Below are 72,089 nucleotides of genomic sequence, written 5' to 3'. Positions count from 1 at the left end.
CGCCGAAACGACCTACGGACTTCCAAATCAACGTCCGGACACGCTCCTAAGACCAAATTCACCATACATAACTATTTCCAGGCTCAGAATCCCAAACGGACATCGATAACATCAAAATCCACTTCAACCCAAACTTAGGGAATTCTTAAACCTTAAAAAATGCCAACCTTCCGTAATAAGCGCTGAAATACTCTCGGTCCACCCGATGCTCAACCCGAACATACGCCCGAGTTCGAAATCATCATATGAACCTATTGGAACCTTCAAATTCCGATTCCGAGGTCGTTTTCTCAAAAGTTAAACCTTGGTCAACTCTTCCAACTTAAAGCTTTCGAATTAGAATTTTCTTTCCAAATCACTCCGGACTTCCCGAAACTCAATTCCGACCATGTGTACAAGTCATAATACCTGAAGTAAAGCTACTCAAGACTTCAAACCGCTGAACGACGCACCTGATCTCAAAACAACCGATCGGGTCATTACAGTTACTTACTTTTGTATGAGGGTTCTAATGTTTTTATCGTACTACAAATCCATAGATTTCCTTAAGTTATGACATTCTTACCCTGCTCAACTTGTTCAAGCAAGTAAAGACTCTTATTAAGTCTAAGTAACAATCAAAGTATATAATTTGGACAAAGAGGGATGAAGGAGTTGAATCACTCATTTATCTTGTCTTATCTGTGGTGACTCAGTCATACAATTATAGTAGTTACTAACAGAAGATGTTTTAGAAATAAAATCATGAACAAGTAGTGCCTTTGGTCTGTCATTTTGTATGGTTTATCTTCATGACTTTAATTTCATTGAGGGGGTGAGATTCATCGTTCCTGAATGCACAAATTCTAAATATATATGCTATGAGTAATATGTGGTCTTTAAAGCTTAGGATGGAACTATGCTTCTGTGTTAGTGAAATTATGGTTGTTCAAACTTATAATCCTATTTAGTGTTAAAATTGCAGATACAACTAAAGATTAAATAAATGTCACGATCCAAAATCTAACCATGGTCGTGATGGCGCCTTATATATATATATATATATATATATATATATATATATATATATATATATATATATATATATATATATATAGAGAGAGAGAGAGAGAGAGAGAGAGAGAGAGATTGTAAATAACAATAATTTATAAGTGGTTGACTATTTTTGACCACTAATACCGACCGAAATCGGTCGGTATATTCATAATAATTTTAAAAACTTATTTTTGACCATTATCTTTTCTGCCTCAAATCGAGATCTTTTTGTTTGAATAGTTACTGTAGACTACGATGATCTATGAATACTTCACATGACACGCCGTAAAGGCAGTGCCTCTAAATCTTCAGCGCATGAACAATGACTGCCAATTCTAAGTCATGAACAGGATAATTCTTCTCGTGAACTTTTAACTGCCGCGACGCATATGGATTTACCCTGCCATCTTGCATCAATACTTCACTGAGTCCAATACGAGATGCATCACAATACACCGTGTACGATCCTGAACCTGTGGGCAACACCAACACTAGCGTTGTAGTCAAAGCAATCTTGAGCTTCTGAAATCTAAACTCACACTCGTCAGACCATCTGAATGGAGCACCCTTCTGGGTCAATGGGTTTGCTATAGATGAAAACCCTTCCACGAATCGGTGATAATAACCTACCAGACCCAGAAAATGCTGAATCTCTATAACTGAAGTAGGTCTAGGCCAGTTTTGAACTGCCTCAATCTTCTTAGGGTCCACTATTATGCCTTTTGGCGATACAACATGCCCCAAAAATAAAACCGAGTATAACCAAAACTCGCATTTTAAAAATTTGGCATATAATTGATTATCCCTCAAAGGCTAAAGCACAATCCGAAGATGTTGCTCATGCTCCTCTCGACTGTTGGAGTAAATCAAGATGTCATAAATGAATACAACCATAAAGGAATGCAAATAGGCCTTGAACACCCAGTTCATCAAATCCATAAATGTTGCGGGGGCATTTGTCAGCCCAAATGACATCACTAAAAATTCATAATGCCCATACCGAGTCCGAAAAGTTGTCTTAGAGACATAAGATGCCCTAATTTTTAATTGATGATAGCCATACCTCAAGTCAATCTTCGAAAATATCTTGGCACCCCGAAGCTAATCGAATAAGTCATCAATTCTTGGCAACGGATACTTGTTCTTGATAGTAGCCTTGTTCAACTGCCGATAATCTATACACATCCATATTAAACCATCTTTCTTCTTCACAAACAACACTAGTGCACCCCAGGGCAAGACACTAGGTATAATGAATCCCTAATCAAGCAAGTCTTGTAACTGCTCCTTCAATTCTTTCAACTACGGTGGGGCCATACGGTATGGAGGAATAGAAATGGGCTGAGTGCCCGGAGCCAAATCAATACATAAGTCAATATCTCTATCGGGTGGCATCCCCGACAAATCTGCAGGAAATACTTCTAGAAATTCACGAACAACTGGTACTGAGTCCATAGAAGGAATATCTGCACTAGGATCGCGAATATAAGCCAAATAGGCTAGACACCCCTTCTCGACCATACGCCTAGCCTTCATATAAGAAATAACTATACTGGTAGAATGACCAAGAGTTCATTTCCACTCTAATCGAGGTAACCCCGTCATGGCTAAGGTCACCGTCTTGGCATAACAATCTAATATAGACATGATCTACCACAATAGAATCTCTCACTGGTATGGACATATATACAGACGCACTTAGAGAATCACGAGGCATAACCATATATAAAACAAAGCAGGAGGACACATATGAGTAAGTAGATCCTGGATCAAATAAAACTGAGGCATCTCTACGGAAAACTGGAACAATACATGTGATCATGACATCGGATGATTCGGCCTCAGGCCTAGTTGGGAAAGCATAGAATCGGGGTTGGGCCCCACCAGTCTAAACTACATCTCTGGGACAGGCCATAGCTTGCTGGCCTCCACCTCTAATAGTCTGACCTCCACCTCTAGCAGTCTGACCTCCACCTCTAGCAGTCTGACCTCCATCTCTAACAGTCTGACCCCTGCCCCTAGCTGGTCGGGCGGGCAGTGGAGCAACCAGTGCCGGTATGATAGCACGAGAATTCTGCTGAGATATGTTGCTCAATAACCTAGGGCAATGCCTCCTGATGTGACCAATGTTCCCACACTCATAGCACCCATCCCGCTGTCGTGGTTGCTGAAGCTGACCCGAACGGGTCAAATAGCCGCCATAGTGACTCTGGAGTGGTGGTGCACTAATAAGAGCTGAATGTGCACTGAATGTTGGTTGTCCAAGGTAAGGAACATAAGGACCTTGACTCCCTGAAGCACCGTGAGAAGTCTGAAGTGCTTAATAAAATGGCATGTGAGGATGACCCCTACCATAAGTACTTCTGCCTCCAAATGAGGCGCCTCTTAAATTACCAAAATGACGGGGCCTCTTATCTGACACTGGCCTTCTCTCCTGTGAAAGAACAATCTCGATCCGCCTGGCGACATTAGCAGTCGTCTGAAAAGAAATCTCATTCCTGGTCTCCTTGGCCATATGTAGCTTGATAGGTTGAACGAGTCCATCAATGAACCTCTTCACCCTCTCTCTCTCTCTCGATAGGAAGCAGAAGAAGAGCATGACAGGCTAGATCCACAAAACGGGTCTCATACTGAGTGACTGACATACTGCCCTACTGGAGGCGGTCAAACTGCTTGCAGTAATTCTCCCTCAGTGTGATAGGAAGGAACTTCTCCAGAAATAGCTGCGAGAACTGCTCCCAGGTAAGTGTAGGCGAACCAACTGGTCTAGTAAATACATAATATTTCCACCATCTCTAGGCGGAACCAGTCATCTGAAACACAAAAATATCAACCCCATTGCTTTCGACTATCCCTATGTTCTGCAATACTTCATAGCAGCGATAAACTTGCCCAACCTCAACAAAGCCTCAGAAGACAAAGCATGCCTATCACCGGCTTGTGCTGCAACAACTGGTTGAACTACCCCAACTGGATGGGCTATTGGAGCTTGATACTAGGGAGTTGTCTGCCCCGGAGCGGGAGTAGTGGGAGTTTGTGCTCGTCCCTCAGCCTGTGAGACGGCTGGTGCCATTGGAAATGTACCAATTTGGGACACACCCTTCATAAGACTCACCAAACGGACTAGAGCGTCCAAAAGTACTAGAGTAGCTATGAATCCTTTTGGAACCTGAACTGGTCCAATAGGTACCGTCTGAGCTGGAACCTCCGCTTCTAAATCCACCTGAGGTTCTACAACAGGTGTTGCTTCTCGAGCTCTGGATTGATATTTGCCTCTACCTCGGCCTCTGGCGCGACCTCGGCCTCGACCTCTGCCCCTAGTCGTAGCTGGCACTGAGGCTCTAGCTCCTGTCCGGTTGTAGACGCAGTGCGTGTTCTCGCCATCTGCGAGAGGACAAGAATAGAAGAGTTAATTCATCAATGATAGAATAAAATCGCACGACAGAATAGAATAGAAGTGAAATTGTTCCTAAACTCCATAGCCTCTGGAAGATAAGTACATACGTCTTTGTACCGATCCTTCTGACTCTACTAAGCTTGCTCGTGACTCGTGAGACCTATGTAACCTAGTGCTCTGATACCAACTTATCACGACTCGAAATTTCTACCTTCGGGACTGTGATGGTGCCTAATATTTCACTTGCTAGGCAAGCTAACGTTAGAATAATTTTAACCATTTTTTTAAACAATTTAGTTTAATTACTAATAAAGAAACTAATAACTGGAATAAAATCTGAAATAAAGTGAGTAAACCATAATGATAGCGATGTCTAAATACCATCTCAGATCTGGTGTCACAAGTGCACGAGTTACTAGAATAATACAAATAAGGGTCTGAATGAAAATAAAGTTGTGTGACAGAAATACACAGCTAAAATAAAGTAGATGGGGACTTCAGAGCTGCGAACGTCGTGCAACTATACCTCAAGTCTCCTGTGGATAGCTGAATCCAAGCAAATCTATTGTACGTCGCTAGGACCAACTCCGATATCTGCACAAAAAGTGCAGAGTGTAGTATGAGTACAACCAACCCCATGTACCCAGTAAGTGACGAGCCAACCTCGAGGAAGTAGTGACGAGGCTAGGCAGGTCACTTACATTAACTTGTACGCAATAATAATAATAACAACAATATAGGAGAACATGAATAGAAATTAAATCGGTAAATCATATCAACAATCAAGCCAACTCGGCAGTCATAACCAATTATTACTTAAATCACTTTCCGTTGCGGCATGCAACCCGATCCCCACAATATATTCATATTCATTTAATTTCGTTGCGGCTTGCAACCCGATCCTCAATATATCTTTTCAATCAATTCTGTTACGACGTGTAACCCGCTCCTCCAATATATTCACTTTCATTTCTATTGCGGCATGTAACCCGCTCCTCAATAATATAATTTACCAATTCTTATAAAAGAAATTATTCTAATAAATGCAACAATTAATACGAAATTATAAGACAACAAGCATATAATAATTATGATTTATTTAGAAACAAGTGATTATAAGTAGCAATTAATTATGGAAATTAAGAAATAGGCAGTTTAATATTTAGTATGCTAAATATCATGTAACAATTAAGTCACATAAATCAAATAAGCATGTAGCAAATATAGCATAGATTCAAGGCATAATATTGAGCAAGGAATATGAGAGAAATAATTAATATAATAATTAATTTATGATTTAAAATAATTTATGATTTTCAGATAAATGTGCAAACAATCAATTTGACGACGTATAGGCACTCGTCACCTCGCCTATACGTCATTACACATGAAATTCACGTAACAATAATTCAAGGATTCTATTCTCTCAAGTCAAGGTTAACCACGACACTTACCTCGCTTCGCAACCAAATTCAAGATTTCAATAAATCTTTGCCTCGCGAATTGATGTCCGAAAGTTTCAAATCTAGTCACAAACAATTCAATATTCTCAACACGAATCATAGAAATTAATTCCATATGAAATTACTAATTTTCCGGATTAAAATCCGAAATTTATTTTAAAAACTAATAGTGGGACCCACGTCTTGAATCCTGAAAAAACTCATGAAATCTGAACACCCGTTCCGATACGAGTTCAACCATACAAAAATTATCGAATTCCAACATCGGATTGGCTTTCAAATCTTAAATTTTTATTTTTGGAAGATTTTATAAAAATCTAATTTTTCTTCCATAAATTCATGGATTCATGATGTAAATGAGTATGGAATCATGAAATATAACTAATTTCGGATAAAGAATACTTACCCAACTCAAACTCGTGAAAAATGCCTCTGAAATCGCCCAAAACCGGGGTCTAAAACTCTAAAAATGAACAAAAATGTCGGACTCCGGACATATATATTCTGTCCAGCCAAGTCGCATCTGTGAGATGCAACTTGTCTCAAAATTTTCAAACCAAAAATTGCGGTACCAGCCTTCAGTCAATCGATCATAACTTTCTGTACAATTATCCAAATGATGAATGGTTTATCTTTTTGGAAACTAGAATCAAAGAGATACAACTTTTATATTTTGATATTTTTCAGATTTCTTATAGATTGAGAGATATAAGCTTCTAACATCAGCCCTGTGCATCAGAAATTTCTGGCGATACACACTGCGAGGCAAACAAAAATTGCATTATCAGCCTTGAGTCAATCAATCATAACTTTATGTACAAATATCCAAATAATGAATGGTTTATCTTTCTGGAAACTAGAATCAAAGGGATACAACTTTTATGTTTTGGTAATTTCCAGATTCCTTATAGATTTCGAGATATAAGCTTCCAAAATCAGCTCTGCGCATCAAAAATTTCGTACACTGCTGTCAAAAATCAGCAGTTAAAAATGACCTACAAATGGTTCAAAACTGCTCCGAAACTCACTCGAGCCCCCGTCCAAACACACCAACAAGTCTCAAAAACTATCATGGACCTACCCGAGGTCTCAAATCACACATAACAATGGCAAAACTACAAATCGCGTGTCGATTCAGACTTATGAGTTTATGAAATTTTCAATTCTATAACTCGTGCCGAAACATGCCAAATCAATTCAGAATGAACTCAAATTTTGCATGCCAAGTCATAAATGACATAATGGAGTTGTTTCAATTTCAAGAATCGAATTCCGATCCCGATATGAATAAAGTCAACTCTCGGTCAAACTTTCCAAAAATCTTCTATTTTTCAACTTTCGCCAAAATGCGCCGAATTGTCCTACGGACTTCCAAATCCAAATCCGAACATGCGCTAAGTCTGAAATCACCATACGAAACTATTGAAATCATCAAAATTCTATTCCGGTGTCGTTTGCTCAAAAGTCAAATCTCCAATCAAACTTTAAAAATTCAAGCTTTATAAAATCAAACCTTTTTTTTTTTCAAAAACTAACAAAAAACATGCCTATGTACCTCAGAAGAACTTCAAATTTTGTTCATAAGTCATAAATATTGTTACGAAACTGATCGAACTCTCGGAATCTAAATCGGGACCCTGTATCAACAAAAACCTAATTGTGACCAAATTTAGGAATTCTTAAACTTTTAAATTTCTAGTTTCCGTTAAATGCTGATAATTTGAGTTAGGGACATTCGAATTCGATTCTGGGCATACGCCCAAGTCCCAAATCACGATACGGATCTACCAAAATTGTCAAAATACTGATCCAGGTCTGTTGGCTCAAAATATTGACCGAAGTCAACTCAGTTGAGTTTTAAAGCTCTATTTCATATTTTAATCAATTTTTCATATAAATATTTTCCATAAAATTTTACGGACTGCACACACAAGTCGAGGAATACTGAATAGTGCTTTTCGAGGTCTCATAACACATAAATAAATATTTAAAATTAAAAATAATATATTGGGTCATCACAGCCCGTACCTACGAGCATTTGGCCGCAGATGCGAGATCGCAGGTGCGATCATGTGGCCGCAGAAGTGGTTTTGGGAAAGCTGACTGTGGCCCACAGAAGCGGCCTCGCTTCTACGGGGGAAGGGCTGCAGGTGCGAAGAGGGTCGGCCAGGCCTGGACTCAGATACGAGTGCTTAGCCGCAGAATCGGGCTAGCAAATATGGTTTCCTCTCCGCAGGTGCGACCAGTGCTGGGGCTAGAGAATTTCGAAGAAGCGACCCATTGTCCGTATATGCGAAATTACTGGAGGCAGTGAAGTTCATTTAATACGAGACTTAGACCATTTTTGACTCATTTCTTTCAATTCTTGGACGATTTTGGAGCTTCTTAGAGATGGGTTTTCACCTAACTATTGGAGGTAAGTAATTTCTATCCAATGTAAGTAAATACATAGATTATGGATAAATTTTAACATATAAAATTATAAAAATTATGGGTTTAGATGAATAAACCTAGGTTTTAACAAAAAATAAAATTTAGCCACGAAAATGGTGTGGGTTTGAGTGAAAATTATATATTTGAGTTCGTGAGGTTATAGGTAACATTTATCTTTAAAAATTTTTGAAAATCGGGCACGTGGACCCGGGATAAATTTTAGGAATATTCCAATTTGGGTTGTGCAACTACTCTAATAGTAAAATTGCGAACTTTTGAACATGTATTGATTAATTTATATAATATTTTACTAGTTTCGGGTCGTTTGGCACCGAGTTGAGGATTTAAAACATATTTGTGGATCGGAAGTGAGCTTGAGAACGGGGTAAGTCTCTTGCCTAACCTTGTAAGAGGGAACTCATCCCTTTAGGTGTATTTGTTGTGAATTACTTGTGTGGGGAGCTACGTACGCACTAGATGACGAGAGTCCATGCGTAGCTAAATTTCATGTGATGTCCGGGTAGTCTTAGATTTACATCATGCTTTGTTTGCTTTGTTATGTTGATTATACATATTAATTGTCTTAAATAGAGCTGAGATTAAGGATTTTAAGATTTAAAGTTTCCAGTTTAGATTTCTTATATTTAGGAAGAATTGAAGAATTTAATAACTCTGATAAATTCCTCTACTGTCATGGAGGCGGGTCGTTCGTCTCGGCCGGTTAATAGATGCATCTATGGTCCGTGTCGTTCGACCCACACACACACACACATATATATATATATATATATATATATATATATATATATATATATATATATATATATATATATATATATGATCGGGTCGTACGACCTCAGCATAAATTGTGCGTGATAATACTCGGAGCCTAATTATACTTGATATTATTTTATTGCTTGAGCGGTTAGAATTATTTAAATGACAGAATTTGACTTGCAATTTATTATTAGTGAAAGAATTATTATTCACTGCTTGTTACTGAGTTGTATTTATTATTTACATAATCCATGCTTATTTAGAATTTCTGTATTTTATTGTTTGCCCATAGTAAGTATCGATGTCGACCCGTCGTCACTACTTCTTTGAGGTTAGACTAGATACTTACTGGGTATATATTATTTATGTACTCACGCTACACTTCTGCATTAATCGTGCAGGTTCTAAGGCAGGTGCATCTGGTAGTTATCCCGGTGCACACCCCTGATACTTCGAGACTTCGTGGTGAGCTGTTTTGTGAGTCCATCCTGTAGCACCTGGAGTCTCTCTTTTGTTTTTATTTTCTGTCTACTCCATTCAGACAATAGTTTAGTGTTTTGTATATTCTATTAGTAGCCCATACACTTGTGATACCAGGTCTTGGAATTTGGCTAGTAGATACTTGATGATTTTGAGTATTTTATTTCACTATACCTGTTCGTAAAATCGTTCATACTTCATTTTATTAAATTTCTCACCTCTTACTTATTTAATAATTAAAAATCAACTATTTCAATATTGTTAAAAGAATAATGCATGGCTAGTTCACCGTTGGCTTGCCTAGTGGCGATATTGGGTGCCATCACGGCCAATAGAAAAATTGGATTGTGACACTGGGCGGGAAAAATTAAATAAAAATTTCTGACTGAATTCGATCGGTATACTTAAAATTTTTTAATTAAACTATTTTTGGTAGATAATATGCAAGTCTGACAAGGACTTGGTCAAAGATTGACCAATTTTCGACCGACATCGGTTGAAATTTTTATATTTTTGAGACAAAGCACTATTTCTTTATTGCGGGATCACTTTTTCCGACCGAAAGTGGTCGGTATTTTTTAGTAAAAATTTTTATTTGACTTTTGTGATCAATCTAGATATTTTCCGACCGATTTCGGTCGATATGGTTTGGACGAATTTTGGCAGATTTCTAGTAGTGTACGCTTTTAGGTAAATAACTTGAAGATAGTAATAAAGGGTAGCGAGATGATACACCAATTACCCGAATAACTATTGCACATTGTAGCTATAAAAATCACGGGAGGTGATCCATTAAACTGAGGTCTCCCCACTTAATAATTAAGTCGTGTTTGACTAACCTCATACCTTCGTTTAGTGTTATTATGAGATAATCATATATTTAGTTGTATCTTTCCATAAACAATTGCTTATAAATATGGACTTTATTCCACATCATGTAAATTTCCCTATTAGCTACTACTATATAAGTAGAGTTACTGCCATTTTTACTTTTGTTAAACATGACTAATTAGCTACCATTTAATTAAGTCGAATAATTTATTCCATTTAGGTTAACCAATAGCCAATAATTAATTCACATGCTTAATTAGAATATTTAGCATTTAATAATCCCGCTTAGTCTTGAAATTCGGATGGAACCACGATGGTGCATTTCGGAAAGTGTTTAATACTTTTCTTTTTTGAGGTAGTTTAAAACTTAACCCTATATTTGGTGGCGCGGATTAGTTTAACCAGAGTTATTTGCAAATAGGTGTCATAACCTAAATCATTAGGTGGTGGTTTCTCTCTTATAATCCTATTTAAAAGAGTTATCTGTCAAAATCCGTGAGAAAACGGGCGCAACAATGAACACCCTAGTTGTAGCAGTATTTTCCGTAACACTCAAAAATCAAGTTAGCAAGCAAGTATAACTCTTGTTTCACTGTCAGTCAACTTTTTCAGTATGACAAATTGCACTTCTCATAAGTGGAATTAGCCAATTAGCTCAAAGATTTACCTAGACAACCGCTACTCAGTATCTTTTTAAAATATGTTGTTTTAATCCGTTCAAGGATATGAATTTATCGTGTAGAATAATATTCGTTGATATTTACATTGACATTTGTAGGGTATAAAATGTAGGACAACTAATGTACATCGCCACATACATAGTATACCAATACAAATCAGTGAGTCTGAAGGAGAAATTGTACACATAAAGAAGCAAATGGCCCCAAATACAACAAATAAAATAAAATAAAATAAATACTTACCCGCCCGCTGTAATATTTACATCAAAATAATTAGAAATTAAAGTAAAATTACATAGAAATACTACGTATACTTAACCATAATTTTTGCTTTCATTTGTTTGGCTAAGCGTAAGTGAACTTTTTCATGTATGTTTGCTTAGCTTAATTGGTCAGCATTCTGAATAGAAGGAAACCCAAATTCTTTGCGGCATCTCACAAGTCGGTTTCTGTCCACCAACACAACATTTTCTTTCTCTTTCTGCTTTCCTCTATTTTCTTTTTCTTTCTTCTCTTCTTTCCCGCTGCATTCCAAAGATTCAACCTTTAATATTCAAATTTGATAAATTGTCATTCTCGTAGGTATCGGATAAGGTAAAAAGTTGTAATTACCAAATTATTGTCTTTCTTTTTTTTTTAGTGTGATACACGTGAAAAAATATCAGATCTTTTAACATTGTTTCATGTTGTTTTTGGATTATATGCATTAATATTGTGTCGTTTACTTTATTAATAATTTGTCAGCTTCAACCTTATATTCATGTATTCCATTCAGAATTCTTGTGACTTAAACCTCTCCATTTTCCATGTTGCTCTTCATTTCTGCTTATTTTTTGTTATATTGCTGTTGCAGCTTTGAAGTTTAATATGGGCATATTGTTTTCAGGAGATGGATCGGATTGTACAGTTAGCCCCATAAAATTATTTATTTATCAAAAATAAATTGTTTATGCTTTGATCCTGTTCCTGGGGCATTCATACATTTATGATGGAATTCCATGTAAAAAAATATATTGTAGGCCAAAGGCAGAATAGAACCATCTAGCTTATAATTATATGTTTTAATGTAATTTGATTTTTATTTTTTGTTTTTGTTTTTTTTTTTTTTTAAACTATAATATGAAGGTTGAGATAGTATATTATATTTTGTGATTGTTCCATCAAATAAATTGGGTTTTGGGGTAAGATGGTATTCATCAATGGGGCCACTGAAAATATAGATCCTCACATCACATGTAAACTCTAATGCCATTTCATTTAGATTTTTCTATATTATTTTTCTTTCATTAAGTAGCATATTAAACAAGGTCCCTTGAGATGGTTTGTTAATTTCATGCACATGCACCAGCTGTAGGTATGAACAATGGGGAGTGAAGGTATTAAAAAGGAACAAGATTGACCTAAAATCACATTAAAAACAGTTATCTAGAAAAATTTGCATATCTGCAATCCTCGGAATACATAAAAAAAGATAGGGCATTATAGAAAAAAAATATCTAGGTAGGAGATATTAATTAGTTGGAAATATATTTTAGTCACGTATGTTTAATTTAGGTCCTATGATTTCTACGAGTCTTTTAGCCTTATTAGAGATTTTTATGCCAATAAAAAATGTAGAGAACTTTTAGTACCTCTTATTTTTATATTTATTTTTGTAAAATATTGGCCTGGGATGAAATTAAATGGAGAACCATGGTCTGTGTTTTTCTTTTTGGGTTTAAATAGGAATGAACTTGAGTATCTGGCTCTTGGTTATGCTATTTTGATTTTTCTGATATAAAACTACAGAGAATAGTTTCTCTTGTTAGCATTGTTCAATATAAAAGCATCATAAACTTAAAAATTGTTGATGGAATTAATATCTTATGCCTTTATCTTGATTATCACAGATGTTTATATTTTTGAGATTTCATACTTGGCATATACTTAACATCCTAGTGACTTCTTTGCAGGGGAGATGGGAATAACATTTTCCTGTCCGTTTGCCAATTTTGAGGATCTGGATACTCGGGTTGAATCTTATTTGGTGAGAACATTAAGTTTAGGAAGTGATGATATGAGGATTGCATTACAGCCCAGGAATTTCAGTGACCAAATTACTAGAAAGTCAATTTTGAAATCTTTTAGTTCTGGAAATATGATCCTTGAGGGAACTCTTACCTATAAAAGGAGGGAATTTGAGGCCAAGATTGCATTGAAGACTCTTGTATCTGACAAGGAGGATAAGAAGATCATTAGATCAGACATTATATTGAACGGGGAAGAAGTTTCTCCAAAACTCCATAACATATATGAGAAAGATACTAGGATGCTACCAGCGAAATGTGGAAAACATAGAGATCAAGCTGCTGTAAAGTTGCAGAAGACATATAAAAGTTTTCGTACCCGAAGACAGCTTGCTGATTGTGCTGTTCTAGTTGAGCAGAGATGGTATAATAGTTCATAGTTATAGTTATGAAACTTTTGTTGTGTATATTTGTCATGATATTTTCATGCCTTACGCACGTTGGTTTGAGTAATAAAGTTGAAATTTTTGGTGTATTTTATAGGTGGAAGCTATTAGATTCTGTTGAACTCAAGCACAGTTCTATATCATTCTTTGAAACTGAGAAACCTCAAACTGCTGTTTCTCGCTGGTCAAGAGCGTTAACTAGAGCTGCTAAGGTATGGATTAACCTTATAACATCCTGTCAGGTTCTTTTCTTGTTTTCTCCTTTCTTTTTCTTTGATTAAGTTATGATTTTAGGAATTCGCGTGTGTTGGTAGGTGGGTAAAGGTCTGTCCAAAGATGGAAAAGCACGTAAGCTTGCATTGCAACATTGGCTTGAAGCTGTAAGTTCCCTTCTCAAGAACGAAGTTTAACAATGTCAAAGTTCATTTTTGTGGGATTTCTGTCTGTCTTCTTAATCAATCTTGATGAACAGATTGATCCTCGACATCGCTATGGTCATAATCTTCGATTTTATTACACCAAGTGGCTCCAAGCTGACAGTAAACAACCCTTCTTCTATTGGTTAGATTTTTGGATTAGCAAGAAATTTAAGCAAACAAAGGAACTTCAATTTTGATTAGTAAAATGTGGCATTTTCCCCTTGGATGTTGCATTGCAGGCTGGACATAGGTGAAGGTAAAGAAGTGAATCTTGAGAGGTGCCCTAGATCAAAACTTCAACAAGAATGCATCAAGTATCTTGGTCCGGTGAGTTTTCTCTTCTTTTCTGGAGCATCAAATTTCTCAAAAGTTTTCAGATGTCATAGGCAAGTTCTTAGATTTAGGTTTAACATATAATAAAACCATTGAACATCTGTATAAAGTTATCCGATGCATGCTTGGTTGCACATGCATCAGGCTAAAGCGGTTTTGTGAAATTATTTTTTTATATTAATGTAAAGAGTAGTGGGTTACGTTGTGTCAAATGGCAGTTGATATTCAAAATCATATGAAGTGATGTCTTAGCTCCTATTTCATATAACTTGTTTATAGAAGTAATTGTGCATTCTACTGTAAGAAATTTAATTGTTAACTATTTTTTGCTGGTATTCTAGTTAGATTGCACTACTCTAGGCCGTATGAAGTAGGACAATATGCTTGAGAGCATATGTTGTTTGCAACTCACCAGCTATGAATAATCACAGATAGAGAGGGAGGCATATGAAGTTGTCATTGTGGATGGAAAATTCATATACAAGCAGAGCAGAAGGCTGCTAGATACAAGGGGAGGCCCTCAAGATGCAAAGTGGATCTTTGTGCTTAGCGTGTCTAAGATTTTGTATGTTGGGATGAAGCAAAAAGGCACATTTCAGCATTCAAGTTTCTTGGCTGGTGGCGCCACATTGTCTGCGGGGAGATTAGTGGCGGAAGATGGTGTTATAAAGGTAAGAAAACTGCCATGATTTTGCAAAATGTGGTAACATTTCTTTCTCTGAAACCTCATTTTGATGAATCTAAATTTTTCGCATGAAATAGGCGGTCTGGCCTCAGAGTGGACATTACCTCCCCACAGAGGAGAATTTTGAAGCATTCATGTTATTTCTTAAGCAACATAATGTTGATGTCTCTATTGTTCAGGTAGGATAACTCATCTCCGATCCACTCTTGAAGGACTTCTAAGCATTAGCTAACAAATAATCATTTTAACACAAACTTTTATTCCAAAAGGAGTTGTTATCTCGGGGTTCGTTAGAAAATTTTATGCAAAAGTATAAAACCATCAAGTCAGCTAGAAATTGTCACACAATTTTCAAATCTTATGGTGGGTGCGGCCGTGCTTTATATATATGTGTGTGTGTGTGTATATATATATATATATATATATATATATATATATATATATATATATATATATATATATATATATATATAGTTAGCTAAAGGCAACAAAAATATAATTATGTGCTAAATTCATACGCACTGTCACAAAGGAGTAGTGGATCAATGATATTTTGCACTCACTAACATATAACTTTGAATCCGCCTTTGTTACTGCCTTGACTCTTGGTGGCTGAATGAGGCATGGATAATTTGTTAAACTTCAATCCTGATGTTGCAGAAATTCACAAATTATGAGGAAGCTCCCTTTATCAGGATGGAATGCGGTGTCAACATACGTAATAACTTATCAGCCTCAGATTTCAGCCAATCCAATGAAGAGAGCAACCTCAAAAGCTCAGACACAATTACAAAGAAGATTGATTCTACTAACAAGGATGACTCAAGGCAGCCCAGAGTATCACGACCCAAAATTTCTGTTGAAATACCAGAAAGGGAAGGCATTCTCAAGTTGTTTAAGGAGACGGGCCAAGAACCAAAAGACAGCATGCTGCAGCCCGTGGAAACTCCAGCAGATGGATATGAGACACCAGAAGAATATTTATCGGATACGGAATGTTCAGTTTCAAAGAAGAATTTATTTGATCATGAAAATGAAGATGAGAACAAAGAATCTGTACCCGAAGAAAAGATAATCAAGAGAATAAATTCACATATAGGTAAAAAGTCATATCAATTGGCTCATCAATTTTCTTGCAGATGGACAACTGGAGCTGGACCTCGTATTGGATGCATGAGGGACTATCCGTCCGAGCTCCAATTTCGCGTTATGGAGGAGGTGCATTTGTCTCCAAGAACTGCTTTTTCAACTCCCTCAAAATCTGCTCCTCGTTATACTCCTACTATCTTTTCTAGAGAAGCAACTGAAGGCAAAAGACCTAGTTTTGAAGTGGTGGTATTCTCTGAACAAGATAGTACTCCATCAGTAAAAAGAGATGCGAGTTTTGACTGATTTAATTTGTAGTTTCAGAGAAATACAATTATTCTCACAGTAGGGAATTTTCTACTAGGATTTCTCCTTCAGCATTTCTCTACTAATCGAGAAATTGCAGTTTTGTTTGTTTGTCTCTTTTCCCTCTTGAATCATCCCCCCCCCCCCCCTACACCAAGATGTAATTATTCTTTAATCCATTCTTTTGAAGATTATTTAGAATAAAAGATCAAATAAAGTCTCTCAATTTTTTTTCTCTTACTCAATTGTGTTCATCTGAATATTGATTATCCTTTAATTCAAAAATCTATATTGACTTCAGGAAGTTTCATTGCTGGATTTCGAGTACCATATTCCGCTATGCAAAGTGCATGGAAAGCAATGAAGTTTCTGTAAGATAAATGAATACTTATGATCAAAATAAAATTAGGATGCCAGTTATAGGAAGAGGTTATAACATCTACTAATAATATTCTTAGTTTTTTACTGTTGAAGAAAACTAACCCTCTGATCAGTATAAACTATAAAGGAGTCTCTAACATAGTATAAAAATTGAAAGAAAAGCAAATGAAAAATTCCCCTAAAATATATTCCTAATGAGTCACAATATCCCGTCATTCATCATTTAAAGTATATTATGCCCCAATGGCTATTTGAAAAAAGCAATAGCTATCATCAAAACCTCATATACTTGTTAGTAGTACTAAAATTTTCACTCATTTTGAGCCACTACAAAATGTCTCTTAAGAAGGGCCTTAATTATAGACCAATCAAAAGAAAAGGAAAATCCCATGTGAAAATATAGCAAAGATAAAGACTAGGTGATTTATTTATATGTATCTAAGTTTGGATGGATAAAACTATTCAATATCAATATTTGTGAGAGACAAGTACCATAACCCAAATTAGGCCGTATTAAAAAAAAGGTCAAAATCACAGGCAGCCTCCTCAACTTGTCCGACTCTCCCTCTTAGACACCTTATCTAAGATTTGTTTCAATGGAACACTTCCACTACTAAAATTTTATGAGATTTTGATCAATATTGTCCCTTATCTTTTAGGGTATGTCTATTTTGGTCTCTCAAATATAGCCCTGAGCATATTTGATCCCTTAAGTATGCTAAAGTGGAGTACCTTTAATCTCACTGACACAATGTGTTCAAAAACTAACGGCGTTACCCAACTCTGATTCATGAAACAAATCTTCTGCTCTGAAGCAAAAGTTACCTCTTTTTTTATTGGATAACACAAATTATCACTTTAATTTCTCATTTTTAGATAATGTCTTCTAAAATTTCGACCTTGAAAATATCTCCTTTTATGTTAGTTTTCAATGAGAAAATGACACTGTATAGCCGCTATAAAAATAATAGCCGAAAAATATATAAAATTTATATATTTTGTATATATATGCCTAGAAGAGATCCCGTCCGCTCTATTTTTTTTAAATTTTAACTTTTCTTTTTGGAAAAATCAACCGAAATTTTTAAATGTATATATATACACAAAACAATTTACAAATTTTATATATTTTTTCGGCTATTATTTTTATAGCGGCTATACAGTGTCATTTTCTCATTGAAAACTGGCACATAAGGAGATATTTTCAAGGTCGAACTTTAGAAGACATTATCTAAAAATGAGAAATTAAAGTGATAATTTGCGTTATCCCATAAAAAAAGAGGCAATTTTTGCTTCAGAGCAGAAGATTTGCTTCATGAATCAGAGTTGGGTAACACCGTTAGTTTTTGAACACATTGTGTCAGTGAGACTAAAGGTGCTCCACTTTAGCATACTTAAGGGATTAAATATGCTCATGGCTATCTTTGAGGGACCAAAATAAATCTACCGTCAAAGATAAGGGACAATATTGATCAAAACCTCTGTCAGTGAGACTAAAGATGCTCCACTTTAGCATACTTAAAGATACTCCACTTTAGTATACTTAAGGGACTAAATATACTCAAGGTTATATTTGAGGGACCAAAATAGACCTACCCTCAAAGATAAGGGATAATATTAGTCAAAACCTCAAAATTTTATACCCATTAAACACTATTTGCTAGATGTACTATTTTTAGCTTTTCTCTTTTTCTTTTTTTTTTAATCTCTTTCTTCTCCATTCTTCTTTGCCATAACTTCTCCACCATCCACCACCCTTGGCGCTGTCGCCGCCGCCGCCACCACAATCCACCTTTCTCTTCTTTCTTCAGCTACCTCACCTCCTCCACCACTATCATCGTTTTATCTTCAGATATGTCATTACCGCCGCCACCATGCCGCTTCTTCCTCCTTTTTCGAACCAGTTCCACCACTTCTACCATCATCGCCTGCCGACGCTACTACTCCTTTTTTCGAACCAGTTCCACCACTTTCTTCATCTTTTTCAGATCCGAAAACCACCACCACTCCTTTTTCGTTAATTCTGACAACCACCACCATCTTGCTCGCCGGAAAAAATGGAGACCCATCACTACTACTACTCTCTTTTCTATCCCCTTTCTCTTTTCTTCTCGAAAATATTAGATAAAAAACTAAAAATATTAGATCTAAAATTACAAGTGAATTAAATCTATAAACCCCAAAAAAATATTATGGTTAGAGACGCGGCTTATGGCTTAGCATGAGAATATGGAAGGAAGGGTCTGGGCGGGTGGCTGGGGTTATTATTTTTCTTTTTTCTCTTAAAAATACTTTTTGTTTTTTCCTCATAATTCATTTTGTTAATTATTATTTTGGACCAAATGCCAAATGTCATCGGTTAATTCATCAATTTGCCACATCATTTGCAAGTGTATTACACTCTCTTTAGTTTTTTGCTGACTATAAAAAAAGTGTCTAATTGGTTCAAATTTTGAGTACTACAAGCGGAAAAGGGACAAAATTGTCCTCGAACTATCAAAAATAGCTCAAATATACCCTCCGTTTATTTTTGGTACCAAATTTGTCCTTGCTATTTAACAATTGGACCATTATTACCTTACAAACTAACGGCTGCCACATCAGCTTTTGGACATACTTAAATATTAAGAAAAAAGGATTAAAATTGCCCTCAAACTATCGAAAATAACTCAATTATATCCTCTGTTTTGTGTTTGGTACCAAATATGTCCCTGGTATCTAAAAATTAGACCATTACTGCCCTAAAAACTAACGGCTGTCACATAAGCTCACGTGAACAACAAAAGTCTATCTCCAACAGACGATCCTCCATCTTGATAAAAGGCCCCACAAATAAAATTTCTTTTTCCATTTTCTGCGAGGGGTTGCTGTATTTCTCGTGAAGGCGCAGTGAAGCACTTCAGGTGGCCTGCTAGGTAGGCCACTGAGGAGGGGAAGGATTAGATGGTGTCTAAAAAGTGTATCTTTTTTTGAGGTTTTGGGTCTATGTCTTATTTGCGGTCGGTCTTCTTTTCTTTTCTGCTGATGAAGGCTGGAAGTGGAAGGATGGTCTCATTCTAATGGTTTTCGAGTTTTTTATGAGAGTTGTTTTTAAAAGGATATATCTCTACAATTAATTTGTGACCTTTTTGAGATATGAGCTTGGATAGCTAGCCATGGGAGTACTGCAATATGCAGCTTTTGTTGTTTTCCACCATTTTTGCGATAAGATTTATGATTTTAAGTGATAAAAATTGATATTTTATTTCTTGTATAGTATATTGAATTTTTTTTATTATAGATTTCTGAATCTTAATAATAACCCAACTAAATTTCTCATAATAAGATTGGTGTAGCTTTAATTATTTGGAAGGAGCAACACTTTGATGAGTCAACGAATGAAAATGGAGAAAGAAATTTTATCCGTGGGGGCTTTTGTCAAGATGGAGGACCGTATGTTGGAGATAGACTTTTGTTGTTCACGTGAGTTTATGTGACGGCCGTTAGTTTTTAGGGCAGTAATGGTCCAATTTTTAGACGTCAAGGATATATTTGGTACCAAACACAAAACGTAGAATATAATTGAACTATTTTCGATAGTTTGAGGGTAATTTTGACCCTTTTCCATAATATTTAAGTATGTCCTAAAGCTGATGTGGCAGCCATTAGTTTTTAGGGTAATAATGGTCCAATTTTTAGATGACGAGGACAAATTTGGTACTAAAAACAAACAGAGGGTATATTTGAACTATTTTCGATAGTTCGAGGACAATTTTGACCCTATTCAATCGAAACAAATCCTAGGTAAGGTGTCTGAGAGGAAAACCCGAACAAGTTTAGGGGTGTGTGTATGATTTTGGCCTTAAAAAAAAGGATATACAAGTTTAAGAATTGCTCTTTTTCTTTATATAGACTCTTGTATATATTTTTTCTATTTTGTTGTCTCTTTATTTTTTCTGACGCGAGTGTCCTTAAGTCTACAGCGTTGACAAGGGATACAAAAGTAATTACGGAAAGCTTCACTATATATATGTACTCATTAGTGTTTTACTTCAAAATCCATTAGCGTTGTGTGAGCTTTCGTTGGCCGTCGTAGCTTTCAACTCGTTCCTCCGCTCTTCCAAGGTAAGCTATTTTTCTTTCCCCCCAAAACAAATAAGTGTTGTTTCAGTATTCTGTTTTTAATGTTTTTTCATTCAGCTGTTTTTCTTTTGGTCAAATTCTATAATAGGACTCAATCTTTTAGCTCAACTTAGATTTGTGTGCTTGATCTAATAATAGATCTATATTCTAATTGAATTTTTCTGACTGAATGTTGCATGCTGATAAAATGGGTATTTGAAAAACAAGTTTGCATTAATCAGAGAAGAAGGGAACATGTGTATCAAAATCATTGTTCTTTTTATTTTAATTATCTCATTGCTTAGGGCTAGTGTGAGCACCTAATTTTTTATTTGAAAACAAGAACTTGTTTGTGTGAAAAAAAGGTGAAATCTTGCCTTTTGGGTTCACTCATGAGGTTCCAGGAACAATATTGTTGATTGGGTGTAGGTTTTTTTTCTCTTTTTGTATACTTACAAGAATTATAAAAAAATGTTCCCTTATGGAAAGAAGTTTCATTCTATGCATACAAAAATTGTTCATAGCAGGCTGAGAAGAAGGAGGTATATAAGGAAATAGCCTGCAGAGAAAAGAACCATTAACCTAGGTTGAAAACATGTGAAGTGGATACGCTCCTCTGCCTAGTTTCGTCATTTTAGTTGGAAAGGATATGTGAGACCTGCAATAATGGAAGCTCCTAACTTACTTTGTGTTTGTGTCCGGTTACCTCCAATGCTTATCTTCTGTCATTGAAAAGAAGAATTTATTTGTCTGAAAAAGGTGAAGTCTTGCCTATAAGCAGTAGCGGACGCACGTGGCGGCAAGCGGGTTCAACTGAACCCGATTCGTCAAAAAATAATACTGTGTATATGTATAAATTAGGATTAAAGCTGCGTAAATTTTGTATAAATATTTTATTTGAACCCACTTGACAACTACTATTTTACGACTAAAGTTATGTACTTCTAAGATTGAACCCGCTTGCACAAAATCCTGGGTCCGCCACTGCCTATAAGTGCACCCATGAGGTTCCTGGAACAGTATAGACGATTGGGTGTAGGTTCCTTAACTTTTCATATACCACTTTTACCTGGAATTTTTCCCACCATATTATTTAAAACTACTACATTGTGGAATAGATGGATTCTTGATACAAGAATTGTTCAGAGCAAACTGATCAGAAGGAGGTGTATAAGGATAAAAACTTTGAAGTCGATCTGCTCCTTAGCCCTATTTTGGTCATCTGAGTGCTTCTGGTTGGAAATGCATATGTATTATTTTATAAGCTAAGATATTTTCGTAAAATACAGTGCCAAGGAGGTACCATAAAATACAGAAGGATATCAGCAACTGTACTGTTGGAAATGCATATGTGAGACCTGCAATAATAGAAGCTTCTAAATTTCTTCTGTTTGTGTCCAGTTACCTCCAATGCATATTTTCGGTGTCACTGCTGTGTGTCGTGTGACTCATGTCTGTTTGCTGTATCATTCATTATATACAGGTTGCAGATAGATGAAAAAAATTGTATAATATACTTAAATTAAGCTGCACCTATTGTGGCTGATGAGTAATGGGCTCAGATGTTCTGAACTCACTGATTTAAAATATTGATCTGCCTCTGATAAAATGCTTTAGTATGTCAACATGTTGAGTGTTGTTTCTTTTGCTTATTGATGGTTCTTAAGTTATTGGAATGCGAGGTTTTGGAGTGCTTTGCTTCTTTCTACTAATGTTTTATTTGACCTCCTCCAAGGTGTTTTCCATTATTTAACTATGGTTTCTTAAAAATATATTCTGCATTTGCAGAATGGAATCTGCAACCAAGCATGCGATTGTGGTGAAAGTCATGGGTCGTACTGGATCCAGAGGACAGGTGACTCAGGTGAGAGTCAAGTTTCTTGACGACCAAAACAGGTTTATCATGAGAAATGTCAAGGGACCAGTCAGAGAGGGTGATGTTCTCACTCTGCTGGAGTCTGAGAGGGAGGCCAGGAGATTGCGCTGAGGGCATAATTATGAATGCCACATTGAAATTGCCTTGAGTACTTGTACTGGCTTTGATTTAGTCTTCGGTTTTGTTTGCTCAGACTCATAGTTTTGGACATGATTGTCATGTAATTTGGGCACTTAAAGTATTTGGAATAGTTTATAGTAATATTTTGCATCAATGGTAATAACTTATATTATATGTTTGTGTGTGTGCTAGATTGACATCCATCTATCATGTCAAACCTTTTCTGCGGTTGTTCCATTTCTTTGAATTGGTTCTGTAGAGGCAATGGGTTCTGACTTATATTTGAATTCATACCATGTTTGGTATCTTTTGCTGCTTTTGTTCTTGATAAGAGTGTTAATTGTTTAGTTCATAATGTGATGTTTTATACGTTAATGCCACACAAGAGTAGGTGATTTGTGTGGTGTCCGTGTGCACTAATTATAGAAGGACCTGATTCTTCTAAGTGTTTCTTATATTACTGTTGCGGAAATAGTAAATGCGAAAAATAAAGAACACAAGTATTTTTACGTGAAAAACACCCGGCTTAAAAGGTGAAAAAACTACGACGCTCTTCACTAAATCACTTAGCCAAAACAATATTTACAAAACTCTTTGTAAACCTAAGGATTAATTCTAATCCCGTTGTGATAACCAGCCTTTAACTGTTGCGACAACTTCAAGTTAACTCTAACTTGAATACTGTATTAATACAATTATTTTTAGAAAAAGCTGAAAGGTACAAATTGAAAACACCTACTACAATTGAACTAGAATAAAAGAAAGACGCTTGGAACTGGTTCTTTTATCTGGTTCATGTAGCTTCAGGTTCGCACACTTGAATCACACAAGAATTGCTTGCAAAATGTCTTGCTATTTTGCTCTCAACTCACGTTTAAGTTTAACTTCAGCGTTTGTGCGTACCTGTAGAATGAGAACATCCTTCAATATATAGAGTTAGTAAAATGAGAAATAACTAGAGTTTTAATGCTATTCTTCCTTGGTGGAAGAGTTCTAGCTATCTTCAACTTCTAACTCTTTCCTTATTTTGGATAGAGTTCTCTTCAAGTAAGGAGTCATGTTCCTTATCAAATATACAACATTTTCATTCAGGGATTATCAGAAATAACCACTTATACTTATCTCTTTCACGTGCATGCCTTTTGCTTGATTCTGCTCGTCACCTATGTACACTGTCCATAGACATGGTTCATGCATGTGTTCTTTTGTCAATCATCAAAACCAAAACCGCTCAGGTCAACATAATGCATCCAGCCAATATTCAAACAAGCTGCCTTGAATTATTGACTAACAAAAGCCTTCAATTTTTAGATTTTAGCCGTTGTAGCAGTTCAATAACTATAAGTACTCAATCCAAATCAAAGGCGGATTCATGCAGATTGAGCAATAGTTATTGGATGCATATGCTGCACATCTTTTTGTTAATCTAATTTTTTATATGCCGCACATATTGCATTTATGGTACATTCTCTATATTAGTTTATTTGTTAATCTGTAATTTTGTGTAAGAAACTTGCAGTTGGGGGTTGAAAAGTATAGCAAAACATTTGGTAGTATTTTTCCATTTTGTTGTCTACTTATTTATATTTTGTTAGTGGTTTGTTTTAATAGATTTTCAAGATAGCAACTTTTGAAAAATTGTTCTTCCATATTTAATGATAAAACAAAATCTAAAAGTTCTGTGATTGTCGAGGGTAATCCAGTAACTACATGTAGAAAAAGGGTTAAAACATGAAATTACTTTCATATTCTATGAGGATTGTAGGATTAGATGTAATTCTAGCTTTGCATTATTTTCAGTAATAAAGGGATCTATTAAGGCCATAACTAAATTGGTTGAACTTAGGAGACACATCAACTAAAAGTAGAGTTCAATATTTCCCAACGCAACGCGCGTTTTACTAACATCAATTGCATTGGGGATTATGGGAATTAAATATACAATAGCAAGAACAAATACAACTAAATTTAGTATATTTACCATTAAAGGGTAGCAAGCTTTTACACTTCTCAAATACGATATATTTATTCCTCAAAATTTTGCAACTTGCTTGTCAAATTTTTCAAGATGAACAACAATAACATGAATGTGATTGATATATTCATTTTACTTGTTAGTTTGTAAGTTCATAATATAACTTAATTATACTTTTAGATTCATCCAACATATTCACGTGTGATCATTCAAAATTGATTATTTGTCTAGTTGAATTATCCAAATCCGATTCTGAAGTAAAAATTACATGGGGCGTCCTATTTGGTCGTCCCTTTCTAAGTTATATCCGTTTTATTTTTCCGTTTGCATCCGTACCCAATTTTTTGTTAAAAGTATTTTTAAAAGACGATTTTGCCCTTTTTTAATAAAAGACTATTGACAAAACTGTATACTGCAGGGCAAAACTTCACATGTTCTGGTATGAAATTTTAGCAAATGAACTAAATAACTTCAGTATGCATTAGAAAAAACTAATTACAAAGTTATATACTGCAAGACAAAAACTTAAACATGTTTGGTCTGAACTTTTAGCAAATGAACTAAAAAACTTTAGCTTATTTAGACTAAAATTTTGGATAAAACTCATGACAAAACTGTAGACTGCATGACAAAACTTCAGCATATTTTGGTATGAAAATTTAGCAAATTAACTAAATAACTTCGGTATGCATTAGTAAAAATTCATTAGAAAATTACATACTGCAAGACAAAAATTTAAGCATGTTTAGTTTGAAATTTTAGCAAATGAACTAAAAAATTTAAGCATGTTTAGTCTGAAGTTTTAGCAAGTGAATTAAAAAACTTAAGCATGTTTAGTTTGAAGTTTTGGCAAATGAACTACAATAATTTCGGCATGCATTAGCAAAAACTCATTAGAAAATTACATACTGCAAGACAAAAACGTAAGCATGTTTAGTCTGAAGTTTTAGCAAGTGAACTAAAAAACTTAAGCATGTTTAGTCTGAAGTTTTAACAAATGAACTAAATAACTTAAGCATGTTTAGTATGAAGTTTTAGCAAATGAACTAAATAACTTAAGCATGTTTAGTATGAAGTTTTAGCAAATGAACTAAAAATTTTAAGCATGTTTAGTCTGAAGTTTTAGCAAATGAACTAAATAACTTCAATATGTTTAGACTGAAGTTTCGGATAAAACTCATGACAAAGCTGTACACTGCAGGATAAATAACCTCAGCATGCATTAGCATGAAGTTTTAGCTTCAAGGTGAAACAACTTCATATAAGTGTGATTCTGAAGATGAATCTGGACAAGTTTCTGATTTTTCTGATAAAGCTGCTGAGAAGAGAGAAGGAGATACTTTTTCACGAATGAGGTTGCAGATTACGCGATTAATACGTGATGCAGGTTTTACATCTTTTGTTAGGGGTGTACTTGTCATATTATTACGGATTTTTTGTCAGCTGACTACCAAATTAATAATTTTTAAAAATAGGGTACAAGTTAAAATATGACACAAATATAGGGTACGACAAATTCTCCGATTACGAATGATTAACTCCGAACATGATAGTCTCCTAAAGACGATAGTGAAAATAAAAGCGAAAGGTAATTGACTTGTAGTAATTGGATTTGGGCCCGACGACAAAGTCGGATCCAGGACATAGTAGCAGAAGCCCAATATCTACTGGGCCGAGCTATCGCATTATTGCTTTTGCCCCCTTCCTCGAAACCCTACTATAAAATTTCTAGGGCTCTAAAACACTCCCTTTTCTGATACATCAGCAGCAGACAGCAGCAAAGACTCTTTCTCCGCCGAAGGTGAACAACTCTCTCCTTATTCTCTCTCTTTATATACAAACACAAAAATCATGCGAAATGTGCGTTATTTTAACTATTAGATTTAGTGCCGCAGGTGAAGAATCGGAGCAGAGAAGAAAAAATGGACGCAGGTGTAGTGGCTGCCCCAGTAGATGCAAGCGCAGAGAATAAGGTTCACAGTGATGTTATGCTTTTCAATCGCTGGACCTACGACGATGTCCAGGTACCTTAAAAATGCTCATTTTATTCAGTCACATGTCTATAGCTGCTAATAACTCTTTCCTTTGTACTTTTTTTATTTTATTTGCACAGGGAAAATTACAGTTTATTGCGCCTGTATATTTTAATTTTGAAATTGGAAAAGTAACCTAGATTCAAGCTGAATGTACTTAGTTTTGTGTTTATTATTATATGTGGAAAATTGCTGCTTATAGAGCTTTAGTATCTAAATTTTGATATTTGAAAAAAAACTAATCTGGTTGATGTATCTTGATAATTTGTTAAATTGACTTTCCATAAGCAGAAAACTGATTTTACAACTTATAGGGCCTGTATAAAAAAAGCAGCAGTAAGATAGTAATATGCCAGATGAAAATGCAGCAAGTTGAATTCCAAGCAAGTTGGACTGGCAATACGAATCCTCACTATCTACATTGCTCCATTAAGCACTTGATGTTTTCCACATTTATACCAAGTATATATATCTCTAACAGGACCAAGAGACTCCTAAGGATTATTGGACTTATAGTGAACTTACTAACTTTACTAAAACTTTACTTTAGCAAATTGGTATCATCTATATACATCTTTTCTTTCGCTGCCATATTTTTCACTAGTTTGCATTGAATCCAGGTTATTGTAGGACTTTTGAGACTACTTACTTCTATGTGAATTTAGGTTTGCATGTCCCCCTTTAGAATGTTTGACTCCTATAGGCTGGTGTCAGATAGCCAAATAAGCTAATTCGGTGGGGAGTGGGATTAGGAGGGCAAAAATTATGGGCTTTATTTTTAGTTGGTTATTCCCTGAAATAGAAGAAGGAGAAGTAAGTAGGTGTTGCTACTCAGTATAAGTGTAATTCTTACTCAATAACATCCCGGAAGTGGAGAACGTTGTGTTAGAATTGTAAATGAAAAAAATAATGCAGACACTGGAGAGAGAGAGAGAGAGGGAGGGAGGGAGGGAGGGAGGGAGGGAGGGATCTGTTTCTGCCTTTTTTACTCAAGAGTACTATTTTTAATTTTTCTATTAGAAAGTTTTCTCCTTAACTATGATCTCACTTTTTGGTGAAGATCAATGACATCTCTGTTGAGGATTACATCACAGCAACTGCTTCCAAGCATCCGGTTTACATGCCGCACACAGCTGGCAGATACCAGGCTAAGCGTTTCAGGAAGGCCCAGTGCCCAATTGTTGAGAGACTCACCAACTCTCTGATGATGCATGGACGGAACAACGGAAAGAAGCTAATGGCTGTCCGTATCATCAAGCATGCAATGGAGATCATTCATTTGTTGACTGACCAGAACCCAATTCAAGTCATTGTTGATGCCGTCATTAATAGGTGCACCCACGCAGATGATCGGCTTTTAATTCATTCATATATTCTTCAATCTTTTATTTTGTTTTATTTTAAATGGGGGTAACAATGGGCCCATTTCTGCATCAAATGCTTCCGTATTTGCAAATACTGAACTTTGACTATCCAAAGTGCTGGTGGATCATTTGAAATACTAGTTTGAGGAGTTTCTCAAATAAAATAATGATTTTACTCACAAATCTTCAACTTTTTAAACATCTTTTCCAGGTGTAGTTCATGTCTAAACACAACTTCAGCTTTCAAATACTCTTTTCCAACTTCAACTTCAGATCCTTTTTTTCAACTTCAACTAAATATTGTTCAAATACCCTACTATTATATCTGTCTCACTGATAGCTTTGTCTTCTCCATTTGATCATATTAGTGGGCCAAGGGAAGATGCAACTCGTATTGGTTCAGCTGGTGTTGTGAGGCGTCAGGCTGTTGATATTTCTCCACTTCGCCGTGTTAACCAGGCGATTTATTTGCTGACAACTGGTGCACGCGAGAGTGCTTTCAGGAACATCAAGACAATAGCTGAGTGCCTTGCAGATGAACTCATCAATGCTGCCAAGGGTTCTTCAAATAGGTAAAATGCTTGAGATTTTGAGTGTTCTCTGATCTTAGAAAATTATAGATATATTCCAAACGTACTGCTTCGTTGTAAAATTGTATACTTGTTGGCGAACCTTTTTTTTTTTTTTTTTTCCAAATCGATTTTTTTGGATATGTGCGACTTTATTGCTTACTGCTGTTGATGATTTTTGTTTCTGCAGCTATGCCATTAAGAAGAAGGATGAGATTGAAAGAGTTGCTAAGGCCAACCGTTGAGAGGTCAATGGATCAGTATTTACTATACAGTTTTGGGTTATGCTGTTTTCTCATTTCTGTTTTCGTTTAGCACTATAGCCTGTCATGGAAATGAAAGTGGATTGGAGTAGCACCACAGCTGTTGCATGTGGATTTTAATTTCTTAAGAGTATTTTGCTTGTTGAAACTTGATAAGCTTGGAATTGTTATAGATGTCAAAATTTGAATTCCTTGGGGATCTCATTAGCATTATCTGCTATTCCTTGTCGATTTTAATTTCTCAGTGATTCTCTTCTTTTAAGTAAACAGTGAAGACATGTCCAGTAGCTTGTGCATTTTAATGTGGTGATAATTATCCTCAATAACCTTTTGGTTATATCTGAAGCATATGTGTGCTATTGTTGTATGGATGCTCTTAGATATTCTCATTGGTCCGTATATTTATGTATGGTTGAGCAAATGGATTATAGGAAATTAAGGATAATTTTAGGGACTTCAATTTTGCTTCATAACAGTACTTTACCTTTTTATGATATTACATTATCTTTTTTGTTTTGATTTTTTTTGTAACAGTACTTTTAATCTCCTTATTATTAATGTTGAAAAATTATAGTTTGACTAATTACCCTCTCCTTGTTTTAAATTCTTTTAATTAATTATATAAATACCTTATTTAACATCTTTAAGAAACTAGTCCTATAGGGCAAAGTGAGCATCTTTTTAATTTTAAACAAATTTTGTATACTTGGGCTTGAAACTATCAAGAACTTTTATTACGTGACTAACTTATAAGTGACTTGATTGAGTAAAATAATTTCTGTGATAATGCATAAAACTCAAACTATAATTAGATCATATCATCAATTTCCACTCTTCGCATTCGTTTTCATCACTCAACTAGAAGCCTTGGCTGGTTTTTGACATATACTTCTTTCTTTGGTGCATGCATGGACTGGCTTAAACACTGGATAACTAACATATACAGTGTCAGGTCTAGTAATTTGTCACGTACAACAACTTGCCAATCAACCTCTGAAAACAGGTTCGAATCTCCAGTAGTGTATCGCTAACATCTGTCTTAACACATCAAATTCTGTACTAGGTAGCTTTAGATTCTGTTCCATTGGAGTTTCCTTAAGCATTGATCCAGCGACACTCTGCCTCGGAGATCATTTCTAAAGCATATTTTCTTCGGGACATAAGGATGCCTTATCATGATTTGGCAAATTCTATCCCTAGAACATATCCTAGTTCTCTAAGATCCTTAAGTTTGAATTTTTAATGCAATGCTGCCTTAGATGTCTGAATTTCTTGTAAATCATGGCAAGTAAATCATCTACATAGACAGATATAAGAACAAACTTGTCGTTGTTGAGAACCAGACTTCAACAAGACTTGTGTGAACTTCAAATTCCATTGCCTAGAGTAGTTTACATACCCTATGCTCCCCCTGACAACCAAATTCTTGAGGTAAAGTCATGTAGACTTCCTCAAAGGGATCACCATTCAAAAAAGCATTATGCACATCTATTTGGTAAATAAGCCAGTGTCTAAGAGCAGCAATGGTTATAACAGTTCTCACAATAGTCATCTTACCTACAGGATAAAGAGTGTCATGGATAAATCTATGCCCTCTTGTTGAGTGTAGCCCTTTGCAACTAATCTAGTTTTGAGTCTTTTAACTGTATCATCAACATTGTATTTAATTTTGTACATCCATTTGCACCCTACACCCTACAGGCACCTTGCCAGGAGGCAAATCAACCATATCACAAGTGGAGTTTTGTTCTAGGGCTTTAATCTCAAGCTTCGTTGTCTTGACCCATCTGTCATCTTTGATAGTTTGGGAATAAGAAGTTGGTTCAGTATTTAAAGAAAAAGAAGCCAAAAAGGACCAAAAATATAAAGAAAGACGAGAATAAAAGACAAACTAGTGTATGAGATAAGGAGAGGAATAAGAGGTAGAAGGTAAATGTGGGTGGACATAATCAGTTAACCAAATAGAACACTTGGTAACCCTGCCAAACTCTTTAAGTTGTACAGAATTTATGGACTAGATAGCTACAGTATCTGTGTAATATTAGGAGAAGAAGAGGGTAAGACAACATAACTAGGTAAAAAGGAAGAAAAAGAATCAGGAAGAATAGAGTCATGGAAAGTGGAAGGAAGTTCTGGCGAGTCAGAAGAAGAAGCAGTAAGCTCTGTTGATTCATGAGAAGAATCAGACATACTAGGTGGCTCAGGAATAGTATTATCAATTACTATCTCAGTGGTAGGGAACAAGTCTGAGTCAGACTGAGCAGGATTATAGTAAAAAATAACAACAAATCTGTGTTTAGGATACTTAAAGAAAATATCCCTTCTTTGAACACAACATCCCTGCTAACTATAAACTTATTAGCAACAATGTCAGACATCTTGTATCCCTTCTGTGTAGGTGCATATCCCATGAAAATAGTACAAACAGATTTAGGGGTGAACTTATCATGGAAATCATAGCAGAGACATCCCATAATTCTCATGTGGTCAAAAGAAGGTGGCTTGCAATGGAACATCTCATAAGGAGACTTTCCATGTAAAGTAAAGCTGGGTAATCTGTTAACAGGTTGCTGCAAGGATACAATCACCCTAAAATTTTAGTGGTACGTTGGCTTGAAATCTTAGGGCTCTTTCTAGTTCAAGGAGGTACCTGTGCTTTCTCTTTATAACTCTATTTTATTGTGGAGTATGAAATTAAAACACCTGCTTTTGGAGTTTGAAAAGGTTAAAACAAAGGGTGTTAAAAATTCATATCTATTGTCTGATCTGAAGGATTTAACAGTGGTAGAAAAATGATTTTCCACAAGGTGAAGAAAATCTTTCAGGGTAGCATACACATCATTTTTCAATTTCAAAAGCAAGTTAATATCATTTTGGTATAGTCATTAACAAGAGTAAAAAAAAAATATTTGAAACCATTATAAGTACATACTCTGTAGGGGCCCCAAACATCTATATGTACAATCTCAAATGAACATGTAGACTTAGAAGTACTAACAGAAAATGATAATCTAGTTTACTTGGCTAATGGACAACCATGATAGTTACAAGTAGATACACTAGACAAATATTTATTTATTTTAGGAATCTTCTGTAAAAATGACACAAGGGCTTAGCCTAGTCTTTAATGCCACAATATATTTGTGCTTGCTTGAACTGAAGTAGACATGCATTTAGAAGGAGGAACAATAGCAGGTGTTGAAAAATTGAAAATATAGAGATCACTCTTGAGCCTACCAATCTCCTTTACCATGCCACTGGAGAGGTCCTGAAAGATACAAAAATCATGATAAAAATAGACTAGACTATTTAATTCCTGTGTATACTTAGACATAAAGGATAGATTATATAGGAATTCAGGAACATATAGTACATTAAAGAGTTTCTGAGTTGAACAAGGTACAAGATCCAGTGCGAGTGATTTTAGTGCTATTACCATTAGGCAAATGCACAGATGTAGATTTAGGCTCATGCACTGGATTAAAGCTTGACAGAAGGTTCAAGGATGAAGCCATATGATTAGAAGCACAAAAATTAATAATCTAACAGCTTTGTTCAATGAGTGATTAACCTTCCATACTGGCCCCATTTGCAGGTTGCTTCTCCTTGCTTAGCATCTTGATAATCTGTTAATACTGCTTTATAGTGAAAGTCTGAACAATTGTGACTGTATTTGGAATAACATTTGCATTATCTGCATTCTAAAATTCGACTCCAACATTTGCATTGCGTGCCATAGCTCCAGGTTGTCCTGTGCTTATTGTCACGACTCAATTCCCGCCTTAGGCCGTGATGGCGCCCAACATCGTCGTTAGGAAATCCAATGGTGAACCATCAATTTAATTATCTATTAACTGCAGAAAACCATAAAGATATAAAGTGTTAATAAAATATGAAACAAAATGATGATAATATCACGTACAACCATAGTCATTTACTAGAAACTTCTCAAAATTCGCTGTCACAAGTGCATGAGCAATCTAGTAGAATATACGAACCACTATAGCTACTGTCTGAAATGAAAATATAACAAGAAGGAGACTCCAGATGCTGCAGATCGGAGCATGGAGAACAACTCACCACTAAGTCTTTGAATAACGTGTATGCGCGCCCGAATGGCCACCAGATGTACCCATCTCACTACCTGCACAATTAATGCAGAAGTGTAGCATGAGTACGTAAAACAATGCGCACCCAATAAGTATCTAGTCTAACCTCGAAAAAGTAGTGACGATGGGTCGACATTGACACTTACTAGTGGTCAATAAATAAAGTACATGAATTATAAATAGGCATGAAGCACAACAGTAATAATGGAGTACGAAAGACTGTAAGTAACACGATCCCCAACATAATGGCAGTATAAAATCCCCAAATATCATGTAATATCTCAAACAAATAAGAACTATCAAGTAAATATCAAATCTCAAGTCAAGAAGGAAATATCATGTATATTCTGATTCCTATTGATATTACACACGAATTATGCCGAGGTTGTACGACCCGATATCTAATAATCGTGTACACTGTCGAGGTCGTACGACTTCCATGGATAGATCTCAAATATACTGTCAAGGTCATACAACCCGATCCAAAATACTATTTTATAGCACAACCAGGGCGTACGACCCGATCCACAGGAATAGAGAAACTTTTCGAACTACGGGTCAAACAATTACAACACAAGGATGGGCACATAAATAACGCATGATTTTTACCAACAATCAAGTATTCCGCCAAAAACTCAAAGTAATGAAGCTCAGACTAACATAATCCCTAATCAAATTTTAATTATAAATTTAAGTAATTAGACTAACAAGTAGAGCTTAAATAATACAAATATTGCATGATAAAGTCCTAAGTCTACCCGGACATAAATATGATTTTAGCTACATACGGAATCTTGTCACCTCGTGCGTATGTAGCACCCGCAACTAGTAGCAACTAACAATTTAAGCACCCACGGGGATAATTCCCTCTTACAAGATTAGGCAAGAGACTTACCTTACCTCCAAGCCCTCTACTCGTCTCACAAACCACACTAGTCACCTCAAAACAACGCCGAGCAACTTGAAACTAGTCAAAAGTCATACAAACTAATCAGTATATACTCAAAAGTTCATAATTCATCTATTAGAGTAATTTCCCAACCTAATTCGAAAAGTCCATAAAAGTCACCCTAAGGCCCACATGCCCGGATTCCAAAATGTTTTGTAGATAAACGTTATTCATGACCTTACGAACTCAAATATATAATTTATACTCAATTCCATAATCAATTTTATGGTCAAATCCCGTTTTTACCAAACCCTAGGTTTTTCAACATAATCCCATAATTCTAATAATTTCTATATTAAAATCTACCCAAAATATATATATTTAACTTACATTAGGTAGAAATCACTTACCTTCAAATGCTAGGTGAAAATCCCTCTCTAAGAAGCTCTAAAATCGGCCAACACAAATGAAGAATGACAAAAATAAGCCTAAGCCCCGACCTTTAAAATCTTTCTCCCTAGGTACTCCTTCTAATCTAGCCGCCCAAAATATCCTTCGCGTTCGCGACAGTCCGGTCGCGTTTGCGATGTACCACCTCCCAGCCTTCCGCGTTCGCCTTCCCCCAGTCGCGTTTGTGAATGCCAAAAGCCTTTCAGCCCAACTCAGCCCCGCCCTTCTTCGCGTTTGCGAGGGAGGCTACGCATTCGCTAAGAGGAACCCGATCCTCCATAGAGTTCACAAGGCCCTCCTCTCATTCGCGGAGAGAAAAATGACAGACCCTTCTCCAGTCTTCTTCATGATCGCGGGACTTCCTTCGCAATCGCGAAGCACACCAGCAATTTCAGCCAACTTCAACTTTGCTCTGGGTGGTCCGAAATACACCCGAGCCACCCGGGACCCCGTCCAAATGCACCAAAAAGTTCATAAACATTATCCGGATCTACTCGAAGTCTCGAAACATATAAAACAATATCAAAACCAAGAATCGTACCTCTAAACCAAATTAGTCAACCTTTAAACTTCAAACGTTTTCCAACTAGCTCCGAACGTGACGAATCATATTTAGACAACTCCGAATGATGCCAAATTTTACACACAACTCACAAATTACAATACCAATCTATTCCAAGGCTCGTAATCCCAAATGGACATCGATATCACCAAAGGCTATTTCAAACTAAACTTAGGAAACTCTAAAACCTTCAAGACGCCAATTTTCAACAATAAGCGTCGAACGTTCTCGGATCACCCGAAACTCGATCCGAACACACGCCCAAGTTCAAAATCATCATACAAACCTATTGGAACTTTTAAATCCTGGTTCCGAGGTGTTACTCAAAGTGTTGACGCAAGTCAAACTTGGCCACCTTAGGTCACTACTATGGAACTAAGTGTCCCGAATTCAACCCAAACCCTTCCAAAACCAAACCAATCATCACCACAAGTTATCGAACAGTAAAAGTATGTACGGGAAGTCTTAAATACAGGAACGCGGATCTAGAAAGCAAAGTGACCAGTCGGGTCGTTACATTCTCCACCTTTTAGACAAATGTTCGTCCTCGAACGGGTCTAGAATCATACTTGGAGTGACGAATAAGTGTGGATATATGCTCTGCTTGTCCTCTTAGGTCTTACAAGTTTCCTTCTCAACTGGTTGACCCCTCCACTAGATCTTTACCACTAAAATCTTCTTAGACCTTAACTTGCGGACTTGCCTGTCAGTAATAACAACTGGCTCCTCCTTATACCCCAAGCTCTCATCTAGTTGAACTGTGATGTAATCTAACACATGGGACCAATCGGCATGGTACCTCCAGAGCATAGACATGTGGAAAAACGGTTGCACTCTCGATAGGCCGGGAGGCAAAGCAAACCTATATGCAACCTCGCCAACTTGATCCAATACCTCCAATGGACTGCTGAACCTCAGACTCAGCTTGCCCCTCTTTCCGAACCTCATAATACCCTTCATCGGCGAGACTTTCAAGAGAGCCTTCTCGCGTACCATAAATGATAAATCATGCGCTTTATGATCCGCGTAACTCTTCTATCTGGACTAAGTTGTGCGAAGTCACTCCTGAATCAACTTTACCTTATTCAAGGCATCCTTTACCAAATCAGTACCATATAACCTAGGCTCACCGGGCTCAAACCAATCGATGGGGGAACGACATCGCCGACCATACAAGGCCTCAAATGGATCCATCTCGATGCTGCACTAATAACAATTGTTATAGTCAAACTAGGCCAAAGGTAAGAATTGATCCCACTGTCCTCCGAAGTCAATCACAAATGCTCTGAGCATATCTTCCAGAATCTGAACTGTCTGCTCCGAGTGTCCGTCCATCTGCGGATGAAAGGCCATGGTGAGCTATACCCGGGTACCTAAATCACTATTTATAGTTCTCTAGAAATGTGAATTGAGTGCCTCTATCTGAAATAATGAAGATAGGCACACCATGAAATCAGATGATCTCCTGAACATAAATCTGGGCCAACCTCTCTAAGCTGTATGCAGTCATCACCAGAATAAAGTGTACAGACTTGGTCAGTCTGTTGACAATAACCCAAACGGCATCAAAACTTCTTCAACGTCCGCGGTAAACCAACTATGAAATCCATCATGATGTGCTCCCACTTTCACTCTGGTATAACTATTTGATGAATAAAGCCACCTGGCCTATGGTGCTTGTACTTAACTTGCTAGCAATGCAAACACCTCGCCACATACTCAACTATGTCCTTCTTCATCCACCACCATCAGTAATGCTGCCTCAAGTTATGATACATCTTCGTGACACTTGGATGAATAGGATAATGCGAACTGTGTGTCTCCTCTAGAATTGTCTCCCTCAGGACATTTACATTAGGAACACATAGGCGACCCTGGAGTCACATAACACCATCATATCCGATAGTAACCTCCTTGGCATCATCCCATAGCACTATCTCTCTAATAACCATCAAATGCGGATCATCGTACTAACGAGCCTTGATCCGCTCGAATAAAGAAGACCGAGCCACAACACATGCAAGAACTCGACTCTGGATCTGAAATATCCAACCTCAAAAATCAGTTAGCTAAGGACTAAATGTCCAAAGCCAATGGCCTCTCCCCTGCTAAAATGAATGCCAAACTACCCATACTCTCGGCCTTTATGCTCAAGGCATGCGCAACCACATTTGCCTTGCCCTGATGATAAATAATGGTAATATAATAATCCTTCAGTAACTCAAGCCACCCGCGCTGCCTCATATTAATGTCCCTCTGCTTAAAAAAATGCTGCAAACTGCGGTGATCAGTGTAAACCTCGCACGACACCCCATAAAGATTATGCCTCAAGATCTTGCGGGCATGAACAATCACAACCAACTCCAAATCCCGCATAAGATAATTCTTCTCCTGGGGCATTAGTTGACGTGAAGCATACTTAATAATTCGTCCCTCCTGCTTTAGTACACAACCCAAACCAACGTGTGAAGCATCGCAATACACCGTATACATCCCTGAATCAGAGGTAAAAAATAACACTAGTGTTATAGTTAATGCAGTCTTGAGATTCTGAAAGCTCACATCGCAATCATCGGACCATATGAACTGAGCACCCTTCTAGGTTAATCTAGTAAGAGGATCTCCAATAGATGAGAAACCCTCTACAAATCGACGATAATAACCTACTGGCCTTAGAAAACTCCTAATCGCAGTCGCTATGGTGGGACGGGGCCAACTGTTAACTGCCTCGATCTTCCTGGGATCCACCTTAATACCCTCGCTGGATAAAATATGCCCCAAGAAAGCCACATAATCTAACAAGAACTCGCACTTGGACAACTTAACATATAGATTTTGTGCCCGCAATGTTTGAAGCACTATCCTCAAATGATGCTCGTGCTTCTCCATACTACACGAGTATATAAATATGTAATCAATGAAGACAATGACAAATGAATCAAGATATGTCCTGAACACCCGATTCATCAAATCCATAAACACTCCCGGGGTATTAGTCAAGCCGAATGACATCACTAGAAACTCTTAGTGCCCATATCTAGTCCAAAAAGCCGTCTTTAGAATATCCGAAGCAAGAATCTTCAGATGGTGATACCCAGATCTCAAGTCTATCTTCGAGAACACTTTAGCACCCTATAGCTGATCAAACAAATCATCAATACGCGACAACATGTACTTATTATTGATGGTGACTTTGTCCAGCTAGCGGTAATCAATGCACATCTGCATACTCCCATCCTTCTTCTTCACATATAATACTGGTGCACCCCAAGGAGATACACTCGACCTGATGAACCCCTTCTCAAGCAACTCCTTAAGCTGATCCTTCAACTCTCTCAACTCCATGAGAGCCATATGATAAGACAAAATAGAGATAGGTTGGGTGCCTGGTGCCAAATCAACTCTTAAATCGATATCACGATCCGGTGGCATTCCTGGTAGATCAGAAGGAAATACATCGGAGAACTCTCGGGCACTGAATCATTCGTGGGTGTCTCCATAACAGTATCCCGAACATAAGCCAGATAGGCCAAACAACCCTTCTCGACCTTATGTCGAGTCTTCAAGAAAGAGATAACCTGACTAAATGTATTGATAGATGAGCCCCTACACTCCAGTCTAGGAAACTCTAGCATTGCCAAGGTAAAAATCTTGGCATTAAAATCAAGAATGTCATGGTACAGAGACAACCAACTTATGCCGCTTTAGCCTCAAAGTCGGTCATATCAAGAAACAGAAGATCTGCTCTGGTCTCATGATCGAAGAATGTCACTACAAAAAATCGGTAAACCCGATCCAAGGACTCACGAGATACATCTAGATAAGGAGAAGATAAAGAAGATACATATGAATAAGTAGACCCTGGATCGAATATTATTGAAACATCCTTATTGCAGACAAATATAATAGCTGTGATCACGACGTCTGAGGCTACTGCATCTGGTATGGTTGGGAAGGCATAAAATCTAGCCGGAGCACCACTTGTCTGGACTCCACCTCTAGGGCGATCCCTACCCACCTATCCTTCACCTCTGGCCGGCTGGACGGGCAGTGCGGCAACTGGTACGACAATTTTGGACTGATTGCCCTGTTGTACTTCCTTGACTTGAAGCCTGGGGCAAAACCTCCTCATGTGACCAAGATCACCGAACTTGTAGCAACCTCTCGGTGTAGAAGACTGCTGACCTTGGGTCTGACCCTGGTAACCTGAATACCACTGGAGGAACGCTGAATAGCCAGTGGACGGTAGGTGCTATCTGGAATAGCCCTGAAGTAGGGCCACGCTGGAGCACCCCGAGCAAGTGGTGGTGCTGAATACATTGGCCTGCTAGACTGGCCCCTCATGAACTGACCTCTGTCCCCAAACGGGGAGCCACTGAATCCTCCAGAATGTCGAGGCCGCTTATCCCCCGTTGTATATGATCCATGTCCAATCCACACTCAATAGTGGGTGGAAACGGTCGTTGATATTATAGTACCCAACAAGAGTTAGGGTCGAATTCCACAGGGAGTTTGTGAAGGGTATTAGGGTGGATACTTGATGAGAGCACGTGAAACAACTTAATTGCACCTCCAAACAAAAGGTGGTTGTTTTCCAAATTAACATTAACAAATTTAAACTAATTAGAAGAAACTTAGAAAGAGAATAATTGTTTTTGATATTTTTAATCAAATGGGAAAAAGCCTAGATGCAGCCTTCACCTAGGTGCAAACCTAATGGGTAAATTACGTTAATACTTGTTTTGTAGATCATGGTGTGTTATAACTCTCAGTTGTCAAGTACCCACTCAATACCTCTTGGTTATAGAGTGGTTATGCCCAAATTAGTTTTCTCAAGCCCAATTGGGTAACAATTCAAACAATTGATATGAGCTCAAGTCGGGTTTTTCCTATCTCTAGTTCAAACCCTTTAATTAGACTAGCCAAAACCTTATGTAGCCCAATTTTTTGTTAGCCAAGTTTTCCTAGACTAAGTCCCTCTTTCTCAAGCAAGAACTAAGTCAAATAGGCATGAATAAATATTTGCAACAATTAATTCTAGAAATAATGCATAAACAAGGCTAAATAATAAATACCTAATCATAAACAAGCATTAAAATTAATAACCCATAAGGTTTACACACTAGGGATGTGTCACAACCTAGATAGAATCTAGCTACTAATGCTAGAAGGTAAAGAAAACAAAGAAGAAGAAGAAATCAAAGCCATAAATGATAATTAAATGATAAAACTAATGGGGTTTTCATTAATAATTGTCACTAATTTTTCAAAATATAAAAATATAACCGCTACAGCTGATTATAATACAAAACTTGCCCTAAAAACGTGTTTCTCGTCTATTTATAGTGCCCTAAAATTCGCTGACAAAAATTCCCTTCGGGAGGTTCTGCGGCCTCACAATTCCATGTGTGGTCCGCACTTTTCTTCTCTTCTTTAGTTGGGAGGAATTCTGTGACTGCACTTTAACTTCTGCGGCTGCACTTTTCCATCTACGTCTGCACTTTGGCAAGGCTTCACACTTGGTCTTTTTGCATCTTCTCCAAACTTTTCCAATCTTGTCAGTGCGACCAGCTTTTACGGTCACATAATTTGGTGTGCGGATCACACTTATTAAAACTACTCTGAGGCTTCAGGCGTCTTGTCCGCGGTCGCAGGCATATTTCTGCGGATCGCAATTTCTTCTGCGTCCGTAAAATTACTTCTACTGACCGCACTTTGGCATGCTTTACTCCTTTTTGCCTTTTTGAGCTGCAATACTCCTTTTTGAGTTATTCTTCGTTAAGGTACAATCCTCTAATATGACTGCAATTTACACACTTTCATTAGTTTTGGAAACAAAAATCAATATTTTCGGACTAAAACTAAAGCAAGAAGGTACTAATAAGTGGTTAAAATCCACACTTATCAACTCCCCCAAACTTATGTCTTTGCTTGTCCTCAAGCAAATAGATTAGTTTCTACCTCCTCAAAGTGAAAGGTCATTTTAAAGAGTCAATTATAAACCATTCATACTCAGTTGGGACCAACAGTTGCCCGTAATACTCATGCATTTTCAACAAGGTTACAAAACACGTGTTACGTGCATATAACTCTAGTGTGACATTTGAGTTTCAAGAATTGTCTTCACTCATCAAGGACTCTTATTCTATCATGTAGATCATGGTGGACTCCAAACTTTTCCTGCTTTACCGTCCATTTTCCATGTTTACTTCAAGAATTAACACTCACTTTCTAGAGTAATGAAGGGTTCACTCTTCTCTCACAAAGGAATGTCACAAGTAAGACTTCAAGTACCATAGGCATTCCCCTCATATAGATCACTACTAATGTAAGATCACTCGGTTCAAAATCAAGTAGGACTTCTTTCGGGTTGTAATGAAGGATTTTGGATTGGGGTAGGATACCATATGGGATAGGTGGTTACACCCTTCCTTAAGCACTCCACTTTTCAATTTCTTGGCTCACATTTACCAACCCTTAGAGGCATTTCCTTTCCTTGAGGGCTAGAGAGACTTGAAATCACTCTTTATTGTTCATTTCATTATTTTTCTCCCTTGATGTTCATACTAGAGATAGTTGGCTCTTTTTGATTTCATCAACCTTCCTTTTTATTCTCCTTTTGGCATTTTTCTTTCTGTTCTTTTCTTTTCTTTTCTTGCCTTTTCATTTCATAGAGATCATTTCTTCTCTCTTTTTGGTGCCTTGATACCTCTTTTAGATTCCTTAACTTTTCCCCCCAAACTTACACCTTAAGCTACTTATTTCATAAGAGTGTTAAGGAAGTTCCGGGTTCGAGAGGATAATAGACAAAACGGGTAAAGGCTTATAGCATGATTACCAATAGAGAAAGGCTTAATGATCAAAGGGGTTGACTAGGGATACAAGCATTAGGTGGCAATATAAAGCTCAAACGGACCAAGGAAAGCCTACAATCATCTTCCAAACCAAGCAAACCTAGAATTTCGCATGAACACATTCAGGGCAAGTTCTAGACAATCCACTCAAATACTTGGACTAGCAACAAAAATCACCTCACTTCTTATGCAACTAGACCGTAAAAGAGGATAGAGTCTAAATCCTACAACGATCGCAATCAAGTTAAAGATCACTATGATCCAATCAACAACTCAATGATTATCAAAGTCAACTCAAGAACCTCAAAGTCACTAACTAGAACTATTTTCTTCCAAAAACCTTATTTCAAATCATAAGCACACAGTTAAGTGTGTTGGTGCCAAATGAAGCATGAATAACTCTTTTTAGAGAACGACTTGATTAAGGCCTTTATTCATTACTACTACTATTATCATTACCTAAACACAAAATAAACTCATTCCCTTAAGAAAGTTGTCACACTATCCATCTTCGAGAAGAGTCATCCGGTTCACACTAAAGACCACCTTTGGAAAGAACTGTGGTATTAAGAAAAACAAAGGCTTATTATCACACTACTAAGAAAAAACATAAAATCTACAAACATAAAAATAAACTACTACATAAACAAAGCCAAAGTAAACAAATAAGGAAACAAATGAAAGCAACAACTACTAAAGATAGATAAAATGAAAAGAAAATAGAATCATCCAATTATTACATTTAAAATGTATCCAAATGTATCCAATGTATCATCAAATAAGCCCCCCCTCCAAATAAAAGTAAGGATTATCCCTAATGCTTAACAAAAGAAGAGCAAAATGAGAGAGGGCGAAGAAACTCCCTAAGTGTCCCCGGCCATCTCTATGTCCCCAACAACATTAGTCCCAGTTGGCTCAGCCAACTAAATATCATCATCAAATCTAGGAGTGGCTGGGGAAGTGAACATCAAACGCACTGCATCAACAGTATCAACGGTAAGGCTTGGTTCCTCAGACTGGCCAGCGGGAGCATCCTGTGTAGATGTATCAGGGTAGGGCTGGTCTGGGTCAATCAACATGTCAAACGATAAATCCCCAGCTGTAGCTAGTCATGTCACCTCAATCTTAAGCTTATCCACCGACTTCTTGCCGGCTTAGGACTTCCTCATATTCTTCACCTGTTTGGTTAACCCCTTGATCACAACACTATACTGTACAAAGGTATCCATAATCACATTCTAGTTGTTCAAGATCTTGCTCAACTTCTCATCAATGTCAGCGAGGTCCCGGGGTGCTTGTGTAGATGCCTGCCCTGCAACTACACTAGAGATCTCAGACATATTTGAAGTAGCTGCCTGTATCTATTTTTTGAGACTTGCCAATGTCTAGGAGATTTGTAGAGCAGAAAGTGGGCCTGTAGGCATGGGAACCGTCCTCGAAACTGGAGTAGGAACTGCCCTAGGTGCCGTGGAAGGAACTGTAGAGGGAGCTAAAGATTGTGGCTCAAGCATAGCAGCTGCTGCACTGGTAGAAGGCTCAACTGATGTGGATGGAATATCAGGTGTATCAGAAACTACCATTACTGGCTCATCAGACTGGCCAGCAGTAATAGAAGGCTGAGAACTCTTCTTTGTGTTCCTCGGATCCTGCAACATGTGCCACTCAAACGACCCTGTTATCCTTACCTTTGTGTCAAAATCCCTGGGCTCTACCTTCACATTAGTCAGATACTCAATAATGGTGCTAGGGTATGGGTAAGAAGTGTTGCTCTGCTGTGCCACCAAATAAATGTTAGCCGACATTAGGGCACCCACATTGATCGAGTACCCGGCCATGATAGAAGCCACCAGAATAGATCTAGGAATGGACAAGTTATTCTCATTCGAAAATGGGTCTAGCCTGCTGTAGAAAAAGGTTTGCCACCCTTGGACTCGAAACTCAAAGTGCTACAGAGGATAGGTACCCCAACAACAATCCAAGGGGGAGTGGTACCCCGTTGCAGAATCTCCACAAGCCACAGTCTAGTTTCTTCCTTCAAGGCACACTTCTCTAAATATTATTTCAGCTCCATATCCTCAAATCCCAAGTACGCGTTCAGAGTGTGCTGATCAAATTTCATTTCACGTTGCGCACTTTGGTAACCTTTGTGCCCTTGCGAATATGTGCAATGTTCGCATAAAACTCTCGGACAAGGTGTTGCTTGACATCCACTAACTTCTCTGTAAATCGCATCCTCCCCTTCTCTTCGTGAACTAATATAGAACTGCGGGATTATATTTGTCAAGATCTTTCAATAAATATTGCCGCGCATGAGTCAAAGATCACTTAGGCCACCACATCCGGAAATCACAGAAAGTGTGGCGGCTCACAAATCTATCCTCCCAAGCCTCTTTCTTCTTTGTTCTTGCTGAATCTCCCTGTGTACCTTCTCCCCCTCTCCCATCATTATGAGAGTCATCAGAACCAAACCCTGCAACAACTGTTGACAGTCAATTTTGACCTTCCGTATTTAAAAAATTAACTTCTGTAGGCTTCCTAGTCAAAAATGATAAAAATGTAGTTTTTGCACATTATTTAGCTTTAATATAATTTATTGATAATTATTCCTATTTTAACAAAATATGAGAATTCTTATCATTTTATTGCAATTAGTTAAATACTAACTTTTTTGTGAAGTTTTATAAATTTCAAACAATTCATTGATAATTTTCCTATTTTTCAAACATTAGGATATTATTTTAATTTATTGTCTTTTCAAAAAATAAAATAATAATTACTACATATTATTGTAGTATTTGGCATTTTAATTAATATTATGAGTCATATTTTTAAATTAAATAATTATCCTTCAATGAACCACAGTCTACTAATCACATGGAAGCCGGTAGAATTTATTTTTAAAATACGGATCAAGTCTTGTCAAATTCGATGTCCTATCAACGCCCGATATGACGACACATTTGATATGACATTTGATGTGACTAAACATGCGATGACAAAATCATATTGACGTGACAAGACATTTGACGTGACTCAACAATTGACGCAACGTGACATTCTTTAATTTTGAACCACATCTTTTATTTTTGCATTGTCTTTTATTTTTAAAATAATATAAACCACATATCTTGCACATCCTCACACAAAAATATCTACATATTACACTCAACACACACTAACCCATCAGATTTTGGGGCATAAGGAACCCTAATATTATAATCCCTCTCTCACTTTTAGAAGTCCCAACCGCAACACCCCACAACTCTCCCATTTCCTCTCAACTTTGGAGAGACCAAAGCATGCCGCCTCTCTCATGGCTGCTCATCCCCTTTGTCTCTACTGCTTCTCCAACCATCAGTCGCCGCTGCTGGAGGTGGTGACCAACTAGGCAGCGATCTCCCCCTTTCCCCCGACATCTCCTCATTGCTAATAGTGGACGGAAAAATGGAAGGAGCGATATAGATCTGACCGGATCTATGTTTTCTGGTCGCCAGTGATAGCCGTGGCCACTACTATTATCTTCTTTATCTCTAGTTTGCTTTATATTTTGGTTCACAGACATGGCCCAGATCTGGCCGGAAGTCTCATTGCCCGACGAGCCCCCATTTCGGCTGTCATTGTTTTGGCTGCGATTTATCTTTTTCGTCGGACTTTTGTGCCTTATATTTTGTCACTATATTTATTTACTGTTGTTTTGACCGGTTAAGGTGGTTTCAATTCTTGTCTATTTTGGTTTGTTGGAAGATTTTTACGGCAACCCCCATATTGTTAGTATGAGCCTTGATAATGTTCTTTTGCTGTTGGAACTTTATTTCACTGATGTTGTAGGTTTTCCGTCGTTTGAACATACTATTGGGATTGCTTCTATTGGATTCTGTTGAATTGTGGGTTTGCTTTGCTCTTGTCTTAGATGTTGGCGTTCTGCTGCTATTGGAATTGATTTTCCGAAAACCAACATTGCTAGCCTCTGTTTCACAGTTTGTGTTACTTGCGCTTCACTTATGAGATTGGACATACTAATTTTGAACAGTTGCTACACTTGGCCGATGAGAATAAATTTTTTCAGACCTCGTGATGATTTTGATTGATAAAGGACAAGATACTACACCGTCCCTCGGATTCGGAACATAAATACATTTATAAGGCGATGACGAAAGCCAAAGAAAAAATAAAAGATGAGAATGTGAATGTCCTTGCTTCAGGAGGCAACATGGTTGGCCTCCGGAGTTGCTACCAAGTCGGCGTTCACGTTCTAATATTTTATTGCTATATGGAATACACCATCCGAGCCTCCAAAAACATTTTCTAAATCATTTTTAAAAGAGTATTTTTCTATATTATCTTTTAAACTATTTTCCAAAACTACTTCTTAAAAATAATTTCCCAAAAACATTTTTCAAACTATTTCTAAAATCAATTTTCCAAAACATTTTTCAACTATTTTCAAAATAATTTTCCAAATTATTTTTTAGTAAGATCATTTAAAAAAAAATTAGTTTAATATTTACTTTATATTTTACTAATAATTTTAATTCTCTTGTCTTGCGAGGTACTATCACATAGAGTTACTTTCGGAACACGACACTCGAAGATTGAGAGACAAATCCCCGTCAAGTTCCCTACTTCGCACTTCCTATTCTAGGATGTATCCAAAATCGTAAGTATAGTATAAACATAAATATATGTGTTGCCTGCTTGCTTTGATATTAGTCTGTTTGCTAAACACTTAGGACACAATACATCTATTTAAAATTAACACTCAACACGTATGTCAAATAAACATGTAGCTTGCATCTTTAATTAGATTATCAGATACATTTTTGCAACTTGATTAATTGACTAGGATTGATATGAACCTAATTATTTAAACTAGTTTTTCACTACATAAGCATGTCATTCATTTTTCTAACAAGATAATTGTATATTTCTTTTACATGTGAGCTATCATGTTTGGTTATACTTTTAGGTCACTCAATTTGTAAATTACTTACTTCACTCTAAGTAAATACATGTTTGGTACAAATCCATGTTCGCAGTTGTCCTTAACTCATGCTCGAATCTAGGTAAATCTACTCTTAGAATTCCTAGGTAACTGTATATATGATCTTGCAACTTGCTTTAGATGGATTAATTGTTACATATCTTTTGTTTGCTACGTATTCTTTGTCTGATGTACATTCTTTATCTGTTACGCATCCTTCATCTGCTACATATGTCCTCTACTTGTTATCCACAACTAGGTTCTCTTTGTCTGGATAAACTATGGTTAACTTGTGTTGAACCCTGACCTTTCAAATACACATGCCCATTTCGGTCTTCATAACTATCCCCATAATCATACTATCATTTGGACTCTATCATCCTTTCAAAGATATGTCAATCCAGCTTGGTGCATCTTTCACTGATTTGACGTATTCCTCTCAATCATACCTTACACTGGCTTCCATCATTTAAGACTGATCCATGCACTATACTACCATCTATATCTTATTCGAGAGTTACCAGTCTCCACCCAACCACCCAAGAATTCTCATTCATAATCACATTCCTTCTCAAGAAAAAATCACTCATTCATGATAGCCATATAGATCTCATAATTCCAGTAGTTGGCCCGAACTACGTTTTGACCTGATTCTTGCCTTGGCAAGATACGTAGGCAACCCTACATACGGGTTCGGTCTCACCAAAAATCCAAACATCAAAACCCCATGCCAGATTTACTCTGACCCTCACTCTACTTAAATCCTAACATATGGGATGCAAGTCCTTTGTTCAAATATCTAGCTATGTAGTCATGATGTTCACTCCCACTTTTCAAATTCAAAGATTCAATACAAGTCAACCCATTTTGTTACAGGGACAAGTTGTTAGTCAGCCTTGGAGGAATGCCATGCTCACACGACTCTTATAAATAAAGAAGAACAAGTGAAGTCTCAAGACAGCACGAATCAATTTTCCTCCCTCGAACTAAGAATTTTTCTTTGGACGTAGGAGGGACAACACAATTTTCGGAACAATCATGGAATGCCGACATTACATTTTCGATCATAATCGGATACACCCCTGGCTGTACGGCCTAACTATGCACCCTCTTAATTTTATAATTCACCCAAAAGGTATTCTAATATTTTCTCCTCTAAGTGTTACAAGTACATCATCCCGGGCACTTCACGAGAGATAAAATCTGGCCTCGGACTTGGTAGAGCATCAGTCAGATAATCAGGGGAGTAGTAGTTTTATAATGAATTCCATAATTTTCATGACTTCGCTGCTCTTACTACCTTTCTATATTTAGATCAGAACAACTTTCCCGGTTGTCAACCGGGGACGATCATCAAATGGTTCTTGTGGACCGCCGAAGGTGCATCATCCTGAGACTGCAAGGGAAATAGCATCCGACGCCGGACATTGCGAAATATCAACTGAGCAAACATGGGAGTGTTAGTTACAATTCATGATTTCATCATTTTATGACAGCACTACCCTTACTACATTTCTATATCTGCATCAGATAATCGTCCCAACTATTAGCCGGGGATGATCACAAAAAGGTTCCTTTGGATAGCTGGAAGGTCACAACGAAATATCCCTTCAGTCAATTGGTAGACAACCACAACAACTGTCTTTCAAACAGTCAGGGGGCATCGAAGCAACTGTTCAAGGAGCAACTGGGGCAAAGCTTCTTGATGGAGTCACTCTTCAACTCCAGAGATACCACACCCAATCATGGGTATAACAAGGCATCTCTCCGAGTTTGTCTAAACCCTTGAATTTTATACATATCTTTGATGCGATTAATGTAGTTAGTTGCAATCCTTCAAAAATAGGAGAGTAAAAGAGGTGTTTAAACCCATACATCTCATACTCTCCAATTTTCACGAACTACGCGTACCTAATTCTTAACCTTGTATCAAGATACATAGGCAACCCATCATGGGTATGGTGTTTCTCGTGCTTAGTTGGACGAGTCGGTCAAGTGTGGCCACTTGGATCGCAGTTGACCGAAGATCCTTGTGAAAGGGTCATCTCTGAAAAAATGTAAAAAAAATGTATATATCTTTCCCCTATTGCTTTGAACTCTGTAGACATCAAGGGAAAATCAAAATCCAAAAACATATTCCTGCATAATTCCTCCTTGAGGAAATTCAAAAAATTTCAAATTATCCTCTATCCCTAATCTTCACTAACTATGCGTGCCTGATTATTGACCTCGTATCAAGATACGTAGGTAACCTATCATAGGTCCGGTTTTTCTCATCCTTAACTGGACGAATTGGTCAAGTATGGCCGCTTGGGTCATATTTGACCGAAAGTCCTTACGAAAGGATCATCCCGAACAAAAAATCAAAAATTAAACATATATATACCTTCCTCTATTTCTTCTCCAGAAGTCTCTTCGTGAGACATCAAAATTAAAATCCAAAAAATATCATCATCTTTTCTTGAGGAAATTCTAAATCCAAAATATCTCTCCTTTATCTCTGATCTTCCCGAACTGCGCCCGAACTAATTCTCATTTTGACGAGATACATAGGCAACCTGCGGGTTTGGTCACAATTTTAAAAAAATAAAATAAACAACAATCAATCAAGGACCTTTCCCGGGTTCGATCATATATTTCAAAAATAAAAAAAAATCATCAATCAAGGACCCTCCCCTGGTTCGATCTCATCTTTTAAAAACTAAAAAAATACTCTTATCGTCCGAAGATTTTCAATTCCTGTATCTCCCATCGCGTGGAGGTTTTATATTTTTAGTCACTCCCATTGTGCAAAGATTTCACTTTCCTGTCAGCACTCCTAAATGAAATGGTACCCAACCCTGTACTAACAATGCTCATATATGGAACGGTACACAACCCATCATTTTACTTTCCTGTCAGCACTCCTAAATGGAATGGTACCCATCCCCACACTAACAATGCTCCTATACGGAATGGTACATAACTTGTCATTTTACTTTTCATGTCAGTGCTCCTAAACGGATTGGTACCCAGTCCCTTACTAACAATGATCCTATACGGAACGGTACACATTCCGTCATTTTACTTTCCTGTTAGTGCTCCTAAATAGAATGGTACCCAGCCCCGTACTAACAATGCTCCTATACGGAATGGTACACTGCCCGTTATTTTGCTTTCATGTGAGCACTCCTAAATAGAACAATACCCAACCCCGTACAATAATGATTCTATACAGAACGGTACATAGTCCGCTATTTTAATTTCATGTCAGCGCTCCTAAACGGAACGATACCGAGCCCCGTACTAACAATGCTTCTATATAGAACGGTACACAAACCGTCATTTACTTTCCTATCAGCACTCCTAAACGGAATGGTACCCAGCCCCGTACTAACAATGCTCATATAGGAACGGTACACAACCCATCATTTTACTTTCATGTCAGTGCTCCTAAACGGAACGGTACCCAGCCCCGTACTAACAATCCTCCTATATGAAACGGTACACAGCCTGTCATTTTACTTTCCTGTCAGCGCTCCTAAATGGAATGGTACCCAGCCCGTACTAACAATGCTCATATATGAAACAATACACATTCCTTCATTTTACTTTTCTGTCAGTGCTCCTAAATGGAATGGTACCCATCCCCATACTAACAATGCTCCTATGCGAAATGGTACACAACCCGTCCTTTTACTTTCCTGTCTATGCTCCTATATGGAACGGTAACTACAAAGCTCGTCTAATATTAAATGCTCCGATAGCGCTTCAGAGCGGTAACCACAAAGCCCGTTTTACATTGAATTCTCTTTATCAAAAACCATAAAAATAGATTAAGTCAAAATAAAAAAAAAACGAAATAAAAATCTAAAAAATATTTTCTTTCCACCCTTCCTGAACTACGCTCGACCTGATTCTCATTTTAACGGAATACGTAGGCGACCTTCGGGTTCTGTGATGACCCAATAGGTCATTTATAATTTTACCCTTCATTTTTGTGTTATGAGACTTCGAATAGCTCCATTTAACCTTTCTCAATTTACGTGCACAGTTCGTGTCCTTTTTTCAGAAGGTTTTTATGAGGAAATTGATGAAAATATGAAATCGTGCCTTAAAACTCATTTGACTTGACTACGGTCAATATTTTGCGAAACGGATCAGGACTAGTGTTTTGATCATCTCGATGGGTCCGTATCTTGATTTAGGACTTGGGCATATGCCTAGAATCGAATTCAGAAGTCAACTTGAATTAATGCAATTTGTTGAAAACTAGCAATATAAAAGTTTAAAAAATTTCTAAGTTTGACTGTATGTTGACTTTGTTGCTACCCATTTCGGATTTCTGTTTCGAAATATGGTATAAGTTCATTACAGTATTTATGACTTGTGTGCAAAATTTGGTGGGAAACATAGTTGATTTGACGTGATTCAGACGTCCGATTGAAAAATTGCATGTTCTTAAGTTTCATTCATTTTGGTGTCCGATTCTTAGTTCTAGGTGTTATTTTGGTGTTTTGATCATGCAAGCGAGTACGTATGATATTATTACACTTGTGTGCATGTTTGGTTTGGAGTCCGAGGGCTCGGGTGAGTTTCAAATATGCTACAAAGTGATTTTGGACTTAGAGGAATAACTGATGCCTTTATGTTGCTGGTGCTCTGCTGTAGATCTCGCATTTGCGAGCCTCTCTTTTGATAACAAGGCTTCGCATTTGCGAGCATGGGCTGGATTGGGGGAGTCTCGCATTTGCGAGGTAAATGTTCGCATTTGTGAACTTGCAGCTGCCGCTTTTGCGAAGGCAGAGTCGCATTTGCGACTCGGTGTATCCTGGGCTACCTTCGCATATGCGAAGGTATGGTCCGCATTTGCGATGTTCGCAATTACGAACAAGGTATCGCAATTGCGAAATTCGTAATTGGTAGAAGAGGGGGGAAACGGGATTTAGCTTTTTTCTTTCAAACTCTCAACCCTAAACTCCCGAGAGGCGATTTTTCCAAGAGATTTCCTTCCTAAATTCATTGGTAAGTGACTTTAATATAATTCTTTTCAATTACCCATTACATTTAATAAGGTTTCAACATCAAATCAAGGATTTTCATAGTAGAAATTAGGAATTTGGGTAGATTAGGGAATTTTGTAAATTTGGAATTTAGACCTCGAATTGAGGTCGGATTTTGAAACTAATTACATAATCGGGCTCGAAGGTGAATGGGTAATTGGGTTTTTGTCTGAATCTCGGATTTTGACCAAGCGAGCCCGAGGTTGACTTTTTGGAAAAAGTGTAAAGATCTTAACTTTATGTATTATGATTGATTTACCTAGCATTGTTTGATGTTGTCAAGTCAATTTTGGTTAGATTCGGTTAGTGGAGGCGGATTTAAGAGGAAAGGCCCCAATTGAGATTTGATTTGCTTGCGGAGCGAGGTAAGCGTTGGGTCTAACCTTGATTTGAGGGAATAGGAACCCTTGAGCTATGTTTTATGTGAATTACATGTGCAACGACGTATATGCGAGGTGACGAGTGTGTATACGTCGTCAAAGTAATTGTTTCCATGCTTTCCCGTATTACATTAATTATTTTATTTCATGTCTTAATTGTTACATAATTTAATTTCCTCCTATGCTTTAACTTGCTACTTGTCATTTATTATTCTCATACTAAAATGTTAGTTTCTTCCATGCTTTCATGATTAATTGTTACTTGCCTTAATTGTGTTACTTGTACACTTTAACTGTCATATATTTGGCTTGTCTTGTTGCTTAGTATTAATTGTCGCATTTCTTAATTTGGTACGAGATTCCTTTATGGTTTTATATTCATATTCGTTTATCGTAGAGATTCTTGTGATTTGAGTTGCTGAGTTGATTACATTTATTGATTTTTATTTATGGATCGGGTTACATGCCATAACAGGTGGAATAAGGGAGAATTGATATTGATATGGTGGGATCGGGTTGCACGCCGCAATGAATTTTATATGTGATTTTGATATGGTGAAATAAGGGAGGAATATGATATTGATTTTGATTATATTGTGGGATCGGGTTGCGCACCACAACAGATTTTACGTATTATTATTGATCTTGATATGGTAAAATAAGGGAGGATTGGGTTTGTAAAATGGGATCGGGTTGCACGCCGCAGTGGGGGAAATAAAGCAGGTTTGTGTTTGTAGGGTGGGATCGGGTTGCGCGCCACAACAAATTGTGTATTTTGTATTCATTGTTGTACGATGTTAGTTTTCGATGCTTTCATAGGAGATTTTGAGTACTGGTTTTTCTGGTTAACCGATTCCGTGGACTGAGTTTATTTTCATAAGTTAACTACCTTACTTTCTTGTATTTCTTTCATGTTATTACTTTTATACTGTGCACAAGTTATTGTAAGTGACCCGCATTAGCTTCGTCACTACTTTGTCGAGGTTAGGCTCGGTACTTACAGAGTATATGGGGTCGGTTGTACTCATACTACATTTTACACTTCTTGTGCAGATTTTGGAGTCAGTCCTAGTGGTGGTCAGTAAATTGCTTGGATTGATTGATAGATTGGAGACTTGAGGTACAACTGCTCGGCGTTCGCAATCCTGAAGTACCCTTCTACCCTATCCTAGCTGTTTATTTTATTTCAAACAGTTTTACTTTTATTCAGACCATTATCTGTATTATTCTAGTCGGCCGTGCACTTGTGACACCAGTTTTGGGATTGTATCTAGATATTGCGGTTATTATGATTTTTCATACTCTATTTCAGTTATTACAATTTAATTGGTATCAGTTAATTTATTTTGTTAAAAATAGCTAAAAACTATTCTAACGTTGGCTTACCTAGCAAGTAAAATATTAGGCGTCATCATGGTCCCGAGGGTGAGAATTCTGGGTCGTGACATGTTCGATCTCTTTTTTTTAAAAAATCACAAAAAAAATAAATTATTTTGATTAAGTAAAAAAAAAAAAAGAGAAATAACAAAACAAAAAAATTATTGTTAAGTTAAAATCCAAAAAATCAAAAACAAAAAGGGAATTCTTCCTCGGGTTTGGTCCCATTTATCAAAAAAAAAAAGGGGGAAACTTTTCTTTGACTCTAGTCCCATTTATCAAAAATCATAAGAAAAGAAGAAGAAGAAAAATTATCAAATATTGACTTGCTTTCTACCAACATAGTTAGGAGTGTGCATGGGAAAGAACAAATGTTTAAGTGGTAAATTATAGACTCTTATGGTACCTCTCAATTATACCTTAGTGATGCTTGAAAAATCGCGTGCTTATAGTTAGGGTAAGACCAAAACCGACCTCATCGTTTCATGTGCTTTGTGTGGTGAGCCTAGATTAAAATTTATTGCATTGCATTGTAGATCTAGAACATGGCCCGAGTGTCTATTGAGGCGAAATCCTGAGTAAAGCTTGGTTTAGGAAATGATTGTAGGCCTTCTTTGATCCGTTTGAGCCTTTCAAGCTTACCAAATGACATCGATCCCTAGCATTCCTCCTTTGAGCCTTAAGCCTTTTCTTGGACAACCACATCTTATCCTATACCCTTCTTTGTACTTAAATGCACAATTTCTCTCTTGGCCCAACCTCCTCGAGCGCACTGAAAATGTGTAACTTCGGATGGACACAAGCATGAAAAGTCGAAAGATGAAAAGTCTAAGACAATCAGAGACATGACTTCAAAAAAAAAAAACCCAGGAAACTCTGCAAGTTCAAAAGGAGGATCCAACAAAATGGAGAAAACTTCCGTAAATTCGAAGAAAAAAAAAAGAGAAGAAAAAAAGAGAGGAGAAAACTCCACAAACTCAAAGAGGAGGAGCTCCAACGAAAAGAAGGGAAAGCAAGAGAAACTTCAAAAATAAAAATAAATAAAAAACATCTCTCTGAAAAAGGAAGAAGAATCTCCAACATGTTCAAAAGAAGTCAAAGCAAAGAAAAGGACATCGAGCCGAACAAGATTAAGCGCCGAAGCATGGTTTGAACACCGAAAATACGACACAGTGTAGCGCTCGAGGAGGATTAGTCACTTTATCCCATAATGATCATCCTACCCATCCCCAAGCCTATATTACAAGCCGATAACAAAGTCCTACATGATCTTATTCCAAGCGTTCTCACATTAGTGGATACTCACATAAAGGTCAAGCATATGGTATCACAATTGCATGCATTAAATGTCATTCTGAGTGTGAGTGTGCTTCTCAAAAATGTCCTAAAATAAAAAAAAACACTTCAAATATGTGTAAAAATTAGGACATTCTTTGAGGTGAGGACATTTGATACATGAGTTAGGCAGAATTCAAAACCTTTGATTGAAGTAAGACGAACAAATCTTGTCAAACCTAGGTATATCTGATGTACCACTCGTAGCTACCCATAAGTTGATCTCGGTTTGCCGGAAAGTATGTGGTGAAAATTCTTATGCATAAAATTAATTGTTGGTACCAACCAAAGTCGAGTAAAAAAATAATGATCAATCAATAAATCGCAGTCTCTCTTTGCTTTTCAAATGTTTCAAATATTCTCTACAAAAACTACAAAACAACAAAAAATACAGAAAAAAAAAGAGTCAAGTTTTGTTGACAAATAGAGTTAGGTTTTATCGTAGCAGAACTACGCCTGACCTGACTTCCCACGGGGGATACGTAGGCAACCCAAGTAGGGTCCGGTACCACTCTTGAAATAGAAAACTAAAAATTATTCTATATATTTGGAACTACGCCACGATTTGATTTCCTTTGGTAGGAATATGTAGACAATCCATATTAGATTCAGTCATCTATTGTAGTCGAACTATATTTTGGACTGATTCCATTGGGATACGTAGGCAGTCTTAGTCAGATCCGGCGATGTCATTTCAAATTATATCATTTTTCATCCATTGCGTGCATAAGTCATTAATAACAGAACCTTTTTCATCATTTTCCTACATAGAAAAAAAACAACTTCTTGCTTTTCCAGGCACCCTCTTGAACAATGGGCACTTCATTTCAAAGTCAAATTTTTCAGGCACCCTCCTAAACAATGGGTATTTCATTTCAAGTTCAAATTTTACAGGCGCCCATCTTCTAATACGTGTATTATATATTTTAAATGCTCTGATATCACTTTGGACTGGTACACAGTCCGAATTTCCTACAAAAATCAAAGTGCTCCGATATCACTTCGGATCGGTACTCAGCCAAGATTTCCTTCAAATTAAAGTGCTCCGATATTACTTCAGACCGGTATTCAGCCCAGATTTCCTTCAAATTAAAGTGCTCCGATATCACTTCGGACTGGTACTCAGCCCATATTTCCTTAAAGTCAAAGTGCTCCGATCACTTAGGACCAGTACACAGTACAGATTTCCTTCAATAATCAAAGTGCTCCGATATCATTTCGGACCGGTACTCAGCCCGTATTTACTTCAAATTAAAGCGCTCTGATCACTTTGGACCGGTACACAGTCCGAATTTTCTTCAAAAAAAATCCAAAATGCTCCGATATCGCTTCGGACCGGTATCTAACCAGGATCTCTTTCGAATTAGAGTTCCAACTTGGGACCCTATTTCATACAAAACATCACATATCCATCTTCTCAAGCCAAACATAAGCATAGTCCACACTTCGTCAACTCTACTGATCAAAGACGCGATATATCGTGGGATTATCTTCTAGCAAATAAACGGGGGCAGATTTTGAGGACGAACATCGAGCATTTCAATAGCAATCGTCGGCACGTTCCTAAGTATCATTCATATTACGTCCCATTGACATGGTGTGTGTAGGTAATACAAACCCCCTTAGTCAAATAAAACACCAGCTCTTCACAGCTTGACGCTGGGGAAACTCTCAAAATAAAAAATAAAAAATCCCATCGTTTTATCGAACTACAATCGACCTGATTCTCGTTACATCCGGGATATGTAGGAAATCTCAACAAAGATCCCGACCGTATCCACAACAAAATCCATTCAATATATCCATCCATCTAACACCACGTCCTAGTGTTACCACAGTCCGATCCTGGAGCAATTTTGGTAGCATTGTTGAGATCACACGAACCCTTTAGTCCTTGAACATTTGTCTTCCACTCCATGAGGCTACGATTCATAAATAGTACTCAATCTTCCATAACTACACGCGACCTGATTCTCGTGTAACTCAAGATATGTAGGCAACTCAGAATAGAGTTCGGTCACAATCGTCAAAACATCCTCATCCCCCACACCGTCATGTCGGGTCAAAATTGAGTATGGTGTCAATTTCTTTGCCCGAAGACTCTTACGTCATCTACGGTTAAAGAGGAGCAACTATTGACAGTCAATTTTGACCCTCCGTATTTAAAAAATTAACTTCTGTAGGCTTCCTAGTCAAAAATGATAAAAATGTAGTTTTTGCACATTATTTAACTTTAATGCAATTTATTGATAATTATTCCTATTTTTACAAAATATGGGAATTCTTATCATTTTATTGCAATTAGTTAAATACTACCATTTTTGTGCATTTTTATAAATTTCAAACAATTCATTGATAATTGTCTTATTTTTCAAACATTAGGATATTCTGTCGATTTATTATCTTTTAAAAAAATAAAATAATAATTACTATATATTATTGTAGTTTTTGGCATTTTAATAAATATTACGAGTCATATTTTTAAATTAAATAATCATCCTTCAATGAACCACAGTCTACTAATCACATGGAAGCCGGTTGAATTTATTTTCAAAATACAGATCAAGTCCGGTCAGATTCGATGTCCCGTCAACGTCCGATGTGACGACACATTTGATATGACATTTGATGTGACTAAACATGCGATGTGACATAATCATATTGACGTGACAAGACATTTGACGTGACTTAACAATTGACGCGACATGACATTCTTTAATTTTGAACAACATCTTTTATTTTTGCATTGTCTTTTATTTTTGAAATAATATAAACCACATATCTTGCACACCCTCACACAAAAATATCTACATATTACACACAACACTCATTAACCCATCAGAGTTTGGGCATAAGGAACCCTATTAGTATCCCTCTCTCACTTTTAGAAGTCCCAGCCACAACACCCCACAACTCTCTCATTTTCTCTCAACTTTGGAGAGACCAAAGCATGTCGCCTCTCTCATGGCTTCTCATCCCCTTCATCTCTGCCGCTTCGCCGGCCATAAATCACCGCCGCTGGAGGTGGTGACCAGATAGGCGGTGATCTCCTCTTTCCCCCCTGACATCTCCTCTTTGCTAATAGTGGACGAAAAAATGGAAGGAGCGATCCAGATCCGACCGGATCTGTGTTTTTAGGTCATGCCGGATAGCCGTGGCCACTACTATTATCTCCTTTCTCTCTATTTTGCTTTACATTTTGGTTCATAAGCATGGCCCAGATCTGGCCGGAAGTCTCACTGCCCGGCGAGCCCCATTCTGTCTGTCACTATTTTGGATGTGTTTTATCTTTTTCGTCGGATTTTGCGCCTTATATTTTTTCAATGCATTTATTTACTATTGTTTTGACATATTAAGGTGGTTTCGATCCCTGCCTGTTTTGGTTTGTTGGAAGTTTTTTCCGGCATCCCCCATGTCATTAGTATGAGATTTGATAATGTTCTTTTGCCGTTGGAACCGTATTTCACTATGTTGTAGCTTTTCCGTCATTTGAACACACTATTGGAATTGCTTCTATTAGATTATGTTGAGTTGTGGGTTTGCTTTTGTAATGACCCGTCCGGTCATTTTGATATCTAAAACTTTGTTCCCCTAAATAATACTTCTCGTACATACTTTTACTATTTTATAACTTGCGGGGATGGTTATTTCGGAATTTGAAAGAGTTCGGGTTGAAATCGGAACACTTGGTTCCTTAAGGTTGGCTAAAAAGGCTAAGTTTGACTTCGGTCAATGTTTTGAGCAAACGACCTCAGAATCCAGATTTGACGATTCCAATAGGTTCGTATGATGATTTCGGACTTGGGCGTATATTCGGATCAGATTTTGGATGACCCGGGAGCGTTTCAGCGCTTAATAGTGAAAGTTTGTTCTTGGAAGGTTTTGAAGTTATTTAAACTGGTTTGGAGGAGGGTTTTTGTGATATCGAGGTCCAAATGAGATTCTGAGACCGAGAATAGTTCTGTAATGTCATTTAAGACTTGCACGCAAAATTTGGTATCATTCCGAGTAGGCTAAGTATGATTCGACGCGTTCGGAGTAATTTGGAAACTTGGAACTCATATTTTGATTCAATTCAGTTTTGGGGGTGTGATTCTTGGTTTTGTTGTTGTTTTGCGCATTTCGAGAGTTCGAGCAAGTCCTTATTATGTTTATAGACTTGTTGGTGTAGTTGGACGGGCCCCCGAGGGGCTCGAGTGTATTTTGGACTGCCCGAAGTTAAGTTGAAAACACCAAATTTTATGTTCTGGTTTCATTCTTCGTGAATCCGGACAGATCCTCGCGTTCGCGGTAAAGGATTTGGGGACTAGAGGTTTTTTCCCTCTCACATATGCAGGGACGCGTTCGCAGAGGCCTGGGACCTTTAGCCTTCACGTTCACATTGAGCAGGCCGTGTTCGCGCAGAAGCCTGGGCCTGGGCAACCCAATTGCCTTACGCGTTCGCGTGTTGGGCCCCGCGTTCGCGAGGAGTAGGTGGCCCAGTGCATCGCGTTCGCATAGGTCCTCTCGCATTCACGTAGAGCCTTTTCCTGGGCTCTTCAGTTTAGCCATGGCGATCGCGAGAGCTTGGCCGCGATCGCGTATAAGGACCCTTGGGCAGAATCATCTTTCAAAAAACGGGACTTAGGCTATTTTTGCTTATTTTCTTTCATTGTTGGGCAATTCTTGGAGCTCTTAGAGAGGGGATTTCACCTAGTACTTTGAGGTAAGTAATTTTCACACAATGTGAGTTTAATATATAGTTCATGGGTAAATTATAACATGTAAATTAGTAAAAATTATGAGTTTAGGTGAAAACCTAGGTTTTTGACAAAAATGAGGTTTAACCACGAAATTTATTATGGAATTTAGTAAAAATTATATATTTGAGTTCATGAGGTTATGAGTAACAATTTTCTTTGAAAAGTTTCGGAATCCGGGCACATGGGCCCAGGGGTGAATTTTGAAAATTCTTCAATTGGGGTTGGGTAATCGCTTTAATAGTTAGAATACGACATGTATTGATTAGTTTATATACTATTTGATTAGTTTGGGTTGATTCGGCATCGAATTGAGGGTGTGAGCACATTCTTGGACCGAGAAGTAGGCCTTGAAACGAGGTAAGTCTCTTTTCTAACCTTGTAAGAGGGAATTAACTCCATAGGTGAACTTAATCATTGTATACTTCTATTTGTGGGGGGCTACGTACGTACGAAGTGAAGAGAGTCCGTGCATAGCTACTATTCATGCTTATGTCCGGGTAGATTTAGGCTTACACCATGTTATTGTTGATACCGTTGCTTGTTTATGCTTATTAATTGTTTGGATTAAAGCGGAGGTTGAGGATTTCAATACTTTAAAGGTTCCTAGCTGAATTTCTTATTTTGAAAAAGAATTGTGAAATATTATGATAACTTGAGAAAATCTATATTCAACCGCTTCGCAAGTATATTCCGCGAGCGAGGTAAATTTTCACTACTTTCATGGGAGCGGACCGTTCGCCTCGACAGGTTAATTGATGTATCTATGGTTCATGCCGTTCGACCCTCGGCAGTGCACATTGTATTTATATGTATATTTGGATCGGGCCGTACGTCCTCAACATAATTCATGCATAAAGATATTGGAACCCCCTTTAGGATTGTTTACTTATTTCATGCTCTGAGTTCTATTATCATTTCATATATCATGTTTAATTTGTACTTCATACTATTATATTTTTTTGACCCATAGTAAGTGTCGAAGTCGACCCTTCGTAACTACTTCTTTGAGGTTGGACTAGATACTTACTTGGTACATGTTATTTATGTACTCATACTACACTTCTGCACTTGATGTGTAGGATCTGAGGCAGGTGCATCTGGTTATCAGTCCGGCGTGTACGCTTGACTTCTGGTCCGAGATCACACGGTTAACTGCCCTTCCGAGCCATTCAGCAGCAGCCAGAGTCTCTCTTTTGATTTATTTTCTGTTTATTCTATTTCAGACAGTAGAGCAGAGATCTTTTGTATATTCTACTAGTAACCCATACACTTGTGACACCAGATCTTGGCACACACTAGTAGATTTGTATTTTTGGTTTTATTCCTATGGCCATAAATACATTCAGCTGCTTTCGTTTTATTAATTTAAATCTGTTTCTTAGTAAACCTAAGTAAATTAATAAAAGTTATTTACTTGGGAAAAACTTATTAAAATGGGAAAATGACTAGATTGTTCACTGTTGGCTTTTCTAGTAATGGTGCTAGGAGTCATCATGGCCTAAAATGGAATTGGGTCGTGACAACTTTGCTCTTGTCTTAGATGTTGGCGTTCTGATGCTATTGGAATTTATTTTTCGATAACCAACGCTGCTAGCCTCTGTTTCACAGTTTGTGTTACATGCGCTTCACTTCTGAGGTTGGACATACTGATTTCGAATAGTTGCTATACTTGGCCGATGAGAATAAATATTTTGAGGCCTAGTGATAATTTTGACTGATAAAGAACAAGATACTGCACCGTCCTTCGGATCCAGAACAAAAATACATTTATGAGGCGATGACGAAAGCCAAAAGAAAAATAAAAGACGAGAATGTAAATGTCCGTGCTTCAGGAGGCAACACAGCTGGCCACCAGAGTTGCTACCAAATCGGTGTTCACATTTTAAAATATATTGCTATATGGCATACACCATCCGAGCCTCCAAAACTATTCTCTAAATCATTTTCAAAAGGGTATTTCCTATATTATCTTTTAAACTATTTTCCAAAACTATTTCTTAAAATTAATTTTCCAAAAACATATTTCAAACTATTTCCTAAAACAATTTTCCAAAAATATTTTCCAACTATCTTCAAAACAATCTTCCAAATTATATTTTAGTAAGACCATTTCAAAAAAAAAAATTAGTTTATTATTTATTTTATATTTTACTAATAATTTTACTTCTCTTGTCTTGCAAGGTACTATCACACGAAGTTACTTACGGAACAAGACACTTTAAGATAGAAAGATAAATTCCCGTCAAGTTCCCCATTTCGCACTTCCTATTCTAGGATGTATCCAAAATCGCAAGTATAGTATAAACGCAGATATATGTGTTTCCTTCTTGCTTTGATATTAGTCCATTTGCTAAACACTTATGACAAAATACATCTAGTTAAAATTAACACTCGACATGTATGTCAAATAAACGCGTAGCTTGCATCTTTAATTAGATTATTAGATACGTTTTTGCAACTTGATTAATTGACTAGGATTGATACGAACCTAATTAATTGGACTAGGCATTCGTTTTTCTAACAAGATAATTGTATATTTCTTTTACATGAGAGCTATCATGTTTGGTTATACTTTTAGGTCACTCAATTTGTAAACTACTTACTTCACTCTAAGTAAATACATGTTTGGTGCAAATCCATGATAATTAATCCTTTTCTGTGAATAATATTTAGTATGATTAGTTTACATATAATTGTGAATAATTAATTATCTTCTTGTTGGATTTCCTCAAAGTCCGAAATATTCTACACATTGTACAATCATTAGATTCATGTAAGTACAACCATTGTATTTGTCAATATTCTTTGAACGATTCTTTATTAGTCATGTGTTTGTTAAAAGCTTCATCTACTATTCTTTTCAAGACCATTCCAAAACAAACATTCTTTCACATATTCTATCCCAAAGTTATTAATCCCGAGTTAATTCTCATGGATTTGTTAATTTAAACCCCCATCCAAAGATTTTCAGTTGTCAAAACATAACCGTTGTACTTCATTAATTAAAACGTATACCTTCTTCAAAGCTTTCCATCTCTATCACATATTTTGTCTACTTCTTTTTGTATATTTAATTACATATTTCATTTTGTGCTTTATTCCTTATTATGAATAGATATCATTCTTTACTCATCAAATCAATTCTTTTACCTCATTCGTTATACACTAAGATTATTTGAAGGTGAGTCTTTGGGGACAACTCTTTCCATTCTTGATAACATAGTAAGAGGTTCCGGGAAGACGATATCACATTAAAGGACGAAGATGCGGATGTATTACTGCTATCACACAACGACGCACTGGTAATTTCTATTAAAGTGTTAGATTTTAAAATTAAACGTATTTTAGTGGATCCAGGAAGTTCATCTAATATTATACAATGGAGAGTACTGAAACAAGCTAAACTCACCAGAAGCATTATCCTGGCAACCAAACTCCTCGCTGGGTTCAACCTCGCAAGCGTGACAATCCAGGGAGAAATTTTGCTTCTCACGAACGCCGAGGGAGTAATGAAGACAACTCTCTTCGAAGTGGTAGATGGAAACATGGCAGCTGATTTCGATCATCCCAAAATAGGTCGATAACCTTCCAAAGTCCACAATAACCATATTCGTGACACATACGATCAACCGTCAAATCAGGAACAAACTTCCTCAATCCGCAACCAAAGAAACAGAGCGTCTCTTAGACATAAACTCTCCAATCAGCGACAGTACCCGAATCTTCATGCCTGATTTCAATCTTTACTACTTAAATGACAGACACGTTACAATTATATGATCATCCTGTGGGAGATACTTCCACAACTTTCCACACCAGGTAGCAAAATCTGAACATCAATGGCCACTAACCATGTTGTTTCTGTAGTGCTAATCAAAATCCGCAAATCAACACACGAAAGCCTCTTCCGCGAAACACACCATCCTATGGTAACACCAAATTAGCGCCCGCCTCCTCTGAGCATATGAAAGATCTACCGCTTCTTCGAACTCGTGACATCCCTATCAAAATCGAGCTGCAACCTCAATCCTTCAATTCCAATTCCATACCGCTCACTGCATCCATCATGTTATTACGTGTGAGTGCAAGAATTCCATCCTAAATACTGAACCATTGGTAAAACAAACACTTCATCAGCTAGAACCCTTCACTTACCTCATTTCAGAAGAAAACTTGCAACATGCAGCCAAATTCCAATAACCGCAGAAAACGCAAACCTCAAGTAGTGGACTAAACTACCATAACTTTTTCGGGATCCATTCACACATAACACAACCGTTGGAATTTAAATACCTCTAAATCAACCAAATTACGAATACTGCCAAGCCCGCAAGTATAGCCACAAATACCTGTATAGCCTTACCACATCAAAGGAACCGATCATTTCCTTAACCATGCTGATCCAGGCCACTACTAACTGACTCAACTTCTTCTTATTTACTCTTGACTTTCCTTCGAAGTAATACCTCTTTTCAAATACATAACGAACCTCAATCAACGCTCATCCCGACTGACCCCAAATTACGAGACCATGCCGTATCAATACCCATAAGCCATTTTACACCCTTTCATGTGCTCAATAGTACTTCCAACTTCTACACCTGTTCTGATAAGACCTCTTGTGAACCCAAAACTATTTCTCACATCTCCCTAACATTGTACTGCGTACCGATGATAACATAGAAATACTCCAAGTACCCTTCAACCTTTGCTGCAAAACCCAATCTCCAGCCACATAATAAACCTGAAAATCCTTATGAACCAGACCTCGAATCTCGAAGTCAATCCTCCTGGATCCACACTCATCCGCTAGCCATAAGAATCCGTTCATCCATTAACATCAACTGAAGGTCCAACAATAATTTTAAAACTCGAAGCTATATTTCATCCCAACATGACAATCAGGCATTCTCATTCCTCTACATTCCAAGAAAACTCCTTTCTGTCATATTCAAACTTCTTAAGTATCGAAGCTATCATCTCAAATGAACTACATAAACTTATTCTTCTATCCACCATGTTATTTCTCATCCTTTGCTGCTAAAAATGTTACCTCGAATTGTGATCCATCTCTATAACGTACGAACGAATAAAATACCACAACCTTTGAGCCCTCTCGAGGATCATCTCCCTCGAATCGTCACTAATAGAAACACCGATGCGACCCTAAAGCCACTACATACCGCCATCTCTGATAATTGCTTCTTAGGTACCATTTCACAACACCATGCCCCAAAGGAAAACAAATGAAAACCATCATACCGATAAGTCTTAATGCGTTCAAACAAGAACGACGACATCACAACACAAACAAGAATCTCATCAAGTTTGAAAATATCAAATATGGCCACTCCATTAACCAACACATGAACATCTGTAGCCCAATTTGCCTCACCAGTATTGGAATGAATACCAAACTTCCCAATCATGAGCTAACTAGTCCTCCTCCTGCATCATTCACTTCCACAACACATAAGCAATCACACTACCATTCACACCATCATTAAATGGGTGAATTAAGTTGAAAAATTTAGAATATCCTCTTGGTTTAATTTGAAGATTTGAGGGTCGAGTTGAGGTCTTATTTTTGTAAAATTAGTATGGTTAGACTCATGGTTGAATAGGCTTTCGGATTTTGTAACTTTTATCGGGTTCCGAGACATGGGCCCCACATGCCATTTTTGAGCTAAATTTCGGATTTTGTTGGAAAATTAGTATTTTATTATGGAATTAATTCCAATATATTTTATTGACTGAATCAAATTATTTGTGGCTAGATTCGAGGCGTTTAGAGGCCAATTCATGAGGCAAAGGCATAGCAAAATAAAGAATTACACGGTTTGAGGTAAGTAACAGTTCTAAATTTGGTCTTAAGGGTATGAAACCCCGAATTATGTGTTATGTGATTGGTTTTGAGGTGACGCACATGCTAGGTGACGGGCGTGTGGGCGTGCACCGTAGGAATTGTGACTTGGTCAAATTCCATGGAATTATGTAGTTAAATTATCTGTTTATATCCGTATATTCTCTACGTATTAGGAAAAATTGAGCAGACACTCGTATTAAAGATCATGCTTAGACATATGATGTTACACAGAGGTCGTGTACATGTTGAATTATCTGTTAAATTACTATTTGTACTCGGTCACGGTTTTACTTGCATATTACATCTCAGTCTCATTTATTCATTATTGTTGCATCATATCATTGTTGTTGGGCTGCTTATCATAATTTCTGAGAGCCCGAGAGATTGGAGAGGTTGATGACTAAATGAAGCCGAGGGCCTAATTGTAAGGATATTTATGGGATCAGGCTGCATGCCGCAGTATGTTTCGTTGATTTATGCCATGATTGGCTTATTATAGCGCTTGGTCTAAAGGAGCCCCTCCGGAGTCTGTACACACCCTAGTGAGCGCAAGTACCTACTAAGTGCGAGTGCCGAGTGGTGAGTGCCGAGTAATTGAGAGGAATGAGTGACTGTGAGGAATGAGTGACTGTGAGGAAAGAGTGATTGTGAGGTTAGAGTGAATGAGAGGACTGGGTGACTATTACTCTAAGAGGATGCATTGATTTCATTATTGCTGCATTTCAGCTAGCATATATCACTGTTTTGGAAATTTCTGAAAGACACTATCTTCTGCTTCAGTCGAAGTTGATATGATATTACTGTGCAATTTCAAATGTTGAACTTGAGAGCATGCCTACCATTTTTGTGTTAAAAAATTACTGTATTTGGACTTAGCTAAAGCTCGTCACTACTTTCAATCCTTATTTACTATTGTTACTTATTGAGTTGGTTGTACTCATACTACACCCTGCACTTCGTGTGCAGATCCAGGTGATCCTCGGACACAGTGGGTGTTGATTCTTTCGCACATTTGATTTTTCAGAGATTTAGAGGTAGCTGTCATGTTTCGCAGACCTTGTCTCTCCTTCCCTATCTCCTTGTTTATTGTATTTGGTCTCAGACTATTATAGATCGTATTTTCCATATTTGTAATGTATAGATACTCATGTACTCAGTGACATCAGGGTTTGGGAGTATATTTTTATCTGTAATTGTGAGGTTTTTTATTAAATTCAATTATTATGTTTTCAAACATAAAAGAAGCACTGAGATAGCCGCCATCACGACATGTGTGATTTTGGATCATGACAAGTTGGTATCAGAGCCTAGGTTACATAGATCTCACGAATCATGAGCAAGTTTAGTAGAGTCTTGGGGATCGGTATGGAGACATCTGTACTTATCTTAGAGAGACTGCCGAACTCTTAGGAAAAATTTCACTTTCTTCTATTCTGTCGTGCGAATTTGTTGGTTCCGAAAACTAAATTTTCTATGATTCGATTCTTTCAGGATGGTGAGAACACCTACTACCAGATCACACAGTCAGTCACCAGTGCCACCAGTTAGGGCCGCGAGAGGTCAGGGCCGTGGTAGAGGTCGAGGTGTAGCTCGTACAACAGTTGGAGCAGCACCTGTAGCACCACCAATTTCTCCAATTCAGGAGAAAATTCCAGATATAGTTGAGCCAGCTGGGCCAGTCAGGCACCCGCTGTGCCCATTTTGATTCCATGAATGAGGTTCGAGACGAGTATTCTGTGTTTTGGTGATGGGCCAGTCTGGAGGACTTGAGGCTAGGGTTAGACCGCAGCTTAAGCTCGGTAGTTTCGGATGTGAGAACTTGTGCGTTTGGACTTATGTGTCGGTAGTATTCTTATGAGTGGAATTTGTGCCTCGATGGGCGGTTGAATGACTATATGATAAGTATGATGTGAATGCGGGATGTGTTAGGGTGGGTTGAATGAGACGAATAAAGTTTACTTGAGACTCAAGAGTCTGCTATTGCGTACTTGATTCCTGGTTTGATGTGCCGTACAATCTTGAGTTGTGAGTGCGTTGAGGGATCTGTCGAATCGGAATCCAATCCTGATATCAAAAAGTCCACTACCGGTCAAAATCTCCAAAAATTCGATTTTCGCCATTTCAAGCCTAATTCTACTACGGACCACCAAATCACATTCCGGACGCGCTCTTAAGTCCAAAATCACCCAACGGAGCTAACAAAACCGATGAAACTCTATTTCGAAGTCGTCTTCATACAGTTCTGACTACAGTCAAAATCTTAAGACTTAAACTTCCATTTTAAGGACTAAGTGTCCCAAATTATTCCGATACCACAACAAAACCTCTCGGCAAGTCACGTAAGCAGAAAACGATACGGGGGAAGCAGTAAATAGGGGATAGGGCTAATATACTCAAAATGACCGGCTGAGTCGTTACAACAAATGTATGATAATTGTATTAGTATTGTATCATTTATCATTTTAGGTATTAATGTATCAGATACTCATACACGTTAGATACAATTGTGATACAAGCATGATATATTTATGATACAATTAAGTTTAAGGTATTAATGTATCGGATACACTTATGATATAGTTATCATAAAATTTTCTGCAACTTCTTTTTCGAGTTTCAATCTGAATTTTTACCTAAATAAACTCTATACTTAACCAATTTCCCTCAAAACTGAGATGTAAACTCCAAAGGATATTCTCAATCACTTGCAAGAACACCTAATCCAAAATATCGAATTCAAAGCTTCAAAACTTTTTAATTTAATATTTAGCAGCCATATTAATTTAAATTAATCAACTGCTTATTTTTCTCATTAATCAAATATAGTACAGTAAACCTTATATGTGTTGATGAGTGCTAAACATTATGTATAATTTTCGTCCTAGGAAGTGGAGAGACAGCCATTAAGTAAAAAGCCACGTGAATTGGAAATCAAATTTGCATGGTAGAAGAGGGAGATAGGATATGAGAGGGGGAAAAAAAGGATATAACTGAATACCTTAATTGACGGCATTAATAATGGGGTGAGTGAATTTTAAGGGCGATTATATAAATTATTAAAACAATTAAGGTATTTATTGAAAACTGAAAAACTTTGAGAAAAATGATAAATAAGTCCTTATTATAGTATATATATGAAAAACTTCCCAATAGGAATTACTGGAAAAATTATTTCAAAACTATGTTCGGAAATTGTTGAACTTTTAATAAGACACCTATTTAAAGGTGACATGTCTCCTCTTTATACGTTCGTGGGACCCACATGACCACTAACTAATTTTTTTTTTTTGCCATTTAACTAATTCAGGCTATTTGTGGGCTTGTGGCTTTTACCCAGAGATAGTGGACTTGGGCCTGACGTTAAAGTCGGATCGTTGACACATCAGAGCAGAAAGCCCAATATTTAGTGGGTTGAGCTATCACATTATAGCCTTTGCCCAACTTCATCGAAACCCTACTATAAACTTTCTAGGGTTTTAATGTGCTCTATTCTGATACAGCAGCAGCAACAGATAGCTGACAACAACAAAGATACTTCTCCGCCAAAGGTGAACAACTCCCTCCTTATTTTCTCCCTATCGTTATATGCAAACACTAAAATCATGAGAAATGTATTATTTTAACTATTAGATTTAGCGCAGCAGGTGAATAATTGGAGCAGAGAAGAAGAAATAGATGCAGGTGAAGTAGCCGCTCCGGTGGATGCAAGCGCAGAGAATAAAATTCACAACGATGTTATGCTTTTCAATCGCTGGACCTACGACGATGTTCGGGTATCTTCCATTTCTCTTCATTCCTTTTAAATAACTCATTTTTTTCATGGTGACATATTTATTGATGCTAAAAACTCCTTCCTTTTCCTAGAATCAGCTAAATGTAATGTACTATTTTTTAAATTTTATTTATACAAGGAAAATTACAACGTATAGCACCTGAGTATCTAAAGTTTTAGCTTTTAATAAATCAAACCAATCTAGTTGATGTAGCTTGATAAATAACTGATTACTTCAACTCAACTAATAATACTAATGAGCCAGATGCGAGGCCAACAACAATTATACTATGTTGCTCCATTTAGCACTAGATGTTTTCTGCATAATTTCTGCTTGTATATAGATATCTCTAACAAGACTGGAAGATTCGTCGTAAATATTGGTGTCACTTACCTATGTACATCTTTCTCTTCCACTTTGCCATATATTGTTTAATCTTCACTAATCCATGAGATTGTAAGTCTTTTCGGACAGCGCACTTCCATGTGATTTTAGGTTTACTCGTCCACTTTTAGATGACGTTCAATCAGCAAGGTTTCACTCCTATTGACTGTTACCAGATAGACAAATAAGCTAACTCTCGGGTGAGGGGGGAGATTAGGAGGGCAATATTATGTGCTTTACTGTTTAGTTTCTTATTCCATGAAATAGAAGAAGGAAAAGTAAGTAGGTGTTGCTATTCAGTAAAAGTGAGTAATTCTTTCTCAACAACATTCTGGAAGTGGAGAACATTGTGTTAGAGTTATAAATTTAAAAACCAACACATACACTGGAGACAAATAGAAAATGAAGAGGGTTTACTAATACCAAGGTGATTGTTACTTCTGTTTCTACCTTTTTTATGTGAGTATTATTCTTAAGTTCTTGTATTGGAGAGGCTAGAACTTATCTTGAATATACAATTTGAAAGATTTCTCTGTAACTATGATCTCACTTTTTGGTGAAGATCAATGTCATATCTGTTGAGGATTACATCACAGCAACTACTTCTAAGCATCCAGTTTATATGCCACACACAGCTGGTAGATACCAGGATAAGCGTTTCAGGAAGGCCCAGTGCCCAATTGTTGAGAGGCTCACTAACTCTCTTATGATGCATGAACGGAACAACGGGAAGAAGCTAATGGTTGTATGCATCATCAAGCATGCAATGGAGATCATTCATTTGTTGACTGACTAGAACCCAATTCAAGTCATTGTTGATGTTATCATCAACAGGTGCAGGTGCGCACTAATGATCAGTGCTTAATTAATCCAAATATTCTTTAATCTTTATTTTATTTCAACTGGGGTAACAATGGACCAATCTTAGTATCAAATGTTGTTTCAATATTTGCAGATATTGGTTTGCTCATCTATATTTGCAAATACTGAACATTGAGTATCCAAAATGCTGGTGGATCATTTGAAATGCTAGTTTGACAAGTATATCTCAAATAAAATAATAATTTTTTCTCACATATCTTCAATTTTTCAAATATTTTTGTCTAAGTGGAGTTCATGCCTACCATATATGTCTCATTTATAGCTTTGTCTTCTGCATTTGATCATCTAGTGGGCCAAGGGAAGATGCAACTCGTATTGGTTCGGCTGGTGTTGTGAGGCGTCAGGCTGTTGATATTTCTCCACTTCGCCGTATTAACCAGGTAATTTATTTGCTGATAACTGGTGCACGTGAGAGTGCTTTCCGGAACATCAAGACCATAGTTGAGTGCCTTGCAGATGAACTCATCAATGCTGCCAAGGGTTCTTCAAATAGGTAAAATGCTTGAGATTTTGAGTGTTCTCTGATCTTAGAAAATTATAGATATATTCCAAATGTACTGCTTCGTTGTAAAATTGTATAAACTAGATTGGTGAACCTTTTTTTTCAAATCAATTTTTTTGGATATGTGCGACTTTATTGCTTACGGCTATTGATGATTTTTGTTTCCGCAGCTATGCCATTAAGAAGAAGGATGAGATTGAAAGAGTTTCTAAGGCCAACCATTGAGAGGTCAATGGATCAGTATTTACAATATAGTTTTGGGTTATGATGTTTTCTCATTTCTATTTTCGTTTAGCACTATAGCTTGTCATGGAAATGAAAGTGGATCTGAGTAGCGCTACAGCTGTCAGGGAGTGTGAGGTACTTGCCTTTGGGATCCCACTAGGTGCAGAGTTTCCAAAGTCAAGTCCTCTTCTGTTGCTACTATGATGTACTTGTAGCCATGAAAGTGCATCAGAGGACCTGTTCCATTTACAAGTTATGTCTAGCTCATGCTTGACCTTGTTCAGATCCTCTGTTAGGACTTTCACATGTTCATCCCTCTTATATAGCTCATCTTTTACCTTTCCTAAATCCTTTTCTAATGTGAGTTATGTGACACTAGCTATTTCTTTACCTATTCCTAACTTCAATTTCAGATTATCATATCTAAGTTCTAAGATAGTTGTGTCAAGTGCATGAACCTGGTTCTTCAAAATAGTATTTTTATTTTCAGTTTCACAAGCCCTAAGTTCTAGGTTTTTGCACTTTGCTTTCAAAATGACACACTCATTTGACAACTGTTCTTTTTCACAACTTATATTCTTAGATTCATCAATTAATGTTAGCAACAATTCTGATAATCTATCTTTAGAAAGAAACTTAATTTTATCCTTTAGGTCTAGAAAACTTATCTCGGGTTC

At 37.2% G+C, this 72,089-nt stretch overlaps 2 protein-coding genes, 1 non-coding gene and 1 pseudogene across 3 annotated transcripts; all 4 read left to right on the top strand.

Annotated features, from left to right (window-relative positions):
- The first annotated feature begins 11,512 nt into the window (after positions 1-11,512).
- On the top strand, positions 11,513-16,493 carry LOC107812922 (IQ domain-containing protein IQM6-like). Its single transcript, XM_016638106.2, has 9 exons — positions 11,513-11,690; positions 13,049-13,526; positions 13,646-13,760; positions 13,863-13,928; positions 14,021-14,109; positions 14,207-14,294; positions 14,732-14,971; positions 15,063-15,164; positions 15,646-16,493. Exons 2-9 carry the CDS (start codon positions 13,054-13,056, stop codon positions 16,375-16,377), a joined length of 1,905 nt encoding a protein of 634 aa, XP_016493592.1. The 5' UTR covers positions 11,513-11,690; positions 13,049-13,053; the 3' UTR covers positions 16,378-16,493.
- A 4,308-nt stretch (positions 16,494-20,801) lies between these two features.
- Positions 20,802-23,033, top strand: LOC107812923 (uncharacterized). Its single transcript, XR_012699326.1, has 2 exons — positions 20,802-20,862; positions 22,648-23,033. It is a non-coding gene; the product is annotated as an uncharacterized LOC107812923 (transcript).
- Positions 23,034-26,512: 3,479 nt separating this feature from the next.
- Positions 26,513-29,250, top strand: LOC107812918 (small ribosomal subunit protein uS7-like). The gene is made up of 5 exons (XM_075230926.1): positions 26,513-26,631; positions 26,726-26,854; positions 27,924-28,195; positions 28,596-28,799; positions 28,987-29,250. Exons 2-5 carry the CDS (start codon positions 26,753-26,755, stop codon positions 29,039-29,041), a joined length of 633 nt encoding a protein of 210 aa, XP_075087027.1. The 5' UTR covers positions 26,513-26,631; positions 26,726-26,752; the 3' UTR covers positions 29,042-29,250.
- A 14,095-nt stretch (positions 29,251-43,345) lies between these two features.
- On the top strand, positions 43,346-71,503 carry LOC107812919 (small ribosomal subunit protein uS7-like; annotated as a pseudogene).
- The last annotated feature ends 586 nt before the right edge of the window (positions 71,504-72,089 follow it).

Source organism: Nicotiana tabacum, chromosome 15 (assembly GCF_000715075.1).
Source record: "Nicotiana tabacum cultivar K326 chromosome 15, ASM71507v2, whole genome shotgun sequence".
Taxonomy (NCBI): domain Eukaryota; kingdom Viridiplantae; phylum Streptophyta; class Magnoliopsida; order Solanales; family Solanaceae; genus Nicotiana; species Nicotiana tabacum.
This window is presented reverse-complemented; position numbering and strand designations above follow the sequence as displayed.

Bases quoted from the DNA above. Each gene is read 5' to 3' on its own strand.
- LOC107812922 (XM_016638106.2), top strand. From the start codon at position 13,054: ATGGGAATAACATTTTCCTGTCCGTTTGCCAATTTTGAGGATCTGGAT. The intron at 13,761-13,862 runs GTATGGATTAAC...GTGTGTTGGTAG, and splicing joins CGTTAACTAGAGCTGCTAAG to GTGGGTAAAGGTCTGTCCAA. The intron at 14,110-14,206 runs GTTAGATTTTTG...GTTGCATTGCAG, and splicing joins AAACAACCCTTCTTCTATTG to GCTGGACATAGGTGAAGGTA.
- LOC107812918 (XM_075230926.1), top strand. From the start codon at position 26,753: ATGGACGCAGGTGTAGTGGCTGCCCCAGTAGATGCAAGCGCAGAGAAT. The intron at 26,855-27,923 runs GTACCTTAAAAA...TTTTTGGTGAAG, and splicing joins GGACCTACGACGATGTCCAG to ATCAATGACATCTCTGTTGA. The intron at 28,196-28,595 runs GTGCACCCACGC...TGATCATATTAG, and splicing joins GTTGATGCCGTCATTAATAG to TGGGCCAAGGGAAGATGCAA.